This window comes from Eubalaena glacialis, chromosome 4, assembly GCF_028564815.1.
Source record: "Eubalaena glacialis isolate mEubGla1 chromosome 4, mEubGla1.1.hap2.+ XY, whole genome shotgun sequence".
NCBI lineage: Eukaryota > Metazoa > Chordata > Mammalia > Artiodactyla > Balaenidae > Eubalaena > Eubalaena glacialis.
In genome coordinates this window covers 180,841,762-180,911,026 of record NC_083719.1, presented here as the reverse complement: position 1 = coordinate 180,911,026, position 69,265 = coordinate 180,841,762, and the positions used below count along the sequence as shown (strand labels likewise).

General features: G+C 49.3%; 4 protein-coding genes and 1 non-coding gene across 7 annotated transcripts; 1 reads left to right on the top strand and 4 right to left on the bottom strand.

The window, feature by feature from the left end:
- Positions 1–14,200: 14,200 nt before the first annotated feature.
- Positions 14,201–18,955, bottom strand: CD320 (CD320 molecule). 2 transcript variants are annotated; one of them, XM_061190583.1, is made up of 5 exons: positions 18,669–18,955; positions 15,851–15,976; positions 15,253–15,486; positions 14,814–14,972; positions 14,201–14,654 (listed from the first exon to the last, which is right to left on the bottom strand). In XM_061190583.1, the coding sequence occupies exons 1-5, from the start codon at positions 18,805–18,807 to the stop codon at positions 14,515–14,517; spliced, it is 798 nt and encodes a 265-aa protein (XP_061046566.1). In that variant the 5' UTR covers positions 18,808–18,955; the 3' UTR covers positions 14,201–14,514. The 2 variants fall into 2 exon arrangements, with proteins under 2 accessions (XP_061046566.1, XP_061046565.1); XM_061190582.1 differs by lacking the exon at positions 18,669–18,955 and adding an exon at positions 18,248–18,662.
- A 2,901-nt stretch (positions 18,956–21,856) lies between these two features.
- On the bottom strand, positions 21,857–27,852 carry NDUFA7 (NADH:ubiquinone oxidoreductase subunit A7). The gene is made up of 4 exons (XM_061190584.1): positions 27,767–27,852; positions 27,268–27,317; positions 23,464–23,613; positions 21,857–22,075 (listed from the first exon to the last, which is right to left on the bottom strand). Exons 1-4 carry the CDS (start codon positions 27,815–27,817, stop codon positions 21,985–21,987), a joined length of 342 nt encoding a protein of 113 aa, XP_061046567.1. The 5' UTR covers positions 27,818–27,852; the 3' UTR covers positions 21,857–21,984.
- A 103-nt stretch (positions 27,853–27,955) lies between these two features.
- Positions 27,956–29,107, top strand: RPS28 (ribosomal protein S28). The gene is made up of 4 exons (XM_061188802.1): positions 27,956–28,022; positions 28,117–28,164; positions 28,691–28,824; positions 29,031–29,107. The coding sequence occupies exons 1-3, from the start codon at positions 27,984–27,986 to the stop codon at positions 28,811–28,813; spliced, it is 210 nt and encodes a 69-aa protein (XP_061044785.1). The 5' UTR covers positions 27,956–27,983; the 3' UTR covers positions 28,814–28,824; positions 29,031–29,107.
- A 181-nt stretch (positions 29,108–29,288) lies between these two features.
- KANK3 (KN motif and ankyrin repeat domains 3) lies at positions 29,289–42,708 on the bottom strand. Of its 2 annotated transcripts, none has more exons than XM_061190579.1 (11): positions 42,677–42,708; positions 38,993–39,109; positions 36,912–38,204; positions 36,727–36,826; positions 36,326–36,523; positions 36,130–36,217; positions 35,433–35,649; positions 31,015–31,157; positions 30,686–30,886; positions 30,508–30,606; positions 29,289–29,554 (listed from the first exon to the last, which is right to left on the bottom strand). In XM_061190579.1, exons 2-11 carry the CDS (start codon positions 39,024–39,026, stop codon positions 29,477–29,479), a joined length of 2,451 nt encoding a protein of 816 aa, XP_061046562.1. In that variant the 5' UTR covers positions 39,027–39,109; positions 42,677–42,708; the 3' UTR covers positions 29,289–29,476. The 2 variants fall into 2 exon arrangements, with proteins under 2 accessions (XP_061046562.1, XP_061046563.1); XM_061190580.1 differs by having other exon boundaries at positions 36,130–36,214.
- A 10,260-nt stretch (positions 42,709–52,968) lies between these two features.
- LOC133091620 (small nucleolar RNA SNORA40) lies at positions 52,969–53,049 on the bottom strand. Its single transcript, XR_009700953.1, has one exon. It is a non-coding gene; the product is annotated as a small nucleolar RNA SNORA40 (small nucleolar RNA).
- Between the last annotated feature and the right edge of the window lie 16,216 nt (positions 53,050–69,265).

The following is a 69,265-nucleotide window of genomic DNA, read 5'->3' as shown; positions in this document are numbered from 1 at the left end:
CCCATGTGCCGCAACTAAGGAGCCCACAAGCCACAACTAAGGATCCTGCCTGCTGCAACTAAGACCCAGAGCAACCAAATAAATTAATTAATTTAAAAAAAGAAGATGTGGTATATATACAAGGGAATATTACTCAGCCATAAAAAGGAAATCCTGCCATTTACAACAATATGGATGGACCTTAAGGGCATTATGCTAAGTGAGGTAAGTCAGACAGAGAAAGACAAATACTGTATGATCTCACTTACATGTGGAATCTAAAAAAAACCAAACTCATAGATAGAAAGAACAAATTGGTGGGTGCCAGAGGCAGGGCAGGGCATGGGGCAGGCAAAATGGGTGAAGGCGATTTTAAAAAACTATATGAACTATATAGGCTGATAAATTTGAAAATCAAGATGAAATGAATTCATTTATGGGGAAATATAAAATGCAAAAATTGTACCAAGAAGAATCAGAAAACTTGACTAGACCCACAAATGTTAATGAGCTGGAAATAATGGGGGGAAAAAACTCCCTCTCCCTAACACACAAAACCCAGAGGATTTTACAATCAAGTTTTATCGCCATTACAAGTAGCGGATAATTCCCATCTTATTCAGACTGATACCAAGAATTTAAACAAAAAAAGGTGGGGGGTAGGGCAGAATACCCAACTTCTCTTAAGAGGATGATATAGGCTACAAACCAAAACCAGATAGGGCTACAACATGGATGAACCTCGAAAACATTATGCTAAGTGAAAGAAGCCAGACATAAAAGGTTACATATTGTATGATTCTGTTTATATGAAATATCCAGAATAGGTAAATCTACAGAGACAGAAAGCAGATGGGTGGTTACCAGGCAGAGGGGGAGGAGAAGGAATGGGAGCATATGTTTGAGTACTGGGTTTCCTTTGGGGACGATGGAAATGTTTTGGAACTAGACAGAGGTGGTGGTTGTGAGTACACAACATTGTGAGTGCACTAAATGCCCCTGAATTGTTCACTTTCAAAAGGTTAATTTTGTTGATCTGAATTTCACCTCAGTGAAAACAAAAACAGATAAGAATATGGAACAAGGTAGGAAAATTCTGACCAATTTTCAATGATGACCATAGAAGCAAAAATCCTAAATAAAATACTGCTACCCACAAGACATGGAGGCAACCTAAATGTCCATCAACAGATGAATGGATAAGGAACATGTGGTACATATATGCAATGGAATATTACTCAGCCATAAAAAAGAATGAAATAATGCCGTTTGCAGCAACATGGATGGACGTAGGGATTATCACACTAAGTGAGGTAAGTCAGACAAAGACAAATATCATATGATATCACGTATATGTGGAATCTAAAAAAATGATACAGGACTTCTCTGGTGGTCCAATGGTTAAGACCCCATGCTTCCACTGCAGGGGACACAGGTTTGATCCCTGGTCATGGGAAGCTCCACATGCCAACCAAAAATAAAAAGATACAAATGAATTTATTTATAAAACAGAAATAGACTCACAGACATAGAAAACAAACCTATGGTTAAGAAGGGGAAATATATATATATATATATATGAATCACTTTGCTGTACAGCAAGTGTGAAACTAACACACTGTAAATCAATTTACACGTGAAAGTAACACATTGTAAATCAATGTTATACTTCAATAAAAATTAAAAAAAAAAAATACTCCTACTCAAATCTCGCAGTGTTGGGAGAAAATTACATCATGACCAAGGACAATTTGGCCAGAAGAGCATAGATGCGTCAGCCTCAGAAAACCAGGGTAACTGATCTCTGTCAGCAGATGGACTTGCTTCTGACATAGGCGCTTGTTTTTGCCGCAGCGTCATATGTGTGTTCTAGGAACTCAGACCTGAGAGCGCTAAGGCTCATGCAGGCACAGGGCTGGGACAACCCGCTCAACCTCCTTGCAATCCTGGAAGCAGAGCATTAACAAAAGCAGAAAGGAGCTTAAGAAAAACACTTGCAGAGTTTAAAAGTTACATTTTTAACTGTTAACATTTCTAATAAGCATCAAGAAATATAGAAATTGGCCTTTTTAAAAAATTCAGAAATTCTGACACGTGCTACAACATGGATGAACCCTGAGGACATTATGCTGAATGAAAGAAGCCAGTCACAAAAGAACAAATACTGTATGACTCCATTTATGTGAGGTCCCCAGAGTAGTAGTCAAATCCATAGAGACAGAACATAGAATGAGGGGTGCCAGGGGCTGGGGTGGGGGGGATGGGGAGTTAGAGTTTAATGGGGACAGAGTTTCAGTTTTGCAAGATGAAAGGAGTTCGGAAGATGGTTGATGGTGATGGTTGCATGAGATTAATGTACTTAATACCACTGAACTGTGCACTTAAAAATGGTCAAAATGGTAAATTTTGTATTATATATATTTTACAATTAAAAACATACAAAGGAGAAGGTTGCTTAATGGAAAAGTGAGGAAGGGTCGAGGCAAAAGCGAATGCATAAAGGCTGAGAAGAAGAACAAAATAAGCCAAAATAAGCACGTGGTCAAAAGGAAACCCTTGGGACTTCCCCGGTGGCGCAGTGGTCAAGAATCCACCTGCCAGTGCAGGGGACACGGGTTCGAGCCCTGGTCCGGGAAGATCCCACATGCCGCGGAGCAACTAAGCCCGTGCACCACAACTACTGAGCCTGCGCTCTAGATCCTGGGAGCCACAACTAGTGAGCCCACATACCACAACTACTGAAGCCCACGCGCCTAGAGCCCATGCTCCGCAACAAGAGAAGCCACCGCAATGAGAAGCCCGCGCACCGCAACGAAGAGTAGCCCCTGCTCGCCGCAACTAGAGAAAGCCCGCGCGCAGCAACAAAGACCCAACCAAAAATAAATAAATAAATACATAAATTTATTTTTTTTAAAATAGTTAAAAAAAAAAGGAAACCCACGGCTGGATCAGCATCAAGCGCAGGGAGACAGCGCCACCTACTGGTGGCTTCCTCTGTTCGTCAAGGGGCTGAAAAAACATGCTTAGAATCCACTGCTATTTCCTCCTTATACTGACATCATTCCCCGGTTTACCAACAATTTTGTCAGAACAGACAGTATCATTGAGACAATAGAAACCAGCAGGAGAAAAAAAACGTCCAAAGCCACCATCCCCTTCTGCAGACCTGCATCCAGATCCACGCGCCTGCCCAGCTCTCCTTCCTGCTGCTGTGAGTAAACAATTTGCCCAGATCTCAGGCAAACCTAGGCCACCTCCACCAGCTCCCACCCTACCTGCCTATTTAAGGAGCCACCTCAACGGTCTTCCCTCTGAACTAGATTATACCCACAGACATACAAATATGCTGATTCATTTTCCACCTTTTTGTTTTGTTTTATTATTGAGATGAAATCGACATAACATAAATGTGGTTAAGAATCCACCTTCCAATGCAGGGGATGCATGTTTGATCCCTGATCGGGGAACTAAGATCCCACATGCCGTGGGGCAACTAAGCCCGTGTGCTCTAGAGCGCCACAACTAGAGAGCCTGTGTGCTGCAACGACTGAGCCCGCACACTCTGGAGCCCGCACGCCACAACTAGAGAGGAGGCCACACACTGCAAAGAAAGATCCCAGATGCCGCAACAAAGATCCCACATGCTGCAACTAAGACCTGACGCAGCCAAGCAAATAAATAAATAAATACCTTTTAAAAATAAAGCAAAACTTCCGTGCATTTAGTACATTCATAAAGCTGTGCAACCACTGCCAATATCTAGTTCCAAACATATTCATAGTGCAGATAAGCACATGAAAAAAGGCTCCACATATATCATCGGGGAACTGCAAATTAAAACAACCATGAGAAAACAGTACACACCTATGAGAATGGCCAAAACCGAGAAAACTGATGACACCAATTGCTGGCGAGGATGTGGAGCAACAGGAACTCTCGTTCATTGCTGGTGGGAATGCAAAACGGTCCAGCCACTCTGGAAGGCAGTCTGGCGGCTTCTTACAAAACTAAACATACTCTCACCATATGATCCAGCAATAGCACTCCTTGGTCCTTACCCAAAGGGGTTGAAAACTTATGTCCACACGAAAACCTGCATATGGATGTTTATAGCAGCCTTATTCATAATTGCCAAAACTTGGAAGCAACCAAGATGTCCTTCAGCAGGTGAGTGGACAAACTGTGGTACATCCAAACGATGGAATGTTATTCACTGCTAAAAAGAAATGAGCTATCAAGCCATGAAAAGACATGCAGGAACCTTAAATGCACATGACTAAGTGAAAGAAGCCAATCTGGGACTTCCCTCGTGGTCCAGTGGTTAAGATTCCGTGGTCCCAATGAAGGGGGCCCAGGTTCAATCCCTGCTCGGTGAACTAGATCCCGCATGCTGCACCTAAGAGTCGGCATGCCGCAACTAAGAAGTCTGTAGCCAAAACAAACAAACAAATAAATAAATAAATAATAAATATTTTAAAAAGAAGAAAAGAAAGAAGCCAATCTGAAAAGACTCCATACTGCATGATTCCATCGCTATGACATTCTGGAAAAGGCAAACATATGGAGAGGGTAACAAGATCAGTGGTTTCCAGAGATCAGAGGGGAGGGAGGGATGAAGAGGCAGAGAACAGAGGATTTTTAGGGCAGTGAAAATGCCCTGTATGATACTATAATGGTAGATACATGTCATTATACATTTGTCCAAACCCATAGAATGTACAACAACAAGAGTGGACTTGAAGGTAAACTATGGACTTCGGGTGATAATGACATGTCATTGTAGGTTCATCAATTTTAACGAAGGTACCACTCTGGTGGGGGATGTTATATTTATAATGAGGGAGGCTATGCACGTATGGGGGCAGGGAATACAGGGGAAGTCTCTGTACCTTCCTCTTCATTTTTCTGTGAACCTAAAACTGATCCAAAATATCAAGTTTTTTCTTTTTAGTTTTCATCACCACTTACATATTAAGCTGTTGCTTCCCATTTGCCTGCTCCCCCAGCCCCTGGCAACCACTGATCTACTTTCTGTCTCTATGGGTTTATCTATTCTGGACATTTCACACACTAAAGGGACTCCTACGCTCTGACTTTCTGTGTCTGGCTTCTTTCACTTGGCATATGTATTCAAGGCTCAATCACATTTCAGTGTGTGTCAGAAATTCCTTCGTTCTTATGACTGGATAATATTCCATTGTCTGGTTGGACCACATTTTGTGTATCCATTCATCCATGGATGGACACGTGGGCTGGTCCTATGTTTTGGGTAGTGTGAATAACACTGTTATGAACATGCATGTACAAGTATTTGTCTGAATACCTGCTTTCAGTTCTTTCGGGTACATTCCTAGGAGTGGAATTCTGGGCCATATGGTAATTCTGTGTTGAACTTTTGAGGAAGCGCCAAACTCTTTTCCACAGCGGCTGCATCATTTTACATTCCCACCAGCAATGTACGAGGGTTCCAATTTCACTGCACCCTCACCATCACTTATTTTCTGTTTTCTCTCTCTCTCTCTCTCTCTCTCTCTAATTATAGCCATTCTCATGGGCACCTTCCACTTTAAAGGGAAAAAAGACTCTCTGAGCACCCTCCTCCTCTGGCCTCTGCCCTAAGCCTCTGCCTCCGCCCAACCCAACCCCTCCCCAAGCAAAACTGTAGAAAAAGTCATCCATACACCCTTTCTCCTTCCCATTTTATCTTCAACCGGTGGAACTGTTTTTGCCATCGTCACCAATGACCTCCACGCTATTAAACCCCACGGTCTCCCTCTAAGTCCGGTTTTACCTAACGCATCGCAGCCTGTGACGGGATGGCGGACTTTTGCTTGATTCACTCTGTTCTGAACTCTCCTGGTTTCTCTTGCCGCCTCTATGGTCGCTCCTTCTTTCCTGATTCTTCCTCACCCCCCAGAAACCTCTAGATATCAGCGACACTCCCTCCTCCTTTCCAAACCACGGCCACCCACTGGGACAACTCCGAAACTCATCTCTCCAACCCAGACAGTAGGGCCAGGCGCCTTCCCGATCTCTCCACGTGGGGGCCTCGCAGGTCCAAACTTAGCTCCCAGGGGTCCCCCCCAACCCTCGCCCGGCCCCCACCGTCCTCCCCATCAAGGTTGGCTCCATCCTTCCGCAGCTTAGCCCGGATACCTGGGAGGCGCGCTTGCTTCCTCTTTCTCACGCCCTCATCGGATGCGCCACCCAATCCTGCAGCTCCGTCGGCTTTTCCTTCGAAACAGATACAGAATCCGACCACTTCTCACCACCTGCACGGCCCTACCCCGCGCCAGCCCCATCATGCCCTCCCTGGACCAGTGTGGTTGCCTCCTCCCTGTGGTCACCTCCAGGCTCCCATCTCTGTGCCCTCCCACCGTATACTGTCCCCCCCCCCCCACTATAATCAGAAACACAGTCCCCACTTTTGGGGGCTCTTTTTTATTTATTGCTATATCCTGAGCGCCTAGAACAGTGCCTAATACCTAGCACTATTCCACAATTTTTTTTTTCCCACGTGCGCTGCTTTTGGGATCTTAGTTCCCCCACCAAGGATGGAACCTGGGCCCTCTGCAGTGGAAGGGCAGAGTCCTAACCACTGGACCGCCAGAGAATTCCCCCAACAAATGTCTTTTTTTTTTTTTTTTAAACATCTTTGGTGGAGTATAATTGCTTTACAATGGTGTGTTAGTTTCTGCTGTATAACAAAGTGAATCAGCTATACATATACATATATCCCCATATCCCCTCCCTCTTGCGTCTCCCTCCCACCCTCCTTATCCCACCCCTCTAGGTGGTCGCAAAGCACCGAGTTGATCTCCCTGTGCTATGCAGCTGCTTCCCACTAGATATCTATTTTACAAACAAATGTCTTTTTAAACGTGAGCTATAATACACGTTTTAGTCGGTTAGGGTTGCCCTACCAAAATAATACAGAATGGGGGGGGCGGACAGGAGGGGGCTTAAACAACAGAAACATTTTTTTCCTCACAGTTCTGCAGCCTGGAAATCCAAGATCAAGGTGTCCGCAGGGCTGGTTTCTTTTGAGGCCTCTCTCCTTGGCTTGCCCTGAGTCCTCATATGGTCTGGCCTCTGGGCCTGCATCCCTGGTGTCAGAGTGCACAAATTTCCTCTGCTTATAGGGACACCAGTCAGATTGGATCAGGGCCCATCCAAATGGCTTCGTTTTAATTTAATCACCTCTCTAAAGGCCCTGTCTCCTATTATAGCCACTTTTTGAGGTATTGATGGTTAGGGCTTTGACATATAAATCTGGCGGGGACAAAATTCAGCACCCATAAAAATGTACACACATATCATAAAATTCACCCACTTAAAATGTACAATTCAATGCTTTTTAGTATATTCACGGATAATGTGAAGCCATCACCAGAGTCAATCTGAGAGCATTTTCATGACCACAAGAAGAAACCCCATATCCTTTTAGCTATCACCCCCTTTCCCCCCCTATCCCCCAGCCCTATGCAACCACTAATCTCCTTTATGTCTCTATGAACTTACCTATTCTGGATATTTCATATAAATGGAATCATACACTATGTAACATTTTGCTCCTAGCTTCTTTGACTTAGCATAATGTTTTCAAGATTCGTCCACGTTGTAGCGTGTGTCAGAACTTTATTCCTTTTATGGATGAATTACAGCTCATATTATGGTCCTATCACATTTTGTTTATTCATCATCCGCTGATGGACATATGGGTTGGTTCCACCTTTTGACTGTTAGGATTGGACCACTACGAACATCTATGTACAACAAGTGTCTCCTGAATAAATGAAGAACCTTTCATAATCTAACCCAAAGAACTGCATAAAAGTAGAAACTTCAGACTGTGACAAGACAGCAGAAGTATCAGAAAGATCCTTTTTTTCCCTAGTTTTTTTTTTGAGGGAGAATGAATCAGTAATAATACAAATTAACATAAGTGTTGTTTCAGAACAAATTGGACCTACACATTGTTGTTACTAAACCAATTTGGTAAAAATCAAAAACAAAAAGCATAGTCTAACTTAAGCCAGAAGCTTTGAAGATTGAACTCGGGCCCAGCAGTGAAAGCCTGGAATCCTAACCACTAGGCCACCAGGGAACTCCCAAGAGGGATCTTCTTAAACAACAAGGACCTACTGTAGAGCACAGGGAACTGTATTCAATATCTTGTACTAACCTATAATGGAAAAGAATCTGAGGACTTCCCTGCTGGTGCAGTGGTTAAGAATCCGTCTGTCAATGCAGGGGACACAGGTTCGATCCCTGGTCCGGGAAGATCCCACATGCCGCAGAGCAACTAAGTCCGTGTGCCACAGCTACTGAGCCTGTGCTCTAGAGCCCAAGAGCCACAACTACCGGGCCCACGTGCCACAACTACTGAAGTCCGTGCGGCTAGAGCCCATGCTCCTCAAGTCACTGCAATGAGAAGCCTGCGCACTGCAATGAAGAGTAGCCCCCGCTTGCTGCAACTAGGCAACGAAGACCCAACGCAGCCCAAAATAAATAAATTTATTTTTAAAAAGAATCTGAAGAAATATATATATATATTACTAAATCACTTTGCTGTACACCTGAAACATTGTAAATCAACCATACTTCAATTTTAAAAAATTAAAAAAGAGGGATCGTCTTATTGCCAAAACACCCTTTAAAATCTAAATTAATTATAAATCAACTGTACTTCAATTAAAAAAAAAAAAAACTAAATCAGGGAATGGTCACCTCTGCTCAAAACCTCCCAAAGGCTCCCCATCTCACTACATACCCTCTGTGCCTCCCACCCCCCACCCCGCATTCTCTGCCATCAAATCTTATGACCACCACCACCCTCACTCCCTGCAGACCTCCCGTTTCTGGAACCTATTGCTGTCTCAGGTTGCACGGGTTGTTCCCACTTCCGAAAATGTTCTTCACCTATACACCTGCACAACTCACCCATCTTCTTACTTCCTTCAGGTCTCTACTCAAGGGTCTCCGTATTCGAGAGGCCTCTCTTGAGCATCTAACATAAAAATAGTGACCCTTCTTTCCCCCAACCTGGCATGTCCATCCCTCCTACTCTGGCATTTAGTCCCCAGAACAGAACCGTCTGACGTCACAATGTACTGGTTTGTTGGTTGATCCTCTGTCCCCTCCCCCCAACTTCCACATCACGGGGGACGGGGCTTTGTTCTGTTCGAGGCCAAGTCTCCGGGAACCTATAACAATGCCTGGCACCCGGTAGGTCTCAATGAATGTTTGTCCTCCTGCAAAAATTAACCTTCAAATGCGATGCAATCCCGAAGTCCCAACTAGATCTTTTACCAGGTGCCAACAAGCTCAGGAAAAGATTCATGTACTACTAGCTACAGGTGATGTACTATATTATGAACGTGCTAAATGCTGCTGGATTGTTCACTTTAAAATGATTACATTTCGGGAGATTCCCTGGCGGTCTAGTGGTTAGGACTCTGCCCTTCCACTGCAGGGGGCACGGGTTCAATCACTGGTTGGGGAACTAAGATCCCACAAGCCGCCCAGTGCGGCCAAGAAAATAAATAAATAAAATAAAAATAAATAAATAAAATGATTACGTTTCCGGGACGAAGTGAGAGAGTGGCATGGCCATATAAACACTATCAGATAGCTAGTGGGAAGCAGCCGCATAGCACAGGGAGATCAGCTCGGTGCTCTGTGACCTAGAGGGGTGGGATAGGGAGGGTGGGAGGGAGACGCACGAGGGAGGGGATATGGGGATATATGTATACGTATAGCTGACTCACTTTGTTATACAGCAGAAACTAACACACCATTGTAAAGCAATTATACTCCAATAAAGATGTTTAAAAAAAAAGATTACATTTCTGTTACGTGAATTTCACTTCAATAATAATAATAAAGTACAGTGTAATACCATCGCACACCTGTGAGAATGGCTAAAATCAAAAAGACTGCCCACATCAGGTCATGCCAAGGCTGCGAGGAGAAGAAAATATATACATTGCTACGGGGGGAAGGAAAGTAAGGGTACATCCACTTCGGAAAACATGTTGGAGATTTCTTTAGAATTTAAATATACACCTACCATATGATGCAACCACTCCTCCTCTCCTGGGTATTTTACCCAAAAGGACTAAAAGCAGATGAACGCGCCTACACATAAATGTTCTCAGCAGCTTTATTTGCAATCATAAAAAACTGGAAACCACCTAGATATCCATCAACAGAGGAAGTAGGTAAATGGATTTGGAACAGCTGTACAGTGGAGTACAGCTCCGCCATAAAAGCGAGCTCACTTTTCATACATGCAATGGTATGTCTAGATCGTAAAATAATTGTGTCAGGTAAAAACTGCCAGACCAAAAAAAAAAAAGGTACATACCCTATGATTCTAGAAATGCAACTAATCTATAGTGTCAGAGCCAGTTGGTGGTTGCCTGGGTAATGTGGTGGTAGGGGTGGGAGCGGTAATAAAAAGGGGCACAAGGAGACTTTTGGGGGAAGAACCTGGCAAACATGATGCTCAGTGAAAGAAGCCAGACACCAAAGGCCACCTATGGTATGATTCCATTTATACAAAATGTCCAGAAGTCCAGAGAGACAGAATGTGGATCTGTGGTTTTTGTGGTTGCCGGGATGGGGGTGGGGGAGAGGAGTGACCCCTAATGGGGAAGGGGTTTCCTTTTGGGGGGATAAAAATGCCTTGCAACTAGATAGAGGTGAGGGTTACACAATACTGCAAGTGTACTAAATGCATTGTAGGCTTTAAAACAGTTAATGGTTAATTTCATGTTATGTGAGTTTCCCAATTAAAAAAAGAAAAGAGAAATGGTGAGAGCTGGATAAAGATACACACCACACACACCCTGGATCCCCCCTCCCCATCTTCACCACTGCAGCCCACACACATCCCCGCCACTCCATCCCCTCCCTTCTCAGGCCCATCAGAATTTCCCCAGGTACTGGGACCCGTGCCCACTTGACCATGTCCCCCTCCTTGTGGGCTCCCCAAACATCCCTCCCTTTTCAACCTGGACCCTCCCTGGAGTTTCCTGGAAGCCAGTCACTGGGCTTGCTGCCTATAGGATGGGATGGGCAGCTGGCAGCACAGGGTGACCCTGCTTGAGGGAACAAAGGCAGCTGAAACCCCGGCCTGCTCATGCATGATGGGCGTTTGCACCTGTAGCTGCCCCAGTGTACAGATGACAAAGCTGGCCCTGAGACAGCAAAGCCACCTGCCCACAGCCAGTCAGCTGGCTCCAGTGGACAGGAGTCGCCCACCCCAGCCTGCCCATTCCCAGCTCGTGCCCTCTGCCCCCGTGGTGGCCCCAATGAACCAGGCCTTCCTGGTGTTCGTGCCCTTGTGTGGCCCCCATCTGTGCCCCCGACACACATGTGGGCTGACCTGAGACCCTGCTGAATCAGCAGAAAGCAGCAGAAGCGATGCTGGCCCAGTTCTGGACCTGAGCATTAGAAGGTCTGGGGGTTTTGGCTCTGCGCTTTGGGGAAACCCCTGAGTCACCAGGAAAGGAATGCGGCCGTGCTGCTTGGGTGCCCACATGGAAGGGCCATCCAGAGAGGCCACGTAGAGAGGGAGAGGCGTCCCATCCACCCATGCGCCAGACATGACATTGGCACCGTCCAGTGACATGGTAACATCCAGTCCAGCCCCCAGATGCCAGCAGCCACCATTCACGGGGAAACAGAGAGCCACCAGCCAGGCCAGTCAACCTGGAACCACAAAAGAGAATATGCCGGTGGTTGTTTGGAGCCCGTCAGTGCAGGCTGATCACTGAGAATCCAGCTGACACCCAGGAAGATCCAGACCCTAGAATCATAGAGTATGTACCTTTTTTTTTTTGGTCTGGCAGTTTTTACCTGACACCGGCCTCACCCCCCATAACATGCCCTGTTGGCCCACTGCAGCTGGCCACACCTGAACAAAAATGAAGAGGGAAAAAAATCTAAAAACAAGAAAATTCTACTCTCTGGCATAACTCCTTCCTGCCAACTAGAAGAAGCCCACCAGGTTTCCAGTTCTGCAGCAGGAAACCTCGGCCCAGCTCGGGGGCTGGGAGGGATCCAGCGGGCGCCAGGGGAAAGCCTTGTACCCCAGGCGGCTGGGCACCCTCTGGTCCACCGTCGGTCAAAGTCCCCCAATCCTGGCTGCAGCCCACCTCCCAAGCCCCCACCGCTGCCCGACAGAGAACTCGGGCCCCTAACAGGCTTCCTGAGGCCCAGACTCCAAACCCCATTGGGAATTCCCTGGCGGTCCACTGGTTAGGACTCCACGCTTTCACTGCCGGAGACCCGGGTTCAATCCCTGGTCCAGGAACTAAGATCCCACAAGACACGCTACATGGACCAAAACAAACAAACAAAAAACCTCCCATGGTGGGGCGGAGCCCCAATGCTGAACTTTCTCACCCTTCCCACCCCCAGGAAGATCTATCTTCTCCCAGCATGTTGTCATCAGGGACCAGCTCCCTGCTTGCTGGATGTCAAAGCCGCGAGACCCTGTGTGGGACCCTGGGTGCTCCCCCGGGCTACCAGGGCCCCGGCCACCGCATTCGGAGATGAAGAAAATGAAGGTCAAAGAAGAGCCCTGTCCTCATCACCCAGCAGTTACGGTGTGTATTAACTACACTTTCTGTATTCTTTTTCTGTGGCCGCGCCACACGGCTCGCAGGATCTTAGTTCCCCAACCAGGGATTGAACCCAGGCCCTCGGCAGTGAGAGCGCGGAGTCCTAACCACTGGACCGCCAGGGAATTCCCAGTTTCTGTATTCTTGACACCCTGGCAGCTGAGGCCTCACTGACCAGGAAGGGACTGCCCCTCGAGGGGTTAGCGAGTTCCCGGAGATGGCAAGTCACCAGTGAGTGTACCTCTCCTTTGCATACCAGCCAATCCAGAGCCACTGTGCCCCTGTCCTGATCACCCCAGGGCCAGTGTAGTGTGAGTGCCTGACATTAAGCAGGATCTTAGTTCCCCGACCAGGGATTGAACCCGTGCCCCCTGCAATGGAAGCGTGGAGTCCTAACCACTGGACTGCCAGGGAAGTCCCTGACATTAAGCTTTTGATTGCCAACATCCACCATGAACAAACACACAGATAGCTGCATGACACAGCTACTAGCAACACAACCTACCTGGTTATTCACTACCCCAACCTATGAAGGTCCCCTTTTCGGAAACCCTAGGTAACCTTGACAAGTGACGCCTTGAACGACCCCGCTTTCCCTTTTGGCACCCTAATTCCAGCTCTTATGCTTTATATTCAATAAAGAGTGAATCCGAGACTCCGACCCCCGGACCCTAATAAAGGCAGAGACCCAGGTCTGCGTTCCCTCCCTCTCTCTCTCCCCATGATCTTGCTGCGTGGCCCTCAGAGGGGGTGCCTGCTGTGTACCCTCCAGAACCTGTGAGTAACAAATCTTGTTCTGCAAAGTTCCCTGATGATTTTTCCTGAAGTACGTCCTGTGATCATGATAAGAACCACGAGGGCCCGTCTAGCCACAATGCTGGCTCTAGTTGGGGTAAGGTCTGTGGGGACCTTGCTGTAAGTAATAGGGACCCAGGTGTACTCAGGTGCTGCTCTCTGAAAGCCTCGCTATTGATAGGCTGAGATGTACACGATACTCAGTGCCGACACCCCAGAGCCCATGGAAATTACTCAATCTAGCCAGTTCCAAGCCTGTTTACCCTGCCTCACCCGTTCCTTCCAGTGGAAACCACAATAGAAGCTCCTGTCCATGTTGTTCCCTCTCCCTCTGCCTCCTGATGGACCCTGGTGCTTCCCCGTGTGGCTCCACATGGCCTGTTATGCCCTTCCTCTTGGGATCGGTGAGTAACAAAGTGTCTTTTCAGTGGCAGGCATCTCCTGATCTGTTGGCCTTGCCATACCTGCATAATAATAAGACCTACATTTGGAAACAGGGTGGAGACCAACCTGGGGACACCCAGCTTCCATCTCAAAGAGAAGAAGCCATAATGGATGGAGGTCCCCCAGCCCAGGACTCTGGGAGGCACTGCCCAAGGTCTGCTCCATTTTGGGAATGCAAGCTGTCCTGCTGCCCCCAGCCCCACTGTCCCCTGCTCTGGATTCCAGGAAGCCAGAGGCAGGGTCCCCAACTCCCACCCTCTCTGGGCTTGGGTGCTCTACCACAGAGGAGGGGCTGCAGCAGAGCCCCCAGGCTGCCCAGGCAGAGGGAGACAGAGGCCCAGAGGCAGGCAGAGGACGTGAAGTAACTTTAATCACCACCCTCAGGAGGGGGCAACAGTAGTATCTGAGCAGGTGGGCCACCCCGGGAATGACCTAGGGCCAGCCCCTCGGTTCTGGCTGTGGCACGTTCCCCATCCAGGCTCCTCGAGTCCAGGGGAGGGTCTGGGCACTCCCAGCCTCCAGGGTCACATCTGCAGAAGCTCAGGTACTTGGCGCCGCGTGGCCAGAAGAACCCAGGTCTGGGGGCTGGTGTGCCAGCAGCTCCGCGCGAGTCCCCATACCTGCCACACTCGGGACCATGTGATGTGGCAGCAAGAAATCACCCTCAGAGAACTGAGGCCGTCCTCTCTGACTGCAGAGACCCCTTCACAGACACCAGCAGCCCCAGCGGGGACAGGCATCCCTGGGCACAGAGCCGTGACAACACGAAGAGGATGGCGGCGGCCAGACCTACACTTAGCACCACTGTGGGGGACAGAAAGACAGGAGTGGGTGAGGGGAGGGGGTGGCAGGAGGCTCACACCCACCAAGCTCCTAACACACTGGAAAGGGGGTTCTGCAGCCTGCCGGCTCCCCGGAGCAGCTGCTCCAAGCCCCGGGGGTGGGAGGACCTGTTTATCTTACCAGCGGCTGCAATGATCCCGTAGGCACTTCGGTTTCCAGACTGAACTGAGTCCCGGTCCCCGACAGAGGTGACTGTGGCATTCCTGAGATAAGTGACACTCTCCAGGGTCACAGGGGTCCCCATGGACGTGGCACGCCCTTCTTGGAGGGTCTTGGTTCCTGCAATAAGTCCGGGCATTCAGTAGCTGGAGAGGGGGCACCTGGGGCATGGGGGGATGAACAGATGTTTCTGGTGCCCAGGGGGGACCTTAGGGCTCACCCTCCATCCCAAATTCAGTGAGGTTGGTGAGCCCTGCTGCCCGAGTGCCCTCGTGCAGCCTCCATGGGAATACGGGCGCAGGCAGACACACGTGTCCACGCTCCCAGCCTCGTCATACACTGGAAGGTGTCAGGCGTCCTTGTCTACCGACCCACCCTCCCCGCCCCCACAGGCACACACCACAGCCAAGCTCATCGCTGGAGTCGGAACAGTCCGGGTGGCCATCGCAGAGCCACGTGCGTGGGATACAGGAACCGCCCAGCGGGCAGCGCAGCTCCCCCTCCGGGCAGGGCTGGTGCCCGCAGTTGAGAACATTCTTGTTGATGCCATCAGGGCAGTCATCGATGCTGTCACAAGAGCAGGGGCTGCCAGTGGGTGGCGTGCACTGCCCGTCCTGGGCACACGGCTCAATACCTGGGGTACAGGGTGAGTCAGGTCCCAAACACCCAGCCAAGAGGGTCCAGGTACTCCCCACAGCCCAACCTCCTGCAAGCCCCGCCTTCCGAGAACAATCGACCCTATATGTTTCGCCCATCCCAAAGGCTCCTCCCCCTGCTTCTGTTAGCTCCACCTTCCAAGGACTCGCCTCCCTGCAAGCCCTCCCTCCCAAGACCCCACTAACTCCGCCCCCCTGCAAACCCCCCTCTCCCAGACCTCCCTCCCTTCAGGCCCCGCCCACCCCAGAGTGCCCTGCCTGAAAGCCACATCCCTTCCACAAGCACCTCCTCCCTGTGGCCCCGCCCCTTGCAAGCCCCACCCCCAGGGCATGGCCACTCACTGCACTCCTCCTCGTCACTGCCATCGAGGCAGTCCTGGTCAACGTCGCAGCGCCAGGTGAGGGGCACACAGCGGCCATCACTCCTGCACTGGAAGTTGGTGGGCGGGCACGAGGCTGCGCTGGGGCCTGAGAGATGCACACAAGTGAGGCCTGGGAGGTCTGGACCCTCCTTTGGAAGCACAGTGTCACAGGCTGCGACCACCAGGAGACAGGCCAGGTCCCAGGAACTACATTGGTGGTCACCCTTTGCTAAGGATGCACTATATGTGGGCCTTGGAGCTGAGCAGTTCACAGCCTCACCAAGAGCCCTACTGGGCAGATTCTACTCCCATGCCCATTCTACAGAAGACACTTAGAAGAGGTAAGGCCTGAGGCTACAAGCTAGTGGCAGAGTCGGGGTTCGAACCCAGGTCTCACTGATCCCGGGGTCTTTACCCGGCTCCAAATGGCCAGATGGTCTCCCCAGGAGTCTCTCCAAGTTCCGTGGTTAAACAGACTGGGGGAGGAGCCATCTCTGAACCTGGCCTGGCTCAGGCCCACCTGTCAGGGTCAGCAGGGCCCGTTATGTCCCAGCTGCTCAGCAAAGGGGAAACTGAGGCCTTGGGTAGAGGACCTGCTTAGTCACCGTGGCTTGTCGACTCACCCACTAAACTCCTCCCAGATCTGACCACTTTCCCCATCCTGAATGTGCCACCACCTCTCCAGATTCCCCACCCCCATCTCCACTCAGACACCAGAGACCTCTCAGAGCCACACCATTTGGTCATCCACCCTTGCCCCCCTTTGCTCAAAACCAGCCCTTGGTCAGAAATAGAGACACAGATGTAGAGAACAAACGTATGGACACCAAGGGGGGAAAGTGGCGGGGGGGTGGTGGGATGAATTGGGATTGACATATATACACTACTATGTATAAAATAGATAACTAATAAGAACCTGCTGTATAAAAAAATAAAATAAAATTCAAAAATTCAAAAAAAACCAAAAACCCAGCCCTTGGTCCCATGACCCTCTCACAACCAAATTCTACAACCTCCGTGTGGCCCGCAAGTCCTGACCAGCCCTGAACCCTTCCTGGACCTCCCACTTTCCTCCTCTTCATCAAGCTCTCTCCGACCCGGCCACCTTGCTGCTTCTGCAAGAGGCCTGGGCTCGTTTTCCCCCTCAGGGCTTTTGCCCATGCTGTTCCCTGGCCCAGTTTGCCCTCTCCTCCCTCCTCTCTGCACCTCGTGATTTCCTCCTCAGACTTCACGTCTCAGCTTATTTCCTGGGAGGGGTCTCAGGCCCCTCTCAGAGACCCCTGAAGCTCGGCCTCCCACTTAGAACAATGGCCCCTGAACTGGTACCCGCGTAGACTGGACACTTAGTGGTGGTCAGGGCAGTGACCTTTTGACTGTAAACCCGGGGCAGCGCCTAGTGATAAGTGGACACAGGTCACACAATGGTCCGGGCTGAGTCCAGCTGAGATGTGAGCCTTCCTGGACCCAGAGCAGGATGAAAACAGAAGGGCCTGGAAGCTGGGCCATCAGGCGGGAGTCCGAGGGACAGAGGAAGGGAGTGGACTTTATGGTTTCCTCCTGGGTGCAGCAGGGAGGGTGGCAGATACCTGGCTTGGCCCCAGCCTAGTCCCCCTCCATACAATCCTGGTCCTCTTGCCCCTTCCACCTTTACTCACGAGGGCCTGTGCCTCCAAGCCCCCACTCCCCACAGCCAGCCCCTCCGCAGGCCGGCCTCCAGGCCCAACTGTACCTGTGGGCCACACAGTCCCTGAGCTCCGTGGAGCCAACTGCAGCTGACTTCCTTCCCTGCCCATGGGGGTCTGGCAGCCTAAAGCTTCCTCCCCAGGACTTGCCACTCTCCCTAGCAACCTCTGACCTCCTTCCCCAGCCTGCTGGAGCGTGTGTCCTTCTGTAAAGTGGGTGGGCAGCAAAGCAGAGCGGACCTGGCTTCACAGGGCTTTGGTTTGGAGCAACCAGTGGTTGCACCTCCCAGCCTCAGTTTCCCCACCTGTAAAAGGGGCACCCTAGGAGTCCCTACCACAGTGTGCTGAAGAGAAGAGACTTCTTGTGTGTAGAGTGTGGTACTTGGTTAATGCGAGTCCTGATCCTTGAAGGAACCAGGAACATTTAGCCTGAAAAGGCAGGGGCTTTGGGGTGAGATGGGGAACCAGATAAGATGGTGTGTGAACCTGAGTCACAGCTTAAAGTCAGGCGCACCTGTGAGCAGAGAGAGGTCACTCTAACCTGCCCAGCTGCCTCTGGGAACCTCTGAGAGGGCCACCAACATCATTTAGGCCAAGGCAAACATGTCCAAGGGCCTGGGGTCACAGGGAAGACCTTTTTTTCTCTAAGGCCGGAGAAGGAAGGTGCAGAGATTGGGAGGGCAGGAAACGGTCACCGAGCAAACTCAGCCACATGGCCCCGGGCTCGGGCGCCAGGGTATGGAAGCCGCAGCTGCTGCAGGAGGCGCCAGGTGACCAGCTCCGTAAGGTTGGAAGTCGGACAAGCAGAGCCTGTAAAGAACTTTCCTGCCCACGCTGGAGTGAAGGGCAGCTTAGAGGTGACAGCGGGGCACGACAAAGCAGAGCGAGTGTAAGCAGGACCGAAGTAGGGTAGTTAAAGGCAGGCAGAGCAACCCAGGCGGAGGGTCCCCCACTGGGGAAGGCTCATTCAAGGGCCTGGGTCCCCTAGAGCCACGTGCAGGGGGGAGTGTCCGGGACGGGCGTGCGGCGCAGCCAACGGTGAGGCGCTGCTGGCAGGCAGGGGCGGAGCTAAGCTGCAGGCTTGGAGGGCGCCAGGGCTGCACGGAGCACACTCACCTGGGGCCTGGGTCAAGGACCAGGTCGGGATCGAGGTCGGGGCGCCTTCCAGGCCCAGCCCGAAGCTGAGCAGTACCCGCAGTGCTAGGCCCAGGGCCGCAGCCCGCTGCGCTCGGCCCCGCGCCATCCAACCGCTCATCGCACCACCCCCGCCTGGCGCCGGCTCCGGCCAAGAGCAGTCCGAGCCTCGCTCTGATCCAGGCACGCGCGTGCGCAAAGATCCGGGGGGCGGAGCCCACGCCCGGGGCGGGTCCCGCGGCGGCCCCGCGCTATGGGTACCGTAAATGTCCGAATGCGAGGGGACCCACTATTTGAGGCTCTTTCCCACTTCTCCCTGTGACAAGGTATATCGAAAGGTATTGGTCCTATTTGAAATTAGAAACTTCTGGAGGTGCAAACGAACTAGTACCGACAAGTCTTGTCTACTTACAATATTTAACATTCCACATGCACCAAATGCTCCCGCCTAATTATCCTATTTAATATGGCAGCCACTTCCCTCAGGCACGCCCTCCTCCTGCTTCTCTTGAGCGCCCGACTTATATATTTACTTTGGTTTATTGTCTGATTCCCCACTAGAATGTCAGGCCCAGGAGGACAGGATGCTGTGTTGCTCATTGTATCCCCAGTGCCTGGAACAGAGCCTGACACATAGCAGGCTCTTAAATATTTGGTGAATAAATGAAGGAAATGTTGGTTCTTGGCTTTCATCCTGGGTCCTCTGTCCCTTGCACCTGGATGTTCTCACCGAAGCTCACTACCTCATAATCCGCATAGGCTCCTCAGAGGGAGGCGGGTCTTATACTTTACTCTGGGAACAAGACAGGCGAAAGCAGCCTGGGCTTTCTCTTCTCACGCTCACCCCGTAGGCACATAAAATACAAACCTTCTGCAGGTTTTCTATCCAATTGGCTGCTGTGTTTTCTTCTTCAAAATAAATATTTTATCTACAGCTCTGCCCCTAGGAGAAGCAACGCTACTGCCAGCAGGCCCCCCAGATGACAAGTCACTGTCCTCAGCGTGGTAACAGCTGTGCAAATTTCCCGTGAAGCAACACTAAAGCGGCCAGATTTTCACAGAAGGGCCTCTATTTGCAGGTTGATGGCATGCTTATTCAAAAGTGTTAGAGATTATAGCTGCATTTGGAGTGTATGTATATATATACTTTTTTTTTTTTTCATAAGAATCTCCAATTCCCAGGAGACATGGGGTAAGAGACGAAGGTGCACTGGTGCAGAGGCAGTTGGAAAGGGCAGCAAATAGGACTGCCTGCGGGAGGGGTAGGGAGGGGAGGGGAGTGTCCCACACCACCTGTGAGGCTTGGCTTCCTGGTGAGGTTGGCGTCTGGGGTCCAGGGAGAAAAAGTGAAGAAGTTGTGGATTTACCCAGCTGACAGTATGTAGCGGTTGAGTGCAGACTCATCAGCAGCTGGGTTCAGGGCCATCTGTGAGCCTGAGAGTTCTTTGTCTCTCCACGCCTGTTCTTCTGTTGAGGGTAAAAGGGTTTGACAACAGCTATAACCTCACAGGCTTGCTCCGGGAAGGAACCAAGATCACAGATATAACGCATTTAGAACAGTACCTGGCATAGAGGAAGTGCTCAAGAGGTGTCAGACCTCTTTCCTACTGCACTCCCTCGCCAAACTTCAAGTCTGGGTCAAAAATCTTTTTCTTTTTTTTTTTTTTTTTGGCTTATACAGTAAACAACAATTTATTTTCTCACGGTTCTGGAAACTGGGAAGTCCCAAGACCATGGCGACAGCAGATTCGGTGTCTAGTGAGGGCTCGCATCCTCATTGACAACCATCTTTTCACTGCTACCTCACTTGGCAGAAGGGGGCTGGGTCATAAAACTTTATTCAGAAACTTTCAATGGCACATCTTGCCTGGGGTCTTTAAAAGCCCTCCAGGACTTCCCTGGTGGCACAGTGGTTAAGAATCCACCTGCCAATGCAGGGGACACGGGTTCAAGCCCTGGTCCGGGAAGATCCCACATGCCGCGGAGCAACTAAGCCCGTGCGCCACAACTACTGAGCCTGCGCTCTAGAGCCTGCGAGCCACAGCTACTGAAGCCTGTGCCCCTAGAGCCCATGCTCCGCAGCAAGAGAAGCCACCGCAATGAGAGGCCCGCGCACCGCAGTGAAGAGTAGCCCCCCGCTCGCCGCAACTAGAGAAAGCCCGCGTGCAGCAACGAAGACCCAACACAGCCAAAAATAAATAAATAAATAAATTTACTTTAAAAAAAAAAAGCCCTCCAGCGTTACCCTCCTTGTGGCCTCTGCACACCCTGCCCAGCCCTCCTGATCTTTCTGAATCTAATTCATCCTTTGTTCCAACCAGAATCCCACCTCCTCCAGGAAGCCTTCCCAGCCTTTTCTTCTTATAAGCATTTAGCATTTGTACCACCCACTCTTGGGGCACTTATACCTCCTCCTGGGACTGTGACCCTTTTCCTGCCTTGCTCCAAGCTTCCAAAGGGCGGGCCAGCCTCAACACTCTCCTGGCATACAGCTGATCTTCACCTACTGATGGGTTTTGGGGTTCTTCCACAGGGCAGCCACAACACTCCCCCACCTGAGGTCACTGCGTGGCTCCCCTTCGCTCCTACAACCAAATCAAGGCCATTTCCTTTTCAGCTTTCACTCCCTGCTTATTCCTCCACAGAAAGAAGCCCCTTCCTTTCCTGGGCTGACTCTGCCTCACGCCCCCCAGGCCCACACAGAAACGTTCCTGGCTCAGGGAGGCCTTTCCCCACTGGCCTAGGTGAGCCTTCTCTGTGAGCCACCTCACGGTCCTCTGCCGTCCCTGCTGAGCGGCAGGGTGGTCAAGGTCAGGCGGGGGCCGCACTGGGAGGCTGCTGGTGAATGTCCGCACAAGCAATGGCTAGGAGAGCTCTCGGGAGAGAGGGAAGCGAGCCGTTTTTGTTCCGCCGCACTGTCCTTTACAGTCAGTGCCCCTAAACACCCAGAGGTCCTGGAACCCGCTCTGACACTCTCAGAGTTAGAGCCAGGCCCTTGAGAAAGGGATGGTGACATCTCTGTGCCCAGTGACAGCACGTCACCCTGGAGCTCGAGAACCACTATCCTCCCCTGTTCCTGCAGCGTTCATGGGATTAAGAGATTTGGCACCAACTTCTCCCTGAAATTCAAGTAAGCCCGTGTGTCCTTTCAAAAGTAAAAACAGAAGCGATTCTGGAGAACTCAATATATATTTTTTATAAATTAGGTCATGTTGTCCCCAGAGGGAATCCAAAGTCCAAGGAAGAGGAAGCACTCCAGTGGCCCTGAGGGCTTAGCCAGGCGCCCTGGGGCACAGTGTCACAGGTAAGGCTGATCCTTGGACAGCTCCCACCTCTTTATGGGAGGAGCTGGCGTTACAGCCTTCTTCTCAGTGGCTGCTACAGCCGAGCTGGAAGATGAAAACAGACTTGAGTTAGGCCCAGGTTTCCAAAGAAGTGTGGAGGAAGCTGAGGGAGACCCCCCTGCCCCGGCAGGAACACATCTGCTGACACCATGGATCTGGAGGCCAGAGTGCAGGGTGTTTCAGAATGTCCAGAGCCCTCCAATGCGGTCCCCCAAAGGGTGAGCTGACAAGCCCCCTTTCTGCCCCGAGCCCCGCGTGAACCCCTGGTCGGCGTGCCTTGGCTCCTGGTCCCAGAACCAGCATGAATAGCTGGGCTCCTCCTCCAGCACCCCTTCCCACTCGCACCCCACTCCCGCTGCCCCAGAACAGGACACTGGCAGAAGGGCCAAGGACCACCATTGGGGGTCTGGGCAAACTGCTTTGAAATCATGCTTCTACTACCCGCCAGCCGTGTGACCCAGGCAGGTCACTTGGCCTCTCTGTGCCTCAATTTCTTCTTCTGCAGCAGGGGCCATCATTGCCTAACTCATGGAGTTATCAGGAGGCAGATATGGCACTGACTCCATTCCTGAGCTTACAGATTTTAATTATGAGGATTAATCCTCATAACAACTCTGCTATAGACAGAATGTGTCCACACAAAATCCATATGTTGAAATCCTACGCCCCAGCGTGATGACGTTACGGGGTGGAGCCTTTGGGAGGTGACTAGATCATGAAGGTGAAGCCCTCATGAATGGGGTTAGTGCCCTTATAAGAGACCCTAGAGACCTCTTGCCCCTTCCAACATGTGAGGACATGGCAAAAAGATACCATCTGTGGGGACTTCCCTGGTGGTCCAGTGTTAGGTCTCAGCGCTTCCACTGCAAGGGGCATGGGTTCGATCCCTGGTTGGGGAACTAAGACCCCTCATGCTGCGTGGTGTGGCAAAAATAAGGATACCATCTATAAATCAAGCAAGTGCCAGACACTGAATCTGCAGGGACCTTGAACTTGGACTTCCCAGCTTCCAGAACCACGAGAAACAATTTTCTGTTGTTTATAAGCCACCCAGCCTGTGGGATTCTGTCCCAGCAGAACTCTCTGAAGTAAATAACATTATTGTTCCTGTTTAATTAAGAGACAATGCCTGAGGCCAGGGACCAAAGTGGGTTTTGAGGGGCCTGAGGTTTATACAATTCTCTCTTTAAGAAGAATATAAAATTACAAAAACAACAATGCCTGGGCTTCTTCCAAGGCCCTTGAAGGGCCCTTGGAGCTTCCTCTGCTTTGCAGGAAACCCACCCAGGGTGGGTAGGGATTCATGAGCTCTCAGATGAAAAGCCCCCGGCAGTACATTTCCTGCCACAGTTGATGCTCAAGAGACTTGGGACCTTGAAAAGCACAAGCAGGAGAGAGGGCTGGTCGCAGGAGGGGTGTTGAGGCATCCTCACCTCTCTGCTGGCTTCCCTGACGCCAGCACCTTCTGTGAGGACAAGACGATCGAGGGCGGCGTGGCTTCCCGGCGGCCATCACGTGTACAGTAGTAATTGTTGGAGAGTTTGTGGCTGGGGCCCACGGGGAGCTTGGGAGGAGGCTGAGTTCTGAGGAAAAAGAACATGGGCACTGAAACAAAAATGACAAGTCGTTCTCACTGCATGGCTGGGCTGGAACATGGGCCCATCACCTCAGTCATGAGGCTTGGGGTCGGCAGCCCCTGGGATTTGCTGCAGGCCAGGGGTATCCCTTGATACAATGCCATGACCATATGCCTGGGGAGGGTCCAATGCCCAGAAGCAGGTGGGAGCCCCTGCACTGGATGTGAAGGTGCTGGAAGGCCAGGCCTGGGTCTGCCCCACCACAGGTCCCCGACCTGCCCCAAATGTGGCGGGTATGGAGGACCTTTTCATGAGGGAGGCCTGTTCCCACCCCTCCATGGTCCAGAGCTTGGCAGCTGGCCTCATTTCCACCGCAGGTCCTCGGGAAATGAAGAGGCTGGGGCCTGGGGCTCTGCCCATCACCTACCAAGTAATCATGGTCAGCAAACGCTTGGGAAACAACCCCAGACTTGGCTCATTCTGAGGGGTTTTGTCCCCAAAGGCCAGGCTGCAGAACCTCTGGGTTTCCAGTTCTCTCCGGAACTCTCTGAAGAACTCTACTGGGATCAAGCCTCATTACTCAAAGAGAATTTTATCCTCTGAGGTCTCTGCTGCCACCTCGTGGTCGCTGCCGCCAGAGGGGGAGTGAACAGAGCTCTGTCCTCGCTTGGACTAAACCCTGGGGTCAATATACAAAGTTTGAGGCCTGAAAACGAATCGCTAACCTCGCTAACAAAAGACGCTAACAAAATAAAAACAAACAAAATCGCTAACAAAAGATGAGCTTCCCTGGAAACCATTGCAGAGGGGGAGGGCAGAAAAGATGGAAAAATCATAAACAGATCGGGTTCTCATTCATCTTTTTTGTTTGTTTGTTTTTTTAAAATTTATTTATTTGGCTGCGTTGGGTCTTCTTTGCTGTGCATGGGTTTTCTCTAGTTGTGGCGAGCGGGGGCTACTCTTCGTTGCAGTGCACGGGCTTCTCATTGCGGTGGCTTCTCTTGTTGCGGAGCACGGGCCCTAGGCGCGCAGGCTTCGGTGGTTGTGGCTCGCGGGCTCTAGAGCTCAGGCTCAGTAGTTGTGGCGCACGGGCTTAGTTGCTCCGCGGCATGTGGGATCTTCCCGGAACAGGGCTCGAACCCGTGTCCCCTGCATTGGCAGGCGGTTTCTTAACTACTGCACCACCAGGGAAGTCCCTCATCTGGGTTTTTAACCAACTTTTTTCTGATAATCATTTTGCCAGGACTTAAGTTTTTCTTAAAACAAGTGATAGTCGTTGTACCAAAGGAAAAAAAAGAAATACAGATAAAAACAAAGTTTAAAAACTTAATATTAAAAGCAGTATCCTAATTCCCTGGCAGTCCAGTGGTTAGGACTTGGCGCTTTCACTGCTATGGCCCGGGTTCAATCCCTGGTCAGGGAACTAAGATCCCACAAGCCGTGCGGCATGGCCAAAAAAAATTTTTTTAATAAACAAAAAATAAATTAGGGACTTCCCTGGTAGCGCAATGGTTAAGAATCCACATGCCCATGCAGGGAACACGGGTTCAAGCCCTGGTCTGGGAGGATCCCCCATGCCGCAGAGCAACTAAGCCCGTGTGCCATAACCACTGAGCCTGAGTGCCACAACTACTGAAGCCCGAGCGCCTAGAGCCCATGCTCTGCAACAAGAGAAGCCATCGCAATGAGAAGCCTGCACACCGCAACGAAGAGTAGCCCCCACTCGCCGCAACAAGAGAAAGCCTGCGCGCAGCAACGAAGACCCAATGCAGCCAAAAATAAATAAACAAATATATTTTTTAAAACTTAAAAAAAAATTAAATAGGACTTCCTGGTGGCGCAGTGGTTAAGAATCTGCCTGCCAATGCAGGGGACATGGGTTCGAGCCCTGGTCCAGGAAGATCCCACATGCCGCGGAGCAACGAAGCCCATGCGCTGCAACTACTGAGCCTGAGCTCTAGAGCCCGTGAGCCACAACTACTGAAGCCCGCGTGCCTAGAGCCCGTGCTCCACAACAAGAGAAGCCACCGCAATGAGAAGCCCACGCACCACAACGAAGAGTAGCCCCCGCTTGCTGCAACTAGAGAAAGCCCGTGCGCAGCAATGAAGACCCAACGCAGCCAAAAATAAATAAATAACTAGGGCTTCCCTGGTGGTGCAGTGGTTGAGAATCTGCCTGCCAATGCAGGGGACACGGGTTCGAGCCCTGGTCTGGGAAGATCCCACATGCCGCGGAGCAACTGGGCCCGTGAGCCACAACTACTGAGCCTGCGCGTCTGGAGCCTGTGCTCCGCAACAAGAAAGGCCGCGACAGTGAGAGGCCCGCGCACCGCGATGAAGAGTGGCCCCCGCTCGCCGCAACTAGAGAAAGCCCTCGCACGGAAACGAAGACCCAACACACCCCAAAACAAATAAATAAATAAATTTAAATAAATAAATAAATAAATAAAATTTTTAAAGTACATAAAATAAAATAAATAAAAGCAATATCCTGTGTTGAAGTTAGAATCTGCTTAACCCCTGGAGTGCAGAGATGACCCTCTGTTGGGCAGAGACCAACAGAAAACGAGCAGAGAAAGGATAAAAAGAACCAGCGCCCAACGGAAAGGCCTAAATGAATCACTAGGGGGCGCCATTATCCTTTAAAAAAAAAAAGTTGAAAATTTTACAAAACTGTTTCCTCAACTGTATCAACTGCCCTGGATGGAAAAGCAATTTAAAACTTTTGATATTTGGAATCAGTCACAACATGTAGGCATTCACATAGATTTGGTTATTTTAATGTTATTGTTCTTCTTTTCATGCTAACCCTCCATGGCTGCCTTACCTTTGCCTGCCACTCATACATATCGCTATTCCCCATTCCTCAAAGTGTTTCAGCCACACTAGCCTCCTTCCTACTTCTGGCTCTGCGGGCTGCACGGCCTTGGCACTTACTGCTCCCTCTGCCCGGAATGTTTTCTTTAATAACTATCCTTTGGCATTTCAGGTGACTCAAATGTCAATCAATCCCTGAGACCTTTCCTGATTACCTGATCTGAGGTAGCCACCCTCCGGCTTATTCATTTTGTTTTGTCTTCAGAGCATTCTAGAACAATGTTTTTTATTTGCTATGTTTATTTCCCTACTATGTTATGTTTCTCCCTCCTCCCCAGGATATGAGCTCCATGAAAGGAGTGAGAAGAATTTTTCCTGTTCGCACTGGTATCCCAGAGGGCTGAGGACACAGCAGGGGTTTGTAAATGTCAAGTAATTTTTGGACTCAAATGAGTTTGAAATCAAGACACTTCTGGGTTCAAATCCCAGCTGTCACTTGCTGGCTTCTGAGTGATTTTAAGCAAATGATTTAGTCTCTCCGAGCCTCAAATATTTTCATGTGTAGCTTGGGGATGATAACACTAACTAGCAGGGCCACACTTAGGACTGCAAATCACACTGAGGATTCCCACTCATAATTCAAGCCCCATCTGGTTGTTCCACGAGCACCACTCTCCGACATAGTCCAGCAAGATTAAAGGCAAACCTCTGCCTCCACAGCAAGCTAGGCGGCTGGAGGCAGGATTTCAGCCCAGTGTTTCAGGGATCCAAAAGAACAGGGGTTTTGTTTTTGATGGAAGAAGGACAGGATTGCAGTCCGGGCAGCGAGCGGGGCTTGCTCACCGCTTGGAGATCTCCTGGTAACGCAGCTGCAGCTTCGCCTGCAAGTCTTGCTGTGGGAGAAAGAGAGGAAGGAGGTCAGCCCGCAGGGCACCCCAGAAGGCCAGAGAACCTGGGGCAGTCCGGGGCTGGACAAATGAAGGGAAGGCGGGAGATGGGCATTTGGAGACAAGGATATGGGCCCTGGAGGTGAACAGGAAAGCTGGGGGCCGGGGCCACAAGATCCAAAGCTAAGAAGGACTAGGTAAATCCCAGGCCTAAGTGGGACCCCAGCCAAGAGAGGGCCAAGGGCTGGGGGTGGAGGTGGGCGTGCCCTGAGCTGGAAGGGTCAAGAGTTGGAGGTTCCGGGCTGAGCGCGGGGTCCCGTCTTATTAGGGGAATCTCGGCACCACTGGCCTCAGCCCCAGAGGTGCAGGAGGGGGGTGAGTAACGGGAGCGTGTCCGGGGCGCACGGAGCCCACAGCCCCACCCTCCCCAGTGCAGCCCTTCCCGCCCCGCGCACCCCGGATGCCCAGTTCCGCAGCCGCTGGATGAAACGGGTAGCAGACGCCATCTTTCCCCTGCGCTGAAGGGCGCCGGTGACGTCTCTCCCGCGAAGACTGCTGGGAACATGGAGTATGGTCTCGCGAGAGCGGGAGTGGGCGGGGCTAGGACGCCTTATAAATGGTCTCTCCGAAGCACGTGACTCCTCTACGCCCGACAGGCGCCGCGCCGCCATCATGGATACGAGCCGTGTGCAGCCCATCAAGCTTGCCAGGGTGAGGCGGAAGCCCGGGTTTGAGGGCCCGGATGAGGGAGGAAGGAGTAGGGGAACCGGGTGGTCCAGATCTGATCCCAGTTTCTTTACCCCAGGTCACCAAGGTGCTGGGCAGGACCGGTTCGCAGGGACAGTGCACGCAGGTGAGCTGGAGAGACGAGGAGGCGGGGGCTTGGGGGGGGTCTGGGGTCTGAGTCTCTGATGATGACTTCTGTGCCCTGGTATCTGAGAACCGATACGTACCCTTTTTCCCAAAGCTCACGGAGGGTCCGAGCCTTTGCCGAGGGCTTGCCCACCGGGTTTGGGCTCGGTCGACCTCATTCCTCGGGCTCTGACATACCTCGTTCTCCTGGCTCAGCCAATCCCAACGACCACTGTGTAGCTCCACGCCTCACGATTGTGCTCCCGTCCCCGACGGGCCCAGAGCGGCAGTTGTCCCCCACCAGTGGCTTTTTTGGCGCTCGAGAGCTTTGTTCTCCACGCCTCGGCCCCTCTCCGGCTTCTCTCCCGGCCCAGACCTACTTCCCAGGCTCAGTCCCCTTTTTAAGTGTGTCTAAGCGGACACGTTCTCTGAATCCAAATCAGCTGTCTATCCCACGGTGCGAGTTTGTGGCCGACCCTGACTTCTTCCCGGTCCGGCCCCCCCCCCCGCCCCCGTCAACCCCATAGGTGCGCGTAGAATTCATGGATGACACGAGCCGCTCCATCATCCGAAACGTGAAAGGCCCCGTGCGCGAGGGCGACGTGCTCACCCTATTGGAGTCAGAGCGAGAGGCTCGGAGGCTGCGCTGAACTTGGGACTGGTGAGTGCACAACTGGAGTGGGAAACAGAGTAGGTCCCTGTTAGACCTTTGGCTGGTGGTAGGGAGGTTTCACCAAGCATACTGATGAGGGGCTCTTGGTGGCGGGGTGTGAAGAAAGGGTTTGCTGAGATTGGCAAGACGGGGGAGGGAGTTTGCCACTTGCTGAGGGGGGCCTGTCAGCATCTCATACTTGGGTTTGTTTACAGGGTCCTGGATGTCTGGGTCGACCACCTGGCCCACGAGGATGATCTGCTGTTAATAAAGCGTTTATATTCTGTGTAAACTTGGGGTTTTGTCTGGGTTGCCACTAAGCTTATAAAACCCTTCCATGGGACCCCCAGATGGTCTGCACTGACCCACTGCACTCTGGAAGGGGGGCGGGGGTGTTGTCTTCCCCAACAACGCGTTTTCTTTTTGAGGAGGGAGAACCACGTGTCTGTGTGTATCTCCAAAACAAGACAAGCTGAGTTAGGAATGTTTTATTAAGGAAGAAGGTTGGAGGAGTGAGTGGACCAGAGTGCCTCAGGCCCCACCTCACCCTGCAGAGTTCAAGCTGAGCCCCTCCCTGTGGACCCTGACCCTTGCTGTGCCCCGAGGTCGAGGTGGGTGAGGGAAAGCTCTCCCCCAATCCAGGTCCAGTGTGTCAGGCCAGTCACTGAGGTTGGGGGTCCTCTCCACCGTCACTGCAGCCTCCTTCACTAGGCTTGGCCGTGGGGCGGTCAGAGGGCAGCTGGTGAGAGAGATTGAGGGGGGCTCCTGTCAGTCTCCTGTAGGACACTGGCTTTCAGCCCCCTTAGACTCAGGGCTGCTTAGCCTAGTGGAGGTCTTGCCTCTGTCCACTGACCTTGCCTAAGCAGGAACCCCACCTTTTACAGCAGAGCCAGAGCACCTGGGTTTGAATCCCACCTCTGTCCCATGTGACCTGGAAGAGGCACTTGGCCTCCCTGGCTCCTTTCCCCCATCTCTACAGGAGAGTGCGGGACGGCTAGGCTCACAGCATGAGTTGGTGTTTTGCTTCGTGGCCGCGCCGTGAGGCACGTGGGATCTTAGTTCCCTGACCAGGGATTGAACCCGTGCCCCCTGCAATGGAAGTGCGGAGTCCTAACCACTGGTCTGCCAGGGAAGTCCCAGGATGATTTTTAATTATGAAAGTGCTGAGAACAGCCTGGCACTTGCCTTTTGAACATAAGCCTCTCCCCCTTGGGGACAAACTGAGTGCTCTGCCCCCAAACCAGCCCTTCCTGCCTGCTGCTGGCAAACTCATCATCTCCAACCCTGAAGCTCTGACTTGTGGGGAGCCTGCACCCCCTCCCCTGCCCCCTCACTCTAAAGGGCCCCTTATTCCTTTGCTGTGAGCCTCCCTGGGGGCAGTAACAGGCAGTCCACTGACACGACATGGTCTGACCTAGGTCTGACAGCTCTACTCTGACCTTATGGCATGTCCCCTCTGGAGGCCTCAGGTTCATGACCTGTAAAGTGAAGGTGTGTCTAGCTCTTGAGGGCCCTTGAGGGTGTTCTGCAGGTTGAACATCAAATCCCAGCCACATAGAATTCAGACGCAGGTTCCCCACCCCTGGTACTCCCCCCGGGGTGCATGAAGAGAAGCCACCTTCCTGGGGCTCACTTGGGATCCTTGAGCTGTGCAGCTGGGAAACTCTTTCTTGGGGCTGGGGCTGCACTCACCAGGGGACCGGGCTGGCCTGAGCTCAGATGGGCGTGCAGCAGGGCGGCCACCTCGTCCTGCTCAGCCTCCAGGGCAATGGCCAGGGCACTGGTGCCCTCCTGAGGGATGATAGGGACAGTCAGGTCCCTGAACCAAGGCGTGACTACCCCACCAGCCCCAGGGTTGTCCAGCCCTCACGTTGTCCAGGAGGGCGGGGTCGCAGCCTGGCTGGGCCAGGAGCAACCGGACAGTGTCCAGGCGCCCATACTCGCTGGCGCACATCAGCGCTGTGGCCCCATCTGCATCCTGCACGTTCACATCTGCCCCACATGCCAGCAGGGCCGCTACCGTGTCCTGGCGGCCGTGGCTGATGGCCAGCATGAGGGCTGTCTGTCCCGTCTGGGGAATGGGAAAGAAGGGGACAGGGCTGGTGTGGGCTCCGGGGAAAAGAGGGGGGTCACAGACATTTGACTCCAGAAGTGGGAAAGACCCCTGGACTCGGAGCCAGGGAGGAGGTATCTACGTACCTGGCTGGCCTTGGCGTTAACACTGCCCATGCGGAAGAGTCTCTGGACCACGGCCATGTCCTCCTCTCGCCCCACAGAGGTGAGTGCGGCCAGCATGAGGGCGGAGTAGCCAGCTCGATTCTGGTGGTCAATCTTGCAGACCCCTGGGAGAGAGAAGAGGGATCAGTCCACCAAGAAGCCGACACCCCCTAGTCCACTCGCCTCCCTCCAAGCCTCAGGTTCATTTCTTCAGTCAGGTTGGTCACTGAGGGTCATGCGTGATTTTACTGTTCCCTCTGCCTACAAGGCTCTCCCGCCAAGATCCACATGGCTCCTCCCTTACCTTCAGGGTTCTGCTCGCATCTCATCTCAGTGAAGTTTCCTCACCTCCCTATTTCAAACTGTGTTGGGGGCTTCGTTCTGTCCGCTGCTGTATCCCCCAGTACCTAGAGTAATACCTGCCACCTAGTAGCTGCTCGATGAATGAGATAAATGGACAGCTCTATTTTCACAGCTACTACCCACCAAGCCACCACTGTTGCTCCCCCAGAGAAATGCCAGCCGGGCCCCCCTGGTGTCCAAGTCCACTCCAGTTTCCATGCAGCAGCCAGAAAGAGATCAAAAGATATTTGGCCCTGTCTCCTATTTAGAGCCTTCCTGTGTCTCCCCACTGCACCTGGAATACAGGCTGTTGTTCACCACTGCCTCTGAGGCTCTGTCATCAACTTCTGTTCCTTCCTCTGGAGTTGTCCTTTTTCCCCTAAGCCTATGTTACAGATTGAATTGTTTCCGCCTCCCCCACCACCCCCCACCCCGCCCCGCCAAAAGATATGTTGAACTCCTAACAGCCAGTACCTGTGAATGTGGCCTTAATTGGAAATAAGATCTTTGCAAACCATAATCAGGTTAAGATGAGGTCATTATGGTAGGCCCTAATTCCATATGACTGGTATCCTCGAAAGAAGCAAAGACGAAGAGCTATGTGATGCAGAAGGCAGAGAAGACAAGCTGCCATAAGCCGCGGAAAGCTACGGGTTGCTGGCAACCGCCAGAAGCTTGGAGAAAGGCACAGAACAGATTCTCCCTCTGAGCCCTTAAGAAGGAAACAGCCCTGCCAACACCTTGATTTTGGACTTCTGGACTCCTGAACTGCAAGAAAATGAATTTCTCTTTTCAACCACCCACATTGTGGTACTTTGTGGCACTTTTTTACAGCAGCCCTAGGAAACTAACAGCCTGGTTACTGCTGCCCATCCTTCCGAACTGAACACAGACATCAGCTCCATTTCCTCTGGGGTCAGTTCTGTTACCATCCTGGCCCTCTTCCTCACAGCACAGCACCTGCTTCTGGACCTCATTCCCCAGAATGTTTAATGCTCATGTACCCCACCATTCTGAAAGCTCCACAAGTCTAGGGACAGTCTGCAGAGATGAATGGGTGGGAGAGGTTTGGGGAAAGGAGTGGATCAGGGTCATGGAGACAGTGCCCTAGTGAGAGGGGATCTGAGACAACTGGCTGGGGAGTAAAAGGGTTGAGTAAAAGGGTTAAGTCAGGATTAAGGGCGTTCCCTAGTTGTGTGGCATACTCTCTAGGTGTCCATTCCATCCACAAGCTTCTGTGACCTTGGTGGAGGGTGTTGGGCACAGAAGGGGGCTCAGAGAAATAACCAAAGTGGGGTCTCTGCAGCTAGCCAGGGGACCCACCTATTTTCCCTCTCCCTTTCCCTTCCCTGAGGCCTTGCTAAGCTAAAGGATCACCCTGTTTCTTGATTCCCTCCCCTGGTTTTATTTTGTCATGGCCCTTACCCCATTGGAAATTATGTTAACTTGATAATTATCGAGTAAAATTGATAATTATCTCTGCTCCCCCGACACACACACCCAGAGCCCCTGTTCATGAAAGCTCATTCATTCATTCAACAAACACTTGAGGGTCTACTGTGTGCCCCACTGGGGTCTGCCAGGCAAGTAGGGTGAGGTGAGGGAGGCGTATGGGGAGGGGTTTGAAAGGGGGGTACATAAAGGAGTAGTTAATGATAGGCCAGGAGGCAAGGAGACAGAACAGTGAAATGGGGTGGGAGCAATGGATACTGGTCCCACGAGGTTCAAGGATTGTGGGAGTCGGGCAACAGGAGACAGTGAGCTGAGATGTTGGAAGGTGAGAGTTCAGGAGAGAATGCTAGGAAGTGAGATTATGGAGGGGGCATAGTTACTGATGACATCAAGGTGTTGTGATGACCTTAAAAGTGTAAGGCTGATATCAGGGTGAAGGGAGAGGAGTAGGTCAAGGAACTGAGAAGGGACTTCCCTGGCGGTCCAGGGGTTAAAACTCCACGCTTCCACTTCAGGGGGTGCAGGTTCGATCCCTGGTCGGGGAACTAAGATCCCACATGCCTTGTGGCATGGCCAGAAAAAAAAAAAAAGGAACTGAGAAGCCAGGAAGTGGGAGGGATCATCCATCAGGAAACTGATATTGGTGAGGATTAGGCTGGAGAGGAGGAGAACCAGCCAGGAGCTAAGATTCAAGAATTGAAGAGTGACGAGGTACGAGGGAGAAGTCAGAAGGGGCGGAGGGAGTAGTGGTCTGATCAATAAGAGGCTCCAAGATGGGACTTAAGGAGGAAGGGGAAACGGTCTGGAAGTGGAGATGAAGAACAAGGAGGACACAGCCATGTCCAGGCCCTTCATTCCAGGGAGATGAGAGAAAACAGCCCCTGCGTGGAGGGTGCACTGAGGGCTCTGGGTCCTGGGGGAGGGGAGGGCCAGAGGGGCTGACCCATGTGAGAACCAGAAGGCCCACGGCAAGGTCTGGAAAGTTGGAGCTGAAGGGGGGGGCGTGTTCAAATGCAGGGAATAAGAGGATCCGAGGAGCCTCGGGCCTTGCAACCAAGATGACTGTCTTGCCACCCTCCACAGCCCCAGTCCTCAGCCCCCTTTAAGACAGGAGCTGCCGGGCTTCCCTGGTGGTGCAGCAGTTGAGAATTCGCCTGCCAATGCAGGGGACACGGGTTCGAGCCCTGGTCTGGGAAGATACCACATGCCGCGGAGCAACTGGGCCCGTGAGCCACAACGACTGAGCCTGCGCGTCTGGAGCCTGTGCTCCGCAACAAGAGAGGCCGCGATAGTGAGAGGCCCGCGCACCGCGATGAAGAGTGGCCCCCGCTCGCCGCAACTAGAGAAAGCCCTCGCACAGAGACGAAGACCCAACACAGCCAAAAATAAATAAATAAATGTATAAAAAAAAGAATAAAAAGAACTTAAGCTTAAAAAAAAAAAAGACAGGAGCTGCCCAGGAAATACCTTTTTTTTTTTTTTTTTTGGCCGCGCAGCATGTGGGATCTTAGTTCCCTGACCAGGGATCGAACCCGCACCCCCTGCATTGGAAGTGTGGAGTCTTAACCACTGGACCGCCGGGGAAGTCCCAGGAAATACCTTTTGAATTCATGCATTGTCCCCTCCTCCCAAGCCCCAGCTCCATGTCCAGCCCAGAGGAGCTGTGCCCTTCCCCCCGGTCACCAAGACCTGCAGAAATGGGATGGATCTGTGTATTTAGGGGGGTGGCATGCGGGATGGGACAGCAGGACCTGCCTCAGCCTGCAGTGAGAATGAGAGGCAGGGCAGGCCCCAGAGGATACTGGACGTGAAGGAGGACACCCAGGAGAGCTCTTGGTGGACAATCAGTTTGTCTACTGTCCACTGTCCCCTCTGCTGTGAGTCCCATGGGGGTGGCCCACCCCCATCCTGGCACTGCACTGGTACCTGGAAGGCTCTCAATATGTGTCTGTGGGCTCAGCAACACCTGGATGTGTGTATCTCTGCTCCAGAGGGGGAAACGTTGAGACAGATGATACAAATGTGTGTGAGATGGGGCCAATGCAGGACCTGGTGGTGGAGGACTGCAGGCCCAGTGTCCCAGCCCAGGAGGTAGTCACAGCCCTGACCAGTGACTACCTCCCCTGGAGGCTGAAGAGGCAGTGGATGGATATTGGGGCTCAGGAACGAGGTGAATGCCAAGGCTGGATATTCAGGGACAGAAGGCATGGGGACCATTGACTGACCTGCGTGCCTGGCGCTGTTCTACGTGTGTGTTATCACAATTGCCCAGAGAGGGAGGCATTGCATCCCCCGTTTCACAAAGGAGGAAGCTAAAGCTGGTGAGATGAAGTAATTCCTCTACATTTAGGTCTACCCAATCCCAAAGCCCAGAATACCCTCCCCCTGCAAAGTGAGAGGCAGGTCAGGGCAGAGCTCACAGCTCAGAGCGGTCAATCTATCCACAACGGGTCATGTAACCTCCAGAGAAGGGCCAGTGGTGCCCTCTGCCTGGCCAGCCCTTCTCTGCATCCTTCTCCAGGTCCTCCCAGCCAGGACCTGCCCAGATTCTCCCTTCCCTGGCTCCCTACTCCCTGGTGCCCTCCCCACCCCTCCTCAGTGCTGACCTGTATCCAGCAGCAAGCTCGCGATGGCCAGGTTCCCATGGGACACGCTGTAGTGCAGGGCTGTGTTCCCGTTGCCATCCGTCAGGTTCACCACGTGCTCCAGCAGCTCACGTCCCAGGCGCACCACCGCGCCCAGCACCCCGGCCACGGGCTCCGCTTGAGAGCGCCGCTGGCTCGACACTCGAAACCACTCCTGGGCCACCAGGCGCGCCGCGCCCTGCCAGGACGGGGGAAAGACATCGGCGAGGGTCCAGGACGGGGTGGCAGGGAGGGTGTGGGGGCGGGACTGGGAACCCAGGCAGGGGAGGATGGTCGCTCCTAGGGCCACGCCCCTTTCGAGGAGGGAGTACAGTTAGTGTGGGTATCCGGCTCGAGGGGGCAGGGATGCTCCCCTTCTGAGGAAGAGCCTTTGGAAGAAGCTGAAGTGGCGGAAGGCGGTGAGCGCTTGTCTTTGGGGAGTCCGGGAGTGGGGCTGGGGCTTGGGGAGGACCTCTTTTGGGAAATCAGGGAAAGATCAGCCCTGTCCTGGGGCGAAGAGCCCTTTGGAGAGCTTGGGATCCGTGGAGGGCCCTGGCGCGAGGTGACGGAACTTGGGACCCTCCTAACTCTAAAGAACCCGATGCTCTTCCCTAGGTAGGCGTCAGAGGAGGTCCCTGGCGGGCCTATGACTCCTGCGAAGGCCTCTCCCTGCACTCACACTGTCACGGGCGACTCCGCGGGGTCGGCTCAGCTGCCGTTGCAGCGCTGCGCACGCCTCCCTCAAACGCGGGCTCAGCTCGCACCTACTGCCAGGGAGACGGAGACAGGGAGAGGCTAAGGAGGGGTTGGGATGGGGAGTGGGGAGACGGGAAAGAGAGCAGCCGATCCTATTCCGTGTCCGCGGCGCTGCTCACCTCCCCTGCGCACCCGGCTGAGGCTCTTGCTCTGCCTCCGGCTCGGGGTCCCGGGCCTCCCCGCCGCTGGGAGGGCCAGGGGTCCCGGAGTCGGATCCCCCGCCGCTGTCGTCTCCTGAGCCCGACGAACTGCTCCTCGGGAGCTCAGCAGCGCCGTCCTCGCTGTCGCTGTCGCCCTCGCTGGATGAGCTCTCGTACCTGGGGGCAGGGTGGGAGGCATCTGCTGAGCCTCCCCTGGGGGCTCATTCTGGAGTCCTGCGAGGTGGGAGTGACTGTTCCCATCTTACAGATGAGGACACTGAGGCTTGCCAAGACCACGCCGCGAGCGAGGGGCAGAGCTGGGATTCAAACCCCATTCCAGTCCCAGAAGATGCTGCCATGGGGAGGGGGAAAGTGCTCACTCTCCGTTGAGGACCCCAACAAACTGCAGGCTCTTGGGTCCGGGGCTGGGTTGGGCGCCAGGTGTACCGTCTCTCCTCTTCATAATGGATTTGAGGGTACCTGGCGGAGATCAGATGAAGACACTGAGTTCGAATTCGGTGGCCAGCAAACCAGGGCTCAGCGAGGGACGGGGAGGGGGACTCACCCGCGGGTGCCACTGCCCTGTCCCCATCCGTGGGTCCGGGCAGGTTCTCCTGCGTCGGGGCAGGGGCCTCCACAGCGGGCTCGGTCTGCGTGGCCCTCTCGGCACAACCCCACGGGGTCTGGGTGGCAGCCTCGCACGGCTCGGCCCGGGCCGCCACCGCTGCCTGTGCCTCCTCGGCTGCCTGTGCCTCCTCGGCAGCCTCGCGGGCCTCCTCCAGCTCGCACAGGCGACCCCGCAGGAGCTCGTTCACCCCGCGCTGATGCTCCAGGCTGGCGCGAAGCAGCTCCAGCTCGCGCTCGGCGGCCGCGGGCAGCCCCAGCAGAGCCTCCGTCACCCACGCTTCCGCCTCGACGGTCTCGGGAGCTGCCCCCACGCCGGCCTCCTGGGTCTCGGGCACCGCCTGGGCTCCCGCCTCTTGAGTCTCCGGCACGGTCTGGGTGCCTGTATCCAGCGTCTGGGGCACCCCGTCGAGGACCTGCAGCGCACCCTCGCTGAGGCTAGAAGCCGACCCGTCGGGGCCGTCAGCCCCGGGGCTGGCCCTGGCGCGAACGCCGCGCTCAGAGGTGGCCAGGCGCTCGGTGAGCCGCCGCAGCTGAGCAAGCTTGTCCGGGCGCGCCTCGGCCTCCCCGTCGGGCTCGGGCTGCCGGCGCCCAGCAAGCAACCGCGCCTTCTCGGCGCGCAGCGCGCGCACCTGCTCCTGCAGCTCGGGCAGCGCGCGCGCCTGCTCCTCGAGCTCGCGCAGGCGCCGCAGCGCCGCGGCCATCTGCTCGCGCACCAGCTGCAGTTGCGCGGGGCCGGGCGAGGCCGGGGCCGGGTTGGGTGCGGGACTGCTGTGGCCGGACCCGCGCGGGCTGCGCGGGATCGCGCGGCCGGGGCTGGGCACGCACTCGTGCGCCTGCGCTAGCTCCAACCGCCGGCTGGTCTCCAGGAGCGTGTGCTCGACGCGCGGATTGCGCACGGGTGCGCGCGGCGATAGCGGCGGCAGCATCAGCCCCGACGGCGCGCCCGGGGAGAGAGCGCCCGGTGCTCCGCCATCGTCACTGGCCAGGGACTCGCAGGATGTCCAGGCGCCTGGGCTGCGCGCGCCTGTGAGGCCGGCCCGTGGCGCGCGGGGGCGCCGCGCGGGCGGGGGGCCCGGGGCGCGGCGGGCGGCGGGGCCGCGCTCCAGCTCCTCCACGTACTTGAGGAAGTCCAGGTCCAGGTGGAAGCCATAGGGCGTCTCCACCGAGTAGGGCGAACTCGGGCTGCGAGCTCCCCCAGTCGCGCTGGGGCACAGGCGAGGGCCGCCCAGGTCTGTGGGCATGATAGGGGCGTGGAGGGGCGTCAAGCCGGAGAGACCCTGAGAGCGCGTCCCCACTGCCCCACGACACGCCTGCACGACTCCACCTGCACCAAACCCTGCACACCTGGATTGCACACCCAAGGCTTAAACGCCTCTCTGCTCCCAAAAAGTCGAGCGTTCACACGTTAATTGAGCACCTACTATGTACCAAGCACTTTTCTAGGTGCTGCGGACATAGCAGTGAACAAGACAAGCATCCCTGCCCTCTTATAGGAGACAGATAAACAGTCGTTCCAAATGGTGCTTAGGGCAATAATAATAATTCCAAGATGAAATAGAGAATAACTGACAGACTTGGGCTCTGGCTGTCAGGGCAGATTTCCTGAGGAGGGGACTTACAAGTTGAGCCCTGAATGAGGGGGAGGAAGCAGCTGAGACAGGAGGTTCCTAAAAGAAAACAGCCCATGCAGAGGCCCTGGGGTGGAATGACCAGGGTGGGCCTGAGTAAGAGCCGGTGGAGGCAAGGATGTGCAGAGAAGAGGGAAGGAAGGGAGGGAGGAGAGGAGTAGACGAGGTGGGCTTGGACCAGATTGTGGGGAACCTTCTGGGCCACCATGAGGAGATGGAGTTTTATTTCACCTGTGACAGGGCACCAGAGGCAGATTTTAAGCCATGACATTGTCCACCTTTATAAAGGGCCCTCTGGCCACTCTGCAAAGGAGGGAGCTGCAGGGCTGTGTCTGCATCTGGGTGCCAAGTGTGGATCTGTACACATGCAAATCCCATTTTGCACACTTACCAGGCAGGTTCTGATTCAGGGCAAACTTGGCCATGTTTCCTGGAGTAGCCCCCAGAGGGGGTGAGAGTGGGGCTGGGCCCTGTCCCTCTGGCTGTGCCTCTGGGGTCAGTCCGGACTCTGAGTGAGTAAACAGACCCAAGAGGTCCTCTCCACCACCACCCCAACACCCCCCACACACAGAGGCCCTCTCCTCCCTCCTCCCTCAAGTGGCCTTGAAAGTTTGGAATGGGGACTTCCCTGGTGGCGCAGTGGTTAAGAATCCGCCTGCCAATGCAGGGGACACAGGTTCGAGCCCTGGTCCAGGAAGATCCCACATGCCGCGAAGCAATTAAGCCCGTGCACCACAGCTACTGAGCCTGTGCTCTAGAGCCCGTGAGCCACAACTACGGAGCCCTCGTGCCACAACTACTGAAGCCTGTGCACCTAGAGCCCGTGCTCTGAAACAAGAGAAGCCACCGCAATGAGAAGCCCACACACCGCAACGAAGAGTAGCCCCCGCTCACCGCAACTAGAGAGAGCCCGCGCGCAGCAATGAAGACCCAACGCAGCCAAAGATAAATAAATTAAATAAATAAATTTATAAAAAAAAAAAAAAGGAAGTTTGGAATGATTGACTGTGGGGACCCTCACATGCCAGGCCTCAGCCTGCTGGGCAGGAGGAGGCAGGAAGGGCATCAAAAGGAGAAGAGAGGGGAATTCCCTGGTGGTCCAGCGGTTAGGAATCCGTGCTTCCACGGCAAGGGCAAGGGTTCGATCCCTGGTTGGGGAACTAGGATCCTGCATGCCACATGGCGTGGCAAAAAAAAAAAAAGAGGATGATGATCAAGAGAACAAGAGCAGCTGGGGCGGGGGCAGGGTGAGGTGCATTCCAGACCTGCTGAGTTTTCTTCGGTCCCTGGGGAAAATTAGAAATTGATGCTCAAAGGGGTGGAGTGTGAACATTCAGAAGAGGAAGGCGAGGGTTGGAAGCCCTTCGAGGGCTCATGTACATCTGAATTTATACCAGGGTCACTTGTGAGATCCTTTAGGAATAATGGAGAGTTGTGGGCCAGATGCACCAAAGATGCAAATCAATGGATACCAGTCTTCCTGGGATGTCTCTACTGGAGTGCCACAGGGCTCTGCCCTTGACTTGTAAGAGATTGTAGTGGAACCACAAGCACCCAGGTTGTCAGAGCTGTGGCTAGGGAATTCCCTGGTCATCCAGTGGTTAGGATTCGGTGCTTTCACCGCTGAGGGCCCGGGTTTAATCCCTGGTCAGGGAACTAAGATCCCACAAGCCGTGCCATGTGTTGAGGCCAAAAAGAAGAAAACAAAACTACAAAAACAAACAAACAAACAAAAAACCCAGAGCTGTGGCTGTGCTTAGGGCTAAAGGGATAGAGACACTTCAGGTGATGTGATGGAGGCTCTAAGAAACTGGGGAGATTGGGCCACATCTAATAACGTGATATTTAACAAGGACAAATATTGAGTCCAGAAATTTGATTCAGAGAGCATAGGGCAGGAAAGATGGGGCTTTGAAGAGCTCACACGAAAAACCCTCAGGGAAGGGAAAGCAGCTTGTATCGAGTGCCTACTCTACGCCTGGCCTGATTAAATGCAAACCCCCCCCCCCCACAAGTATAATCCTGCAAGGTAGGATGGTTCCCCCTTTTCCAGATGGGGGAAATGAAGGCATAAAGCAGTTAAGTCAATTGCCTATGGGAAATGCCCTCAGACTGGGCTTTCATCTTCTGGGGGGGACCTCTTGTCTGCCCAGCCCTCCACCAGCAAGTGCCTGCCAGACCCGATCTGTACTCTTCCTGACCTACTGCTCATCTGTGCTAACCACCTGGCAACCTTCCCAGTCACCCCTTCTGGTCTCTTGCACTCCTGATGACCACCTGCGTGCCTAATACCCACCAGCAACTGAGCACCCATTGGTCTACCTGACTCATTCTACTCCACAGCTGGGGAAACCCTCCCACTCACCACCTCTGTCCAGCCTGGGTCCCTGACACCTCCCCCAACCCACCCCAAGGAGGGAGAGTGACGGGGAACTTCCAGTCCTGAAGCAGCTGTTTCCCGTCCCCTCACACTGGCTGTAAGGGGCCGGCCAGCAGGGCAACACGGAGGACAGCCAGTGCCTCTCAGGACTTGTTTTCAGGAAACTGCCAGGGAAGAGCTGGGTCATGGAAAAAACCTGGGCTGGGGCTTAGGGGTCTGGGCTTGCCTCACACACAGCTGGCCGTGTGACTCCGTGGAGTCAGCCGCCCCCCCCCCCCAGGGACCTGGTTACACCCAAATCTGAGACCCTGGGAATTCAAAAAAACAGCTGTGAGCCATTCCTAAGACCCAAACCAGCTGGAGCAGCCAGACCCAGAGACTGACCTGAAAAATGGGTGGATGCCCCAAGAATGGTAAATAAAAATATGCCAATGACTTTTGCCATTTACTACGGGCTAGCCTCTATTCTAAGCAATTTATGTGTGTTAACTTTAAAAAAAATCCTAGGTAAACCCTTTGAGGTAGGTTATTCTTTCCTCCATTGTGCAGATGGAGAAACTGAGACAGTGATTAAGTGACCCAGCCAAAGTCGTACATGGGCAGAAGCAGGATTTGAACCCAGCAGCTTTGCCAGTGTTTCTGCATTGACCCCTCCACTTGACGGCTTTCTATAAACAGCCCTCCCCTCCCCAGGAGGGGCAAAGAGCCAGAGGGGGTCGGCCCTCCCAGCCTGCACTCCCGCCTGTACCCTGCGTGTGTCCCCGGTGGGAAGAGCAGGCCCAAACCGTGGCGGCTCCAGGGGCTGCAGCCTCACCGGAGTGGAGGCGTGCAACTGCCCTCCCCTCTCCTCCGCTCCCTGCCCGAGCTGGCAAGGTTAGATCCGGATCCTCTGCCTGAGACCCCTTTATTAGGCCGTCAGAGCCCACGCCACACGCCCCCACTCCCGCCCCAGGGACTATTTTGGGACTCCCAGCCGTGCTCACAAAACCTGAGGGGTGGGGTACGAGACGGGCAGTGCAGATCCCGGTCTTGGGGAGGGGGGCGTCTTCCCGGACTGAGGCTCTGGGTGGTGGCACCCCCTAACTTTGGGGCGGGACTCTCAGACCCCTGAAGTGGGAGTGGAGGCTGATGATAGGGGGAGGGGGAGGTACTGAGGTCAGCACCCCCCACCCCCCTGTCCCCTCAGGACGGCCTCACGGAGACAGAGCAGTTTCCTACAGGAAACGCCGCCGGGCGGTTCCATCCGTTGTCCATTGTCTGCCGGCCCGGGGGCCATCCGTCCCTCCCCCCAACACCGTTTCCGAATCACCCCCCGCCACACACACACACACACACACACACACACACACACACACTCAGGTCCAGAGCGAGGGGATGGACCCGGGTCCCCAAGCTGTCCAGGAGGGACTCTGTGAAAGCATCCCGAAGTCGGTTGCGGCGCCAGGGGGCGAACAAAACCCCCCACTTCGCTCCTGAAGGGCGGGAAGTAGGAGACCTCAAGAATCCAGAGCCCCCCGACTCTGCTCGCCGCCCACCCGGGACTCCCAGTGTGGGAGGGGTCCCAGCCAGAGGACACAGCACCCCCCCGTCGCAGCGCGCTGAGCCCGCAAAGGGGCTAGAAGCGCAGCGCCCCGTCCCGCTGCGTACCCTAATCCCCCCAGGATCCCATCGGTGCCCCGAAAGCTGGCGCTTTACCTGAAGCCGCAGCCGCAGCCGCGCCCGCACCCGAGCCCGCCCCCTCGAAGCTCGGGGACCGGTTATCAAGGCCTTGACCCTAACTGACGGCCACGTCAGCCAACCAGCGTTCCATGCTCTCCGAAACTGTCCAATGGTGAGGCGGGATGGACCGCACTGTCCCGGCGCTGAGAGTGTGGGGAGTGGCTTGGGGTGGGGCCTGGAGTGACTGCCCGTGAGGGCGTTCGGGTCCGTAGCGGGGAGCGCAGAGGCCGAGTGGTGCCCAGCTCAGGGCTAAAGGGCTTGGATATGATCCACAGGGGACAGGGAGCCTCGGGAACACTCTAAGCAGGACAGTTACCCGGTGGGATTTGTGTATTTGGAAGATACCTTGGGTGGAAGCTGGAAGGACTGACGCTCCTGTCCCAGTGTCTGGGTGAGGGACCTGGACCCTGGATCTTTCCCACCGCAGCGCGTTTGCGCATGCTACTCTATCTTCCTGAACTGTTCTTCCCTGCACCTGTTCACTTGGCCACCTTCTGCCTTTGGGGGCTCAACCTGTGTGTTCCAGTCCCCTAAAGGCCTAACGTGGACCTTCTCCAGTCACTGTCTTTCCAGTCACTCTGTTTTATGAATCTAATAGCTATATACTTTCAATATCTAAAAAAATATATATTATTTATTTCTTTCCTTGTTTGCCATCTGTCTCCCCATAAGGACAGGGAACTGATTGATTTTGGCCCCTGTTTCATCCAGTGCCCTGAGCACACAGTAGGTACTTAATAAATGTTTGTTGAAGAGACAGACTCACAGACATAGAGAACAGACTTGTGGTTGCCAAGGGGGAGGAGGGGTGGGGGAGGGAAGGATTGGGAGTTTGGGATTAGCAGATGCAAACTATTATATATAGAATGGGTAAACAACAAGGTCGTACTATATAGCACAGGGAACTATTTCAATATCCTGTGATAAACCATAAAGGAAAAGAATAGGAAAAAGAATATATATATATATAACTGAATCACTTTGCCGTGCAGCAGAAATTAACACAACATTGTAAATCAACTATACCTCAATAATTTTTTTTTAAATAAATTTATTTATTTATTTTTGGCTGTGTTGGGTCTTTGTTGCTGCACGCAAGCTTTCTCTAGTTGCGGCGAGCGGGGGCTACTCTTCATTGCGGTGCGCCGGCTTCTCATTGCGGTGGCTTCTCTTGTTGCGGAGCACGGGCTCTAGGCGTGCGGGCTTTAGTAGTTGCGGCACGCGGGCTCTAGAGCGCAGGCTCAGTAGTTGTGGCGCGCGGGCTTTGTTGCTCCGTGGTATGTGGGATCTTCCGGGACCAGGGCTCGAACCCGTGTCCCCTGCATTGGCAGGCGGATTCTTAACTACTGTGCCACCAGGGAAGTCCTACCTCAATAAAATTTTTAAAAAATGTTTGTTTAAAGAATGATTTGAAATTACATTGAACTCTTTAACCCATTTGGAAAATATTACGATCGAAAGTGAGTCTACAGATTTTTCCCCTATTAATTTAGCATTTATTGAGCACCTACGGTGTTCCAGGCACTGTGCAGGTCCTTGAGGGGAACATAATCCCTGCCATCCTGGGCCTCAAAGCTGAGAGGAGGAGACAGATTTTCAAGCTATGGTTTATGGTAAGGGGGTAACAGGGATGGGAGCTGGAGTCTATGGGAAGAGAAAAGGTGACACATCATTGTCGTAGAGGATCTGGGGAGACAGCCTGTAGGGATGACACTTAAGGAAAGGTACTCCAAACAGGAGAAAATGCACATGCAAAGGAAGATATGGTGAACTTTGACTAAGTCATGATGTTGGTGGGAGGGGAGCTGGAGGGACAGGCAGAAGGGTGTGTGTGAAGCAACTCAGACTTTATCTGATAAAATGGGGCCCATTGGAGGCAGGTTACTTTATTCCAGGATTCATCTCTCTGTTTGTCCCAGTGCTGCTCTGTTTTAACTACAGTAGCTTTAGAATATATTTTAATATCTGATACTCCACTTTTTGCAAAATTCCTGGGCTATTTTCATTGTCTTTTTTTTTTTCTTCCAGATAAACTGTAGAATCCTGTCAAGTTTCCCCCATAAAAACTACAATGGAATTAAAAAATTTTTTTTAATAAAATAAAATGCATTACAAAACAGAAACAGGGACTTCCCTGGTGGTCCAGCAGTCAAGACTCCACGCTCCCAATGCAGGGGGCCTGGGTTTGATCCCTGGTCAGGGAACTAGATCCCACACGCCACAACTAAAAGTTCCCACATGCCGCAATTAAAAAAAAAAAAAAATCCCACAGGCCTCAATGAAGATCCTGCACGCAGCAGCAAAGATTCTGTGTGCCACAACTAAAGACCAGGCTCAGACAAATAAATAAATAAATATTAAAACAACAACAACAACAAAAACAGAAACAGACTCACAGTCTTCAAAAACAAACTTATGGTTACCAAATGGGAAAGGTGGGGGGGAAGGGATAAATTAGGAGTTTGGGATTAACATATACACACTACTATGTATAAAATAGATAATCAACAAGGACCTACCCTGTATAGCACAGGGAATGCTACTCAATATTCTGTAATAAACTATATGGGAAAAGAATCTGAAAAAGAATGGATGTGTGTATATGTATAACTGAATCACTTTCCTGTATACCTGAAACTAACACAACATTGTAAATCGACTATAATATGAAATAAAAATTAAATTAAAAAAATTTAAAAATGCACACACGCACAGAGCTAGATCCAAGAAACCACATAAAAATAAATGTATAACTTAAGGAGTTCCTGAGGGGCAGTTCTCAACCAGGGGCGATTTTGTCCCTTGGGAGATATTCAGCAATAACTGGAGACATTGTTGATTGTCAGGATGGAGTCGGGGGAAGGGCTGTCCTTGGTCTCTAGTGCGTGGAGACCAGGGATGCTGCTAAACATCCCGCAATGTACGGGGTATTCTCCCACAACCAAGAATCATCTGGCCTGAATGTTGATAGCGCTGAGTGTGAGAAACTCAGCTGGAAGGCAAACATCATTTTAACCCCCACCCAGGTCAACAAAGGGCATGTCACCAGCGACCCCAGAAGCCCCTCCAACAGGCTGCATCCCAATCACAGTGCCTCCTCGCTCCGCAAAGTAACCACTGTTGTGACTTGTGTGATAATCACTGCTTGGCATTTCTGAATAGTTTATCATGGAAGTTTGAATCTCTAGACACTGTGGTTTAGTCTTGCACATGCAAAAAAAAAATAATATATCTTTTAAGTCTCTTAATTCATGGGTTCCCCTCCATCCCTTCCCTGCCTTGCAATAAATCGATTGCACAACTCAGGCTGTTTCCCACGGTCTGGGTGGTGCTGATCCCATCCTCGTGGTGCACGCTGGCATGGTTCTCTGTCCTTCATCTTCCAGGCAAATTTGCAGTTGTTTCCAGAACTGGGATTAGACTAGGGTTTGATGCCTTTGGCCCGATTGTGGGTGCCATTCGTCCCTTCACCATCAGGCTCGCACTCTTTGTCTCTCCTTGCATGAGGCCAGCAGCCATTGAGAACTAACTTGGTGGTGAATGCAAAATAGCGATGTCCTCCTCCTCGAATTTCGTCCTTGTTTATTAGCTAAAATTCTTCCCTTGCAGATGTTTCCCCTTATGTTCCATTTGGTTACCTAGTGGCACGCTCATGTAGGAGTGTTTGATTCTTTCCCTTTAGAGACCACTTACCTAAATAGTGAATTAATTCCTCATAATCCTCTGAAAGTGATAAATTAGGCTGGTTCTTTTTTTCTTTTTTTCTTTTTTCTTTTTTGATTGAAGCATAGTTGATTTACAATATTGTGTTAGCTTCTGGTGAACAGCAAAGTGATTCAGATATATATATATTCTTGGGACTTCCCTGGTGACGCAGTAGTTAAGAATCCGCCTGCCAGTGTCGGGGACACAGGTTCGATCCCTGGTCCTAGAAGATCCCACATGCCGCGGAGCAACTAAGCCTGAGCGCCACAACTACTGAGCCTGCGCTCTAGAGCCGGTGAGCCACAACTACTGAAGCCCAGGCACCTAGAGCCGGTGCTCCGCAACAAGAGAAGCCAAGCCACCGAAATGAGAAACCCACACGCACCACAACGAAGAGTATATATATATTCTTTCTCAGTTGTTGTTTTTTTTTCCACGCTGCAAGGCTTGCGGGACCTTAATTCCTCTACCAGGGATTGAACCCACATCCTCGGCAGTGAAAGCGCAGAGTCCTAACAACTGGACCAGCAGGGAATTCCCCAGATTCTTTTTCATTACAGGTTTTTACAAGACATTGAATACAGTTCCCTGTGCTATAGAGTAAGTCCTTGTTGTTTATCTATCTTATGTATAGCAGTGTGTGTCTGTTAACCTCAAACTCCTAATTTACTCCCCCCTTTCCCTTGGTAACCAAAAGTTTGTTTTCTATGTCTGTGAGTCTGTTTCTGTTTTGTAAATAAGTTCATTTGTATTATTTTTTAGATTCCACATATGTGATATCATATGATATTTGTATTTCTCTGTCTAATTTATTTCACTTAGTATGATAATCTCTAGGTCCATCCGTGTTGCTGCAAATGGCAATATATCATTCTTTTTTATGGCTGAGTAATATTCCATTGCATATATGTACCACATCTTTATCCATTCATCTGTTGGTGGACACTTAGTTTGTTTCCATGTCTTGGCTACTGTAAATACTACTGCTATGAACATTGAGGTGCATGTATCTTTTGGGTTTTCTTCCTTTTGATATTTATTTATTTTTTATTTTTTGGCTTCATTGGGTCTTAGTTGTGGCATGTGGGATCTTTCCTTGTGGTGCGCAGGCTCAGTAGTTGCGGTGTGCAGGCTCTGTTGTTGTGGCATGTGGGCTTAGTTGCCCCACGGCAGGTGGGATCTTAGTTCCCCACCAGGGATCGAATTGGTGTCCCCTGCATTGCAAGACGGATTCTTAACCACTGGACCACCAGGGAAGTCCCACATGTATCTTTTTTGAATTAGAGTTTTCGTCTTTTCCAGATACATTCCCAGGAGTGCTGGATCACATGATAAACCTATTTTATTTTTTTTAGGAACCTCCATACTGTTCTCCATAGCGGCTGCACCAATTTACTTTCCCACCAGCAGTGTAGGAGGGTTCCCTTTTCTCCACGCCCTCTCCAGAGTTTATTATTTGTAGACTTTTTTTTTTTTTGGCTGCATTTTGTCTTCATTGCTGCGCGCAGGCTTTCTCTAGTTGCAGTGAGCGGGGGGCTACTCTTCGTTGCGGTGGGCGGTGGCTTCTCTTGTTGCCGAGCACGGGCTGTAGGCACACGGGCTTCAGTAGTTGTGACTCTCAGGCTCTAGAGCCCAGGCTCAGTAACTGTGGCGCAGGGTTGCTCTGCGGCATGTGGGATCTTCCTGGACCAGGGATCAAAGCCGTGTCCCCTGCATTGGCAGGCGGATTCTTAACCACTGAGCCACCAGGGAAACCCTATTTGTAGACTTTTTGATGATGGCCATTCTGACCAGTGTGAGGTGACACCTCATTGTAGTTTTGATTTGCATTTCTCTAATAATTATAGGCTGGCTCTTTCTTTAAGTAGTTATGAGCTTATGGATTTAAATACATTGTGCTCCAATCCATTATCCTCACTGGTGGGCCCACCTGGCCAGTGGGAGCCTTTACTGGTTGGAACTTTTTGAAGCAACTCTGATAGTTTTCTTGCTGTCTCCTATGACCAGATGTTCCAGGCACATCTTGGACATTTCCTGTCCCAGACCTGGCATCAGCCAGAAACTCTGGGGGCTTTTTTTGGTGGGAAATTATATTCGTTTGGGTGTTAGAAATGCTCATTTGCTCTTGGGCTGGCCATGTGTCTAGACTTTCTTGGTCAAAAGAGCTAAAAGGAGGGGAATATATATATTATATAATATCTATATATATAATATAGAGAGAACATGTAGTATATTGTCCTATAATATAACACATAATTATATATCATAATATAATCTGTATATAATATATTATAATATATATGTAATATATTATAATGTACATTTATGCATATACATATGATATATATGTCCATATTCTATTATATACAATACTTTATGAATTCATTCTCATATTTCCAGTTCAATTTCAGGACTACATGATTTTTACTCAACCTCTTTCTGGTTGGTAGAATAACATCCCCCCAAAGATGTCCATATACTAATCTCTGCCACCTATGAAAATGGTACCTTACATGGCAAAAGGGACTTGCAGATGTGATTATGTTAAGGATCTTGAGATGGGGAGATTGTCCTGGATTATCCAGTGGGCCCAATGTCATCGTAAAAGTCCCTATAAGTGTTGGCAGGAGGGTCAGAGTCAGAGAAGGAGATGTGAAGACAGAAGCAGAGGTGAGAGTGTTGTGATTGCTGGAAGGGGGGCCACCAGCTGAGGATTGCAGGTGGCCTCTAGAAGCTGGAAAAGTCAGGGATATGGACTCTCCCCAAGAGACTCCAGAAGGAATGCAACCCTGAGGACACCTGGATTTTTAGCCTGGTGAGACCCATGTTGGACTTTTGAACTCCAGGACTGTAAGATAATCAATTAATGTTTTGAGCCACTAAATTTGTGGTAATTTGTTACAGCAGCAATAGGATACTAATACTATCTGTTTCTTCTTTCTTCCATAAAAATCCTGGTTCTTAAGAACACAGATGAAAACAGAATTAGACTGTCTCAGAATCATTCATTTGCTTTAATGAACACTGCTCACACAGTGGTCTCAAAGAAACAATGCGAATACTACCATCAATATGTTACTAAAACGGTTTTAAAGTATCTCTTGCATATACTCTCCCCTTTTGCCATCATATAGATATATTTGTACTGCATCTACACTGAGAGGACATTTATCCATTACATACATCACCCTTCCTTGTTTAGTGCCCTTCGGTCTTAGGTTTACAAGTAATGTTATGTTTCACACCCTTTGCAGTCATAAACACATGTCTTTCTAGACATTTGTTTATCTGAAATGGAATCCTCAAGACCTCATGGAAACCATCTTCCCTTAGCTCTCACATGTTGATAACAGTCTATATCCTTTATATGTGAAAGTCAATTTTGCTGGATATAAAATCCTTGGCTCCCATTTTCTTTGCTAGAATATCTTTAAACATGTCACTCCATTTTCTTCTTGCATAAAGCATTGCTCTCAAAAGTCTGATGAGAGGGATTTCCCTGGTGGTCCAGTGGTTAAGAATCCGCCTTCCAATACAGGGGACACGGGTTCGATCCCTGGTTGGGGAACTAAGATCCCACAGCTGAGGGGCAAGCCCGCGCGCCTCATCTACTGAGCTCCCGTGCCTCAATGAGAGAGCCCACCTGCTGCAAAATACAGAGCCCACGTGCTCTGGAGCCTGCGCAACACAACTAGAGAGACAAAGCTCGCACGTCACAACTAGAGAGAAGCCCACATGCCTCAACACGTGCTGCAGCTAAAATCCAATGCAACCAAAAAACAAAACCAAAAAAACCCTGTATATTAATTTAGATATAATTGACATTATAAGATTCAGTCATTTCATCCATAAACATGACATATCTGTTAATTAATCCAAGTCTTATTTTAACCTCCTAGTAAAATTTTAGAGTTTTCTTGAAACAGACCACACCCTCCTCCTTAAGGTTATTCTCTTTGGGGGAGAAAGATGGCCGCTTTTTTTCTTTTTAATATTTATTTATTTATTTATTTAGGCTGCGCTGAATCTTAGTTGCGGCACACGGAATCCTTAATTGTGGCATGCGGAATCTTAGTTGTGGTATGCATGTGGGACCTAGTTCCCCAACCAGGGATCAAACCCAGGCCCCCTGCATTGGGAGTGTGGAGTCTTACCCACTGGACCACCAGGGAAGTACCAAAGATGGCTGCTTTTGTAGATAGAAGCTCTGTTTCTTATCTTTTCCTAATTGGCTGCTTTCACCATATTGGAATGCTATTGGTATTGTGTATTTGTGTTCATTTGTTGTGTCCTACCTTTCCTAGACACACTGAATGAGATAAAAATGGGGATGTGAGAGAGAGAGATGGAGCTGGAGGTGGAAGGGGAGCCAGATGGAGGTGAGACTTGGGAGGTGAGAAAGACAGGGCTTCAGCCTGGGTTGAACTATAACCAGGTCGGAAGATGGAGGGACCTGCCAGTTTGGGGGCAAAGGCATTATCCCTCCTCTGTACAAACCCTCTCATGGCTCCCATCTCACAGAATGTAAGAACTAAAATCCTTAGAGTGGCCCACAATGACCTGCATGACCCGCTTCTGTCACCTCTTGACTCCCTCTCTCCTCCCACTCACTCTCCTGCTCACTCCTTCTGCTCCACTAGGAACAGTTCTGCCTCAGGGCCTTTGCACCTGCTGCTCCATCTTCCTGGAATGCTCTTCCCATAGATGTCCACACAGCTTCTGCCTCACCTCTTTTGATCTCTGTTCAAATGTCACAGTGGGGCTCCCCTGGTCGCCTTCCCACGCTTTCCCCACTCAAGACACCTCTTTGGCCTGCACTAATCTTTTTCCCTAGCACTTATAACCTTCTTATACATGTCTATCTGTTCCTCACTGGAATGTCAGCCCCATATGAGCAAGAACTTTTCTGTCTGTCTTCTACACTGCCTGGTCCCCAGAGCCTCAAACAATGCTTGGCACACAGAAGGTGCTTTATAAATACTTGTTTGCTGAATGAAAGGAACGAAAGGTGAATTTGGACTCCATGTGGACCAAGGATATCCGAGCAGCGTTGGAAGAATGTCCCAGCCTCTCCAGCTAGTGTGGAAGTATGTAACAGGGAGAAGGCACTTTGATTGGGTGGGTGAAGGGGAAAGATGCAATTATCTTTGATCTCTCTCTCTTTTTTTTTTATTATTTTATTTTATTTATTTATTGTTTCTGGCTGCGTTGGGTCTCCGTTGCTGCGCGCGGGCTTTCTCTAGTTGCGGCGAGCGGGGGCTACTCTTCGTTGCGGTGCGCGGGCTTCTCATTGCGGTGGCTTCTCTTGTTGTGGAGCACAGGCTCTAGACGTGCAGGCTTCAGTAGTTGTGGCATGCAGGCTCAGTAGTTGTGGCTTGCGGGCTCTAGAGTGCAGGCTCAGTAGTTGTGGCGCACGGGCTTAGTTGCTCCGCGGCATGTGGGATCTTCCTGGACCAGGGCTCGAACCCATGTCCCCTGCATTGGCAGGCGGATTCTTAACCACTGCGCCACCAGGGAAGCCCCCCCTTTTTTTTTTTTTTGCACAAAGTGTAAAGGTTTTTTTTTTTTTAATGTGTAACATAGGCAAAATTATTTGTCAATAAATTTTTAAGGAATTTCACATGTTCTGATTCTTTCCACTGCCAATCACCTTAGTGCCTCCAAAGTCATAATCTTCAAGATAAGACAGCCCTTTCAAAAAGAAGTTTTGCTCAGTCCACAGTTGTCATGTCAGTTGGTCCACAATTCTTTTAGTTGGGCTTCTTTGATCTCCAATGGAATATGGACACACTTCAAAATTCCCCACCTGTAATCTTTGGGATCCAATTTCCTCAAGCAAGTTACTTTAGGACCACGGTTAGGGTCAGGAGATGGATCTGTCTGGTTCTGAATTTGACACTCTCTAAAAATGCATTATGTTCAAATTATACTCACTCCTAAGCTATCACACCCTAGAACAGTACAGATCGTTGGGATATGCCAATAACTTTTTAAAGTCCAGACACCGTGTTCTCAAGGTAAAAGCCTTAAAGAAAAAGCCATCTCAGGGACTTCCCTGGTGGTCCAGTGGTAAAGAATCCACCTTACAATGCAGGGACTCCGGTTCGATCCCTGGTCAGGGAACTAAGATCCCACATGCCGCGGCCTCCAAGCCACAACTACCGAGCTCACGCACCTCAACGAGAGAGCCCGAGTGCGGCAAATTACAGAGCCCTGGGGCCGGCTCACCACAACTAGAGAAGAAGCCCGTGCGCCACAACCAGAGAGAAGCCCACGTGCCACAACAAAAAGAGCCCTTTGCCACAACGAAAGTTCCCGCACGCCTCAATGAAGACCCCGCGAGCCGCAACTAAGACCTGATGCAGCCAAAAAAATAAACAAAATAAATAAATTTTTAAAAAAGCCATCTTTGTTTCATGTCAACATTAAAAATAGAGCACTAAATCAATGTATCTGATAATTTCCCTCATATCTTAAGCTTTCAAATTATCAACTCATATAGTGCCAGAAGCAATCGTTATGTTTATCAATACACCCCCATCACTTGACTCTGTTTTAGATATCATGTTCCTTCTCATCTGTATCAAAACTCATACTGAACAATGAGTTCTGGGTCTCAAAAGAGGATTAGATCTCTTAAATAACCTTTTTTTCCCCTCCAGATTCCTAAGACCATTGATGGTAGAACCCTTCTCTGTTCCACCCTAACCCAGGCTGAGGCTTGAGCCAGAGGAGAGGAGAGCTAGTCTCCTGGCCACTCCAGGATGCACGTGAGCCTCTTGGGAGCCACCTTCAGCTCCTTCGCCAGTTCAAGGGCCTACTGGAAACTCCGGAGCAGCCCCCGCCCTGGTCTGGAATGCCCAGCTGTCCCAGAGAGTCTGTGTCTGGCCCTCAACACTCACATCCCCAGCCCTGAGGGTTCATCAGCCCCAGTTGAGGGTCTCAAAGGGCAGCATCTCCTTCTGCCCAGTCCCCCGCTTCGCCCTCCACCCTCCTCCCCAGGCTCAAAATCTAACCGGTCCGTCCACATCCTATTAGTTTCACCACCTGAGTAGTTCCGGAATTTATCCCCGTCTCCCCATCTAGTTACTCAAAGACCCCACCATCCCAGGCCTCCCTGCTGCCCTCCTGCCCCCCACGCCCGTCCCCAGCTTTGAACAATTCATATTTATCCCCAGACAGGAACGTGTTGGTGTTTCACATATGCCGATGTATCCCTTTCTGAGCCTGGTTGAAATTTACATGGATGTGCATTTCATTGTTACTCTTCCCACTTCACACGTATGTTAGAAGCAACCTTTTCAGCCTGTTCAGTATTTATTTAAAACAACTATTAAGGGATTTCCCTGGTGGCGCAGAGGTTAAGACTCTGCGCTCCCAATGTAGGGGACCTGGGTTCGATCCCTGGTCAGGGAACTAGATGCCATGTGCATGCCACAACAAAGAGTTTGCATGCCACAACTAAGGAGCCTGCCTGCCTCAACTAAGACCCGGCACAACCAAATAAATAAATAAATAAAGTAGATATGAAAAAAACCAATTATTAAAATCAGGACAATTGATTCAGGCCAGAATCCTCAATGGATGAGATAGTCAGTGAAAGTTTCATGAGGAAACAGAATATTTGTTTAGTTTCAGTGTAACCGCCCATAAAATACACATTCATGACAGAGGAAAAAGTTGTCACTTCACAGAGGAGAAACGGACAGATAATGCCTTCATCAAGTGATCATAGTTAAAATGACCAGGAATGGGGCAAATGGACAAATCAAATCCTGATATACTGCATAGAGGAGGACGCACCATCACTTCTGTGGTATTTCTTCCAAAGATGCTTAACCTGAATCTAATCATGAGGAAAATCAGACACATGCAATGTCCCAGACAGGGACGTTCTACAAAACGACTGGCCTATGACCTTCAAAAATGTCAATGTCAAAAAGTCTACAAATAACAAATGCTGGAGAGGGTGTGGAGAAAAGGGAACCCTCCTACACTGTTGGTGGGAATGTAAATTGATACAGCCACTATGGAGAACAGTATGGAGGATCCTCAAAAAACTAAAAATAGAGCTACCATACGATCCAGCAATCCCACTATTGGGCATATATCCAGACAAAACTCTAATTCAAAAAGATACATTCACCCCAATGTTCATAGCTGCACTATTTACAATAGCCAAGACATGGAAACAACCTAAGTGTCCATCAACAGATGAATGGATAAAGAAGATGTGGTATATATAAATACAATGGAATACTACTCAGCCATAAAAAATAATTAAATAATGCCATTTGCAACAACATGGATGGACCTAGAGTTTATCATACTAAGCATAGTAAGTCACAAAGGGAAAGACAAGTACCATAAGATATCACTTATATGTGGAATCTAAAATACCACACAAACGAACCTATCTACGAAACAGAAACAGACTCACAGACATAGAGAACAGACTTTTGGTTGCCAAGGGGGAGGGAGGTGGGGGAAGGAAGGATTGGGAGTTTGGGATTAGCAGATGCAAACTATTTTATACGGGATGGATAACAACAAGGTCCTACTGTATAGCACAGGGAACTATATTCAATATTCTGTGATAAACCACAATGGAAAAGAATATGAAAAAGAATATATATATATATATATATATATATATAAAACTGATTCACTTTGCCGTGCAGCAGAAATTAACACAACATTGTAAATCAACTATACTTCAATAAAATTTTTTTTAAAAGTCAATGTCATGAAAGACAAGGAAAGGAGAAAGGACAATCCAGGCATGACATCTGTCTGCAATGTGTGATCCTGGATTGCACCAGAGACCAGAAAATAAAAATTACTATGAAAGACATTATTGGACCTTTGATAACATTTGAATATCTGTAGTTCAGGTATCAAGATTAGATCAGTATTAAATTTCCTGATTGTGATCATTATACTGTAGTTATATAAGCAATGGTTCTCCACTGGTGGGGGGAGGGGCACTGTCTGTCATCCAGTGGACATTACGTAATGTCTGAAGACATTTTTCGCTGTCACAGCTGGGGTGTATGTGCTACTGACACCTAGTGGGTGGAGGCCAGGGAGGCTAAAAATCCTACAGTGTAGGACAGCCCTCCACAGCAGAGAATTATCCAGCCTCGGTGTCAATAAGGTAGAGAAACCTTCCGTAGGAGAAGGCCCTTTTTCTCAGGAAATATAAATGGAAGTATTTAGGAATAAGAAAGAGTCATGTCTGTAACCGGCTCAAAAAAGGTTCAGAAAAAAAATGTGTATCTATATCTATACCTCTCTCTATATATATACACACCTAGATGTGTGTGTGTGTCTTCCTTACCCCAATTCCCCAAATGCTAACCTGTTGCCACATTTGCGTATTTTTTTCTCTGTCTGATTCCGCCCCCAGCCCCCCACCGCTAACCCGAACTTCTTAGTGTTCCTCAAACTCATCAGGAACATTCCTGCCTCAGGAACCTCAGGGCCTTTGCACTGGCTATTCCCTCCTCCTAGAATGCCCTTCCCCCTGATATCTGCCTGACTGACCTCTTCACCTCCTTCACTTCAGTACTCACACACCCAGTGAGACGGTTCCTGACCACTCTAGTTAAAATTGCCAACATCCCCCCATTCCGTATCTCCCTTCTTCGATTTATTTTTCTTTTTAGTACTTATCACCACGTAACATGCTATATATTTTCTTTATTTGTTTACTGTGTCTGTCTCACACAGCCATTGTGCCAGCTCCATTAGGGCAAGGCCTTTGTCCCCGGTGCTTAAAAAGGGGCCTGGCACACAGTAGGTGCTCAGTTCATTGATGAACGGATGAATTGCTGGTAAGTAAAAGAGATGGCCTGAAAGGAGGAGGAAGTGGGGGGCGGGGAGGAGGGAGTAAAAGGAAAGTTGCTACTCATCACCTCCACATCTCCCTTTGCCTCCTCCTTTGAATCCTTCATCTTCTAGGACAAGACCTCGAGGCCACTTCTGGGGGGCCACTCGCCCCTCTGGAGTCGCGCACAGGGGGCGCTCAGCAGCCAGGGGCACTTTCCTTCCCTCCCGGGAGCCCGGGACAGCGGAAAGGAACGTGCGTGAGCTGGTCTCTGATTCGCCACCAGGGGGCCGCTTTGGGTAAGAATTATTCTTCAGAAAATTTTTAAAAGAAAGAAAGGAAGGAAGGAAGGAAAAGGAAGGAAGGAAGGAAGAAAAGAGAGAGAGAGAAAAAGAAAAGAGAGAAAGAGAGAGAGAGAAAGAAAGAAAGAAAGGAAAGAGAGAAAGAAAGGAGGGAGGGAGGGAGGAAGGAAGGAAGGAAAGAAAGAGGCAATCTCTAGCTTTTTCTTATTGTTACAAAAATACTTTCTTAAAATTAGCACATTCATGGGATTTCCCTGGTGGTCCAGTGGGTGAGACTCCGCGCTCCCAATGCAGGGGGCCTGGGTTGGATCCCTTGGTCAGGGAACTTGATCCCACATGCATGCCGCAACGAAAGATCCCTCATGCCACAACTAAGACTTGGCGCAGCCTAAATAAATAAATAAATTTTAAAAATTAGCACATTCATCATAGAAAATTAAGAAACTAAAGAGAGAAATAAAAATTGCTGCGCTAGACCATCAAAATTGGATCTACCAGGGACTTCCCTGGCGGTCCAGTGGTTAAGACCCTGCGCTCCCAGTGCAGGGGGCCCGGGTTGGATCCCTGGTCAGGGAACTAGATCCCTGATGCCACAACTAAAACCCGGCACAGCCAAATAAATAAATAGTGGGAAAAAAAATTGGGGGACTCCCCTAGTGGTCCAGTGGTAAAGAGTCCGCCTTACAATGCAGGGGATGAGGGTCTGATCCCTGGTCAGGGAACTAAGATCCCACTAAGATCCCAACTGAGCCCCTGGGCCGCAAGTACTGAACTCCGGCACCTCAGCGAGAGAGCCTGCGTGCTGCAAACTACAGAGCCCACATGCCCTGGAGCCTACGCCCCACAACTAGAGAGAGAAAACCCACATGCCACAACTAGAGAGAAGCCCATGCACAAAGAGCCCACAAGCCTCAATGAAAGATCCTGCACGCCTCAACGAAGATCCTGCATGCCGAAACTAAGACCGGATGCAGCCAAAAATAAATAAAATAATAAAATAAATAAATAATTTTAAAAATTGGATCTACCAACATATTTTACTTGGATCTCCATTTGCTTCTTTAAAATTTTTATTTTAACATTTGATTTTGGAGAATTTTAAACCAAAAAAAGTAGCAAAATGTACTTCATGCCACTAAACTGTACACTTCAGAATACTTCAAATGGTAAATTTTATATGATGTATATTTTTCCACAATGAAAAAAAAAAAGTAGATTGTATAACATGAACACCAGTTATCAACTCAGTCTTGTTTCATCTCCCCCCAGGTTCCCACTTCCTCCCATCTGGATTACTTTGTTTTTGTTTTTGTTTTGTTTTAAGTGTTATTTTTGTGAAATCACATACAACTTTTTAAAAATACACTTATTCATTTATTTTTGGTTGCATTGGGGCTTCATTGCTGCATGCAGATGGGGCTTAGTTGCTCTGCAGCATGTGGGATCTTCCCGGACCAGGGCTCAAACCCGTGTCCCCTGCATTGGCAGACGGATTCTTAACCACTGCGCCACCAGGGAAGTCCCTGGATTATTCTGAAGCAAATCCCAGATGGTCCCTCACCTGTAAATATTTGAGCATGCATTCTAGGAGATAAGCACTTTTTTTTTGAATCATTTCTTTTTAAAATACCCATAATAGCATTATTATACTTTAAAAACTTATTATCATCAAATGTCCAGTATGTGTTCAAATTTCTAATTGTCTCATAAATGTTATAATTTGTTTTGTTATCTTTTGTTTTATTATTTTAGAGATGTTTTAAATAAAGATACTTAAATATCCTTACATTGCATTTGGTCAAAATGTTTTAAAATCTCTTTTGATCTAAAAATTTTCTCACCATCTTTTTATTTTTTATTTCTTATTTATTTATTTATTTGCAATTTATTTGTTAAAAAGAAAAAGATTTATCCTCTCACAGTTTGGATTTAGCTGACTGCACACCTGTGGTGTCATTTAAGATGTTCCCCTGCTTTCCATATTTTGTAAAATTTGTTATCTAGATCTAGACCAATGCTGTCTAATAAAAATATAATGTGAGCCACAAATATGAATGTCGTGCAATTTAAATTTTTCTAGTAGCCACTTTAAACACGAAAACAAAGAAGATGAAATTTATTTTAATCATTTTTTATAATTACTTGTATTGAAGTATAGTTGATTTTTTAATTTGTTTCTTTATCTATTTTTAAATTTTTTTAGCCGCACCACTTGCCCCCAAGGGATGGAACTCTTGCCCCCTGCAGTGGAAGCGCAGAGTCCTAACCACTGGACCGCCAGGGAATTCCCAAGTATAGTTGATTTATAATGTGTTAATTACTGCTGTACAGCAAAGTGATTCATTATACATATATATACATTCTTTTTCATATTCTTTTCCATTATGGTTTATCACAGGATATTGAATATAGTTCCCTGTGCTATACAGTAGGACCTTGTTGTTTAGCCATCCAGTATATAATAGTTTGCATCTGCTAATCCCAAACTCCCAATCCTTCCCTCCCCAGCCCCTCCCCCTTGGCAACCACAAGTCTGTTCTCTATGTCTGTGAGTCTGTTTCTGTTTCGTAGATAGGTTCATTTGTGTCGTATTTTAGATTCCACATATAAGTGATGTCATACGGTATTTGTCTTTCTCTTTATTTTGATCAGTTAATTTTAACCTAACATATCCAAAATTTGATGATTTCAGCATGAAATGAATATTAAAAACTTAGATATTTTAACACTTTTTTTTTTTAACCAACTCTTCCAAATCTGGTGTGTTGTTTACATTTAGAGCACATCACATGTCAACTTGGAATGGCCATGTTTCAAGTGCTTGACAGCCACAGGTACCTCATCGCTGCTATTTTGGATTTTGGACATTCTAGAGATTTTTTTAGGTTCAAGTTCGATTTTTCAGCACAGTGACTTCATTGGTGGTGATGAGCACTGCCAGTGAGAGATGCAGAGCTGCCTCCCTTTTGTGATCTGGGCATCAACAAATATCTTAATGAATAAATGAATGTTCCCACAGAAACCCTGCCTGAGATTATTAGTCCATTTCTCTGTTTCTCACCAGCCTCTTTTCTCATAAACACGTTTAAAAAGAAACATTGGAACTGAATCACTTTGCTGTACACTTGAAACTAACACAACATTGTAGATTAACTGCACTTCAACTAAAAAACAGGAATGGAAGAAATATTGGAATGCTACTGGATACACAGTTTGGATTTCTTGTTTAACACACCCTATATTTTTCCTAGGTCACTAAGTACTTCCTTGAAATAGTTTGCAATTTGAAATCTTGTTGCACTTGATGGCTGTTCCTTAATGTTGGAACACTTAGGTTGTTTCCAGACTGTCAGCCAATCACTGTTACAATAAGTCATTGGTTAGGGAAGTGGTGTAACTGATTCATGAAGATGTTGTAATTTCAATGAAATAACTAAGCTTGAAAATAAAACCATAAATGTTCTGCAAGGGAAAAAAGGGAGAATCTTATCTTGCAATAAGGATTTTCTGTGACTTAAAACCTAGAAGACCTTTTTTTTTGGTCTTTATTTTTTAAATTGAAGTATAGTTGATTTACAATGTAGTGTTAGTTTCAGGTTACAGAAAAGTGACTCAGTGATACATATATATATACACATATACATTTATATATATATATATTCTTTTTCAGATTCTTTTCCACTATAAATTATTACAAGATATTGTATATAGTTCCCTGTGCTATACAGCAGGTCCTTGTTGGTTATCTATTTTATATGTAGTAGTGTGTATCTGTTAATCCCAAACTCCTAATCTATCCCTTCCCCTGCAATCTAGAAGACATTTTTAAAAATTGATAAGTTTGCTCTCTTTCATACACACATAAAATTTCTGTATGGCAAAAAATATTTAAAGCAAAGTCAGACAAATGAAAAGCTGAGAAAAAAAGTTTGCAATTCATATCACAAAGACTTAATCTGCCTAGTAAAGAGCTTCTAGAAATCAATAACAGGAAGAACAACACAAGAATTTTTTTAATAGGGCAAAGGAAATACAAATGGCTACTAAGCATCTGAAAAGGTCATCTCATACTAAGACAGATGAAAATTTAAACTATGTGAGGTGCCGTTTTCCACGTATCAGAGTGGCAAAACTCCAAAGTTTAATAAGGTAATTTATTGGCAATGCTGAGAGAAAATAAGTGCTCTCATAAGTGGTCTCTCATTGTTGGTGCCAGTGTATACTGGCCCAACTCCATGGAGGGCAATTTGGTAAAATTCATCAAAATGACGAATATATATCCCTTTTGACCTAGTAATTCCACTCTGGGAAATTCATTCTCCAGGTATAATTGCACAGGTACAAAATGACAGTCTGCAAGGTTATTCATTATTGTATGGTTTGTAATAGCAAAGGATTAGGGATAACACAGGTCCTTAATAGGGACCTGGTTAAATAAATTATAGTACAAGCATAAATGGAATACTATTCAGCTACTATATAAAAAATGAGGAACCTTCTATGGGCTGATAAGAGCTCTGAGATTTATGTCAAGTGAAACAAGATACAAAAGAGTGCATGTGACATGCTATCTTCTGTGTAAAGATAGTGGGGAAAATTGCTTATATCTGTATAAATAAATGCAAGAATACAGAGGAGAAACTATTGACAGTGATTCTGGGTATGAGTGAGGGGAACTGGACAGATAGGGGACAAGAGTGTTAGGGAGATTGAAATTAAGAATTTTAATTAAAAAAATTTTCCGGGGCTTCCCTGGTGGCGCAGTGGTTAAGAATCCACCTGCTAATGTAGGGGACATGGGTTTGAGCCCTGGTCGGGGACAATCCCACGTGCCATGGAGCAACTAAGCCTGTGTGCCACAACTACTGAGCCTGCATGCCACAACTACTGAAGCCCGCGCACCTAGAACCCATGTTCTGCAACAAGAGAAGCCACGGCAATGAGAAGCCTGCGCACCGCAACGAAGAGTAGCCCCTGCTAGCCGCAACTAGAGAAAGCCCGCGCACAACAACGAAGACCCAATGCAGGCAAAAATAAATAAATAAATAAATTTATTTTAAAAAATTGCCTCCAAGAGAAATGAAAGCGCTCTCCCATCAAACACTTGTATGTGACATTGGATGCAACTAGAGATTATCATACAAAGTGAAGTAAGTCAGAAAGAGAAAGACAAATACCATATGATATCACTTACATGTGAAATCTAAAATATGGCACAGGGGCTTCCCTGGTGGCGCAGTGGTTGGGAACCTGCCTGCCAATGCAGGGGACACGGGTTCGAGCCCTGGTCTGGGAGGATCCCACATGCCGCGGAGCAACTAGGCCCGTGAGCCACAACTACTGAACTTGCGCATCTGGAGCCTGTGCTCTGCAACAAGAGAGGCCGCGATAGTGAGAGGCCCACGCACCGCGATGAAGAGTGGCCCCCGCTTGCCACAACTGGAGAAAGCCCTCGCACAGAAACGAAGACCCAACACACCCAAAAATAAATAAATAAATAAATAAATTTATTTAAAAAAATAAAATAAAATAAAATATGGCACAAACTTATCTATGAAACAGAAACAGACTCACAGACATAGAGAACAGACTTGTGGTTGCCAAGAGGGAGGAGGGATGGGGGAGGGAGGGATTGGGAGTTTGGGATGAACAGATGCAAACTATTATATATAGGATGGATAAGCAACAAGGTCCTATTGGCATAGCACAGGGAACTATATTCAATATTCTCTGATAAACCACAATGGAAAAGAACATAAAAAAGAATGTGTATATATGTATAACAGAATCACTTTGCGGTACAGCAGAAATTAACACAACATTGTGAATCAACTATACTTCAATTTAAAAAAAATTTTTAAAAACTTGTATGTGAATGTCCATAACAGCTTTATTTTTAATAAACAAAGACTGGAACAACCCAAATGTCCTTCAACAGATGACTGGATACAGAAACTGTGGTTTATCCATATCAACATTAAAAATAAATATACAGGGCTTCCCTGGTGGCGCAGTGGTTGAGAGTCTGCCTGCCAGTGCAGGGAACACGGGTTCGAGCCCTGGTCTGGGAGGATCCCACATGCCGCGGAGCAACAGGGCCCGTGAGCCACAACTACTGAGCCTGCGCGTCTGGAGCCTGTGCTCCGCAGCAAGAGAGGCCGCGGCGGTGAGAGGCCCACGCACCGCGATGAAGAGTGGCCCCCGCTCGCCGCAACTAGAGAAACCCGCGCACAGAAACGAAGACGCAACACAGCCAAAAATAAATTAATTAATTAATTTTAAAAAATAAATAAATAAAATAAATAAATAAATATACTATTGATACACACTCCAACGGGGATGACTCTCAAAATAATTGTGTTAAGTAAAAAAAAGCAGGCAAAAAAGGAGTACATTCTATGTACTCTATGTGATTCCGTTTATATAAAATTCTAGGAAATGCAAATTTACCTGTAGTGACGGAAAGCAGGTCACGGTTACCTGGGGAAGGTGGGAGGAGCCAGTGGGAGAGGTTCTTAAGAGGCACAAGGAAGCTTTTGGGTGTGATAAGAGATTTCCATTACCTTGATTATGGTGATACAGTCACAGGTGTTTACATAGGTCAGAGTTGATTAGATCGTGCACCTGAAGTATGTGCAGATTATATGTCAATTACACTTCAATATACTGCCAAGATGTTTTCCCCACCATTTTTGTCTTAGTCCTCTTGGGCTGCTATAACAAAAGGCCACAGACTGGGTGGCTTAAACAACAGAAATTTATTTCTCACAGTTCCGGAGGCTGGGAAGTCTAAGATCAAGGTGCTGGTATATTCGGTTCCTGGGGAGAACTCTCTTCCTGGCTTGCAGATGGCCACCTTCTCGCTGTATTCTCATATGGTGGAGAGAGAGAGAAAGCTCTCTTCTGTCTCTTTTTCTAAGGGCACCAATGCCATCATGCGAGTCCCGTCCTCATGACCTAATCATCTCCCAAAGGCTCCACCTCCAAAGACCATCACACCTGGGGGTTAGGGTCTCAACATAATGAATTTTAGGGGCACACAAACATTCAGTCCATAACAATTTTGAAAAGAAAAATGTTTAGACGTACAAAAACACTTCAAAAGTGATTATGAATCAACCTGGATAAACATTCTCAAACAAAGTTTTAGGTGGACACACAATTAGGGAAAGGGAGACTTCTCTAGCTATGATTTTTATTTTTTTATTTTATTTATTTTTAAAATTAATATTCTCTTTTTTAAAAAAATATTTATTTGTTTGTTTGGCTGAGCCAGGTCTTCGTTGCCGCATGTGGGATCTTTAGTTGCAGCATAGGAACTCTTAGTTGCGGCATGTGGGATCTAGTTCCCTGACCAGGGAGTGAGCCCAGGCCCCCTGCATTGGAAGTCTTAGCCACTGGACCACCAGGGAAGTCCTCCAGCTATGATTTTTAGACTTTTGGGGTTTGGCACAATGCAAATGCCTTCCCCATTCAAAATTGTAACTTACAAAAACAGACGGGATTAAAAAAAAAAAAAATTTATTAGTTTGGAACTAGAGAGAACTAGGTTGAAATCTTGGCCTTTCTAAGCTGTCTGTCTTTGGCCAAGTGTGTGAACATCTCAGAACCTCACAGTTTTCCCGTCAGTCCAAAAAGGAAAGGAATGCTTTCGTTTTCAGGGCTGATTAAAGGATGACAAAAGATAGACTATGCACGTGCCTAATGGGATAAAGGTGAGTGCTAAATTAATGTGCATTGTTATAATTATTATTCTTACCTTAGTGAGTTCAGGGCTGTTTGCCCTGGTGTCCAAAGGCGGCAGGTTCACACACTCGCAAGCTCCCAGGCTGGGAGGACTGGGAGATGGGTGGAGATGGGGAGAGTGTCTTGGGCAGAGGCCACTCCATTCCTTTCTGGAGCCCCAGCCCAGAATCTGAGTCATTCTTTCTGCTCTGAGACTCTGAGGCTCCTGCCCTAAAACTGACCTTTCCTGATGACCTGATGTGACTAAAGGCTGACAGGAAAGGGCATGGGCAGTCGTCAGGGGTGGCAGGGGCCACTCCTGGGGGGGCCAGCAGCCTTGTTTTGGGATGTCCACATACAATGTCCCTCTGGGCTCGTCTGGGAAGAATCAGTCACATATCCCACGCTACAGTGCATTATTCATGCTCTTCCCCAATCTGGGTCACCCGTTCCATATCCTTTTCATCTGGATAATCTTACTGTTCCTCAGCCCCAGGGCCCCTGCCCAAAAAGCCTCACCTGCTGGGATAGGTCCCTTCTCTGACCTCTTCTAGGCCCCTGTGCTTCCCCATTACAGCACGGATCATCCAATATTAAAGTTAAGTGGTTAAACAGACACAGAGAACGGACTTGTGGTTGCCAAGGGGGGGGGAGGGGTGGGACAGGGAAGGATTGGGAGTTTGGGATTAGCAGATGCAAACTATTATATATAGGAAGGATAAAAAACAAGGTCCTACTGTATAGCACAAGGAACTATGTACAATATGCTGTGATAAACCATAATGGAAAAGAATATGAAAAAGAATGTATATATACGTATAACTGAATCACTTTGCTGTACAGCAGAAATTAACACGACATTGTAAATTAACTATACTTCAACAAAATAAATTTAAAAAATAAAAGTGCTTAAAATAATCAAACTTAGGTCAAAAGATACAAACTTCCAGTTATAAAATAAGGAAGTCCTGGGGTTGTAACATACAGCATGGTAACTATAGTTAATAATACTATTGTATATTCAAAAGTGGCTAAGGGTAAATCTTAAAAGCTCTCATCATAAGAAAATAATTTTTATTTTTTGGCCGCTCCGTGTAGCTTGCGGGATCTTAGTTCCCTGACCAGGGATTAAGCCCAGGCCCTCAGCAGTGAAAGCACAGAGTCCTAACCACTGGACCACCAGGGAATTCCCAAGAAAAGAAATTTTTTAACTCTGTATGATGATGAATGTTAACTAGACTTATTGTGTTGATCATTTGGCAATGTAGATAAATATCGAATCATTATGTTGTACATCTGAAACTAATATAATGTTATATGTCAATGATGTCTCAATGAAAGAATTTTTTTTTTCTGCGTTGGGTGTTCGTTGCTGCGCGCGGGCTTTCTCTAGTTGTGGCAAGTGGGGGCTACTCTTCGTTGTGGTGCGAGGGCTTCTCACTGCGGTGGCTTCTCTTGTTGCAGAACACGGGCTCGAGGCCCGTGGGCTTCAGTAGTTGCAGCACGTGGGCTCAGTTGTTGTGGCACTCCGGCTTAGTTGCTCTGTGGCATGTGGGATCTTCTCGGACCAGGGATCGAACCTGTGTCCCCTGCATTGGCAGGAGGATTCTTAACCACTGAACCACCAGGGAAGTCCCAAGAATAAATTTTTAAAACTCACAATTAACGGTGCTAATATGTGCAAACAGACTTGCCCCCTGGTACTATGCCCGGAGGTCACAATATCACTGCCGAAAAATGCATAGCAATCGGGAGGAAGCATCAGACAAATGCAAAGTGAGGAACATTCCACCAATAACTAGTGTGTGCATTTCAAAAAAGTCAATGTCAAAAAAAATGGTACAGGGCTTTCCTAGTGGTTCTAAGACTCCACCTTCCACTGCAAGGGCCATGGGTTCGATCCCTGGTTGGAGAAGTAACGCATGTCGCAAGGTGTGGCCAAAAAAAAGAAAAAAAGGTACAAATGAACTTATTTACAAAACAGAAATAGAGTCACAGATGTGGAAAAAAAACTTATGGTTACCAAGGGGGAATGGGGGAGGGATAAATTGGGAGATTGGGATTGACATATACACACTACTATACATAAAATAGGTAACTAGTAAGAACCTACTGTATAGCACAGGGAACTCTACTCAATACTCTGTAATGACCTATATGGGAAAAGAACCTAAAAAAGAGTGGATATACGTATATGTATAACTGATTCACTTTGCTGTACACCTGAAACTAACACAACATTGTAAATCAACTATACTCCAATAAAAATTAATTTTAAGAAAGTCAATGTCGTGAAGGACAAAGAAGGATTGAGGAACTGGTCCAGATTATGGGGGACTAAGGAGACACAACAAGGAAATGCACCATGTGATCCTGGATGGGACCCCAGAGGGGGGAAAAAAAGCTGTAAAGGACCTGATGAAACTGGAATCTGGACTGAAGATTAGATAACAGCATTATGTCAGAGTCAAACTTCCTCAAGTTGCTATCTGTGCTGCAGTTACATAAGTGAAAGTCCTTGTTCTTAGTAAAAGCACTAATCATGTCTGCAGCATACCCTCAAATCATTCAGAAAAAAAAAAGTGTGTGTGATTATCTTTTTTTCTATGTGTATTTTATATATACATATATATGTGTGCATTATATATGTGCATGTGTATAATAGGTGCGTGTGTGCATATTATATGTATATACATGTGTCTGTATATAAATGTTTCTCTCGCTCTCTCTCTCTCTCCTCCTCCTCTCTCTTTTGTACAAGAATCATCTCTGTTTTATTTATTTCACAGAGTAATGATTTTAATTGAATACATTTGGGCACAGTAAATATTTGACATGAAAAGTAGTTGTGTCAGAATGGGCATCAGAAAAATAGCAACTCATCTTTACACATAATAAGTAGAAAATATTTTTTCTGTCTGTTCATGTAAGTGTTACAAATCCTGAGAATGTTATACACTGAACAAACTAGTTACTACCTTATAATTAAATCTTGCACATATATATAGAGAGAGAGAGAGAGACACAGAGACAGAGAGAGACAGAGAGGAGAGAAATATATATGGAATATATATATATATTTTTGTGTGTGTGTGTGTGTGTGTGTGTGTAATATATATATGCCTCTCTTCCTTTATGTGAGGGAGGATCACCAGGGAAAAGAACTGCTCAGCTGAGTCCACGGGATGTGGTTTTGAGCCACTAAGTTTGGGGAATGTTAGTTACACAGCAAAAGAAAACTGATACACTAATGCCGTTAAATAATAAAATATGTTCTATCCTCCCAGTTTTTTAAATATACCTTCAAAACAATATGAAAGGCCAGATTCAAATTTATTATTTCTTTTTTGTTTTAATAAGATTTGTTTTTTTTAGATTAGAGTTTTTAAATTGTGGTAAAACATACATAATAGAAAAATTTTAACCATTTTAATGTATACAATTCAGTGGCATTAAGTACACATACAATGTTGTACAACTTCTACCTAGTTCCAGAACTTTTTCACCAGCCCAAATGGAAACTCAATGGTCTAAAAGGAAGTCTATGGGCTCCAGTAAATATACCCATTGCTCCCACAACTCCTTGCCTGGTGGAGGCATTCACCCTCCAAAGTGCAGTGCCATAATAGAGGTCCCTCTTGCCCTGGTCTGAGGCTGGCACTGGCAACAGAAAAACACCAGCCCAAAGGCAATGATCAGAGGCTTAAAGGATCTGCAAAAAAACAGAGCATGGAAGGGCCTGTGTCGCACAGCAGTGATGGGGCGGGAGGGCTTCCCTTGGCCAAAGGGGGCAGCTCCCCTTCAGCTTTGGACTGTTGCAAACAAGCAGGACTGCAGACCACTCCTGTTGGACCTTCCAATTTTGCAAAAGAAGCGGAAATTCTAGATTTTCATTAGAAATCTCCTGATACTCAAAATTCTGGGCAGACCAAACCAAGCATATCTTCAGGTGGAATTTGGCCTGTGGGGTCCAGCACAGGATCATGCAGGATCTGTGCCTAAAACAGGGGTGAGGGGGACTTCCCTGGTGGTCCAGTGGGTAAGACTCCATGCTCCCAATGCAGGGGGCCTGGGTTCGATCCCTGGTCGGGGAACTAGAGCCTGCACGCATGCCGCAACTAAGAAGTCCACATGCTGCAACTAAAAAGATCCCATGTGCAGCAACTAACACCCGGCTCAGCCAAAAAAAAAAAAAAAAAAGGGAGAGGGATGGGGTGGGTGGGAGAGCAGAGCTGGCAGAGGGGACTTGGCTTCTGTGCAAATTTGAGCAGGAGACAGGATTGCAACTCATGGGTGCAGCGTTAGCTGCACTCCATGTCCGCCACTGGCAGAACTCAAAATAAAGCATGGTTGGAGCAGGGTTAAGCTCATTAATAATCCTAGTCTTCCTGGGAAACTTTATTCCCCCCACACCTCCTTTCTCAGACTATGTGATCTATCTGCACCTCTGTTTCCCCTTCTTTAAAATAGAGACCTTACAGGATATATTAAGTGAACGAATATATGTAAAATACATAAAATAATGCCAAGTGCAGGGTGGGCACTACTTAAGTGTTGGCTACTGTATTAGTTGCATAATGAGTGGCTTAAAACAACAATACACATTTATTATTTCATAGTTTCTGTAGGTCAGGAGTTTGGGAGCAGCTTAGCTGGGTGGTTCTGGCTTGGGGTCTCATGAGGTTGCTAACAGATGCCAAGTGAGGCTACATCATCTGAAAGCTTGACTGGGGCTGGAGGATCTGCTTCCAAGATAGCTCCCTTGCGTGGCAGACAAGCTGATGCTGGTTGTTGGGTGGAGGCCTCAGTTCCTCACCTTGTGGATCTCTCCAAAGGGCTGCTTGAGTGTCCTCACAGTATGGTGGCTGGCTTCTCCCAGAGCAAGTGAGCTAATCAAGAACAAGGCAGAGGTCACATGTTTTTTATGACCTAACCTCAGAAGTCACACACATTGTCATTTCAACAATATCCTCTTGGTTATATGATGGAGAGGAACTACACAAG

Excerpts from the sequence above, each read along its gene's own strand:
- NDUFA7 (XM_061190584.1), bottom strand. The coding sequence starts at position 27,817 with ATGGCGTCTGCTACCCGTTTCATCCAGCGGCTGCGGAACTGGGCATCC. Across the intron at positions 27,318-27,766 it reads TGCGGAACTGGGCATCCGGG|CAAGACTTGCAGGCGAAGCT; the intron begins GTGCGCGGGGCG and ends TTTCTCCCACAG. Across the intron at positions 22,076-23,463 it reads TCAGGGAAGCCAGCAGAGAG|CTCGGCTGTAGCAGCCACTG; the intron begins GTGAGGATGCCT and ends TTCATCTTCCAG.
- KANK3 (XM_061190579.1), bottom strand. The coding sequence starts at position 39,026 with ATGGCCAAGTTTGCCCTGAATCAGAACCTGCCTG. Across the intron at positions 36,218-36,325 it reads CAGCCGGGTGCGCAGGGGAG|TAGGTGCGAGCTGAGCCCGC; the intron begins GTGAGCAGCGCC and ends TCTCCCTGGCAG. Across the intron at positions 29,555-30,507 it reads CAGGCCAGCCCGGTCCCCTG|CTGCCCTCTGACCGCCCCAC; the intron begins GTGAGTGCAGCC and ends CTCTCTCACCAG.
- RPS28 (XM_061188802.1), top strand. The coding sequence starts at position 27,984 with ATGGATACGAGCCGTGTGCAGCCCATCAAGCTTGCCAGG. Across the intron at positions 28,023-28,116 it reads AGCCCATCAAGCTTGCCAGG|GTCACCAAGGTGCTGGGCAG; the intron begins GTGAGGCGGAAG and ends TCTTTACCCCAG. Across the intron at positions 28,165-28,690 it reads CGCAGGGACAGTGCACGCAG|GTGCGCGTAGAATTCATGGA; the intron begins GTGAGCTGGAGA and ends TCAACCCCATAG.
- CD320 (XM_061190583.1), bottom strand. The coding sequence starts at position 18,807 with ATGAGCGGTTGGATGGCGCGGGGCCGAGCGCAGCGGGCTGCGGCCCTG. Across the intron at positions 15,487-15,850 it reads CAGTGACGAGGAGGAGTGCA|GTATTGAGCCGTGTGCCCAG; the intron begins GTGAGTGGCCAT and ends CCTGTACCCCAG. Across the intron at positions 14,973-15,252 it reads CAGCGATGAGCTTGGCTGTG|GAACCAAGACCCTCCAAGAA; the intron begins GTGTGTGCCTGT and ends GACTTATTGCAG.